Source organism: Zingiber officinale, chromosome 4A (assembly GCF_018446385.1).
Source record: "Zingiber officinale cultivar Zhangliang chromosome 4A, Zo_v1.1, whole genome shotgun sequence".
NCBI lineage: Eukaryota > Viridiplantae > Streptophyta > Magnoliopsida > Zingiberales > Zingiberaceae > Zingiber > Zingiber officinale.
Window position 1 is genome coordinate 149,091,020 of NC_055992.1, and position 72,089 is coordinate 149,163,108.

The 72,089-nt window shown below is 39.2% G+C and overlaps 1 pseudogene; it reads left to right on the forward strand.

Moving 5' to 3' along the window:
* The first annotated feature begins 2,576 nt into the window (after positions 1–2,576).
* LOC121972918 lies at positions 2,577–55,491 on the forward strand (annotated as a pseudogene).
* Positions 55,492–72,089: the final 16,598 nt, after the last annotated feature.

The window sequence follows — 72,089 nt, forward strand, 5'->3', positions numbered from 1 at the left end:
TTACACTAATTTAGAATGACACCTGCTTTGATACCACTTGTAGCATTGGAAATATGCTAGAGGAGGGGGGGGGGGGTGAATAGCGTTTGTCAAAAAATTATGAGCGGTTTAAATCGAAGTACGTAGTGGAAGACCAAAAACCAATGCTAACAAACTAAGTTTTACTTAATTCAGAGCCTTCGACGATTCATACTCCAAGATCTATACTCGTCTAGTGCTTTCATGGGAAAATCTACTAATAGCTCTAACAATTACACAGGTTAAGTACAAGAACTAAAAGCAGTATTACCGACAACAAAGAAAATAAGAATGTCTTGAACGCTGGTTGTCGGAGGAGCTTCATAGCGTCGTAGGAGCTTTTTCGGAGCACCGCACAAGAGTAAAAGTCATAGCAATTAGTGTTCTGAAGCTCTTGGTCGAAGGCCTTTATATAGGCCCATTCTAGGTGCCTGGAACGCCTCCGGGTACCTGGACCACGTGGCTTTTCAAGTTGACGCACTCTACATCAGCTTTTGGATGATTTTTTGGGCCAAGGTGTCTGGACAGACCCCAAGCGCCCGGACCAGCTCTAGGCGCTTGGTGTTTGGGCACCCAGACTCCCCTTTTGTTTAGCAGCTTTTTCCCGGAAGAAAAGGGTTAGTCCAGACAATAGAAAATATATTTACCATGTAAAATAGAGTTAGTACAACACAATAAAATAGTAGTAATTAAATCTTGTCTCCCCGAGACCAGGATCTAGTCAAGGTCTCAATGTAGGTTTCCCAAACGGACCTAAGTTGGACCGACGCCTACAATTCCCTCAATGGTGAATGCGTCCTCACTGGATCTCTTCTCTAGTTGCTTACCTCCACTTATCAACTGCAGTCGCTTGATTTGCTTTTGACCCACTAGGTCTTCTCGTTAGTAGTCAGGTCTGCAGACCCAACTAGACTTTGGCCGATTGTCATGTCTCATGGACCTAACTGGGCTTTGGCCGGTTGTCATGTCTCGCGGACCTAACTAGACTTCCCGCCAAATATCGGGTCCTGCGGACTTATCTGGACTTCGCACCAACTATCGGATTTTGTGGACCTAGTTGGATTTCAGCCTGGTGTCAGGTCCTTCAGACTAGTCAACTCTTGTACACTTGGTAGAAAGGTTAGACAAACACCACATCTAACTTTAACCTATTCGTCATACATCAAAACTAGATTATTAGTACAACCTGTACCAACATGCTCGACTACGTTGGCTTTCATAGTATCCTGAGAGAACAACTTTCTCTTTAAACTCTTGTTGTCTCCTTTGATGCGAAGTTTAACAATGAGTTCCTCCACATTCATCTCCTTTCACTTGTGCTTCAGGTAGTTCTTGAAATCCTTCTAGCAGGGAGGCAACTTCTCAATGATAGCAGTGGAAGGTTTCACTCAAAACCATCACTTCTGAGTGGATCTCGTGCAAGATCACCTGAAGCTCCTGGACTTGGATGATCACTGTCTTGGAGTCAACCATCTTGTAGTCCAGGAATCATCCTATGATGAACTTCTTAGCCCCTACATTATCCGTCTTGTACTTCTTATCTAGGGACTCCCACAGCTCTTTAACTGTTCTCTTCGTGTTATACACAACGTATAGAGAGTTAGCAAGGCTATTGAGGATGTAGTTTTGGCAAAGGTACTCAGATTAAGTCTATGCCTTGACTGCACTGATGGTTTGCACATCAGCATCCTCAACATGCTTAGGAGGGTCCTCGATCAAGAACCGAGATAGATTGAGCATGGTCAAGAAAAGCATGTTCTGCTATCATCTCTTGAAGTTTAACTAAGTGAACTTCTCTGGTTTTTTGCCATGGTTGATTGACACATTTCCAATCTAGACGGAGGGGGCCTTCATGTGTTGAGTCTGTTGCATCTCAACACTTTATTTTGTAACCATCTCAACAGAACCGAATATGTTTCAAGATTATTAGATAATCTGTTTCCAGAGATATTGGGAAATTAACCGAATTTAAATTATACCAAATTAAATTCAACTTATCCGTCGCGATGACTTGAGCAGATAATCTCAGGCTGCCAGCAGAGGCTATTTTCTATCAAGTGCTATCTGCAGAGTGGCTGAGTGAGTAGGAAGAGCGTCCGAGCGAGCAGATCGACTGATTAGGCATAGTAGCCAAGTGGCAGAGCAACCCAGCGAATAGATCAACTGAGCGCAGATCAGTCCGAGTGACCGACCGGGTACAGTAGCCAATTGGGTATAGCGGTCGAGCGGGGAAAGGCAGGGTTGCTTAAAGGCTGAGTAGCCTAAATGATAGAGCAGCTGATCAGAATGAGTGACCGACCGAGTAGTACAGTTGAACGAGCAACAGGCCAAGTGGCTGGCCAGGCAAAGCAACCGACTGGGTAGAGTCGTCGAGCGGGTAGAACGATAGAGCGACAAATTGGTTGAGTCACAAAAGGGGTTGATCGGGCAGAGCCACCCTATAGTAGAAGGCAGGGCAGCCCGAGTGATAGAGCGGCCTGAGTGGATAGAGCAGTAGAGCGAGCAAGTCGGCCCAGCGAACAAAGCGATCGAGCGGGTGAAGCTGACCGAGGCCTACGATGGACGCAATTTCCTTGAAACAGATTTGCCCCACCTCCGGCTGTGCTTTGAGATTTTCTCGGGTCATTTGTTTCTCAGGATATAACGGTTAACTGTTATTTCCACCAAACACGGGTGGTCACATGCAAATTGAGAGGTACCCGACTGCTATCAGGGGTACTATGCTAAGCAAAAAATTACACGACAAAGGAGGAGAGGGAACATAGGTGGAGAGCTTTATCTTTCTGCTTATGTGGTTTTGCTTATGATCGTAGCCTCCTTATATAGGAGCTATTCCACTTGGGTAAATTTTTCCCTGACTAGTCCAACATTTGATGCACGCAGGTTGTGCTCGCACATGAGTCAACATGGTTTAGTACAATCCAGACTTTGGATTTTGCACCCCCCTACATACCCACGCATGAGAGAGAGCCTCTCCCCATGCATTTGTTCACATCATCAATGCATGTGAATTAATATAAATTAACTAATATGCCTTAAAACTCTCAATGTCGGACTAAAGTCTCATTCATAATGGAACTTCTTTCTTCTTCCACCTCTTCTGTATTCACCTATATCCAACACCGGGCACATTACAAGACCGTCCTCACCGCCACCCTCACCATGGCCCTCCTTGTAGTCTAAGGATCTGCCCCCAAGAAGTATAACGAGATTGACGTCGCTCCCAAGGAGCACACCCGTGGTATTATAATCAACACCGCCACCATCAAGTATGAGACCAACTCCCACCGCTATGCCCATGTCGGTTGCCTCGACCACGTTGATTACGTCAAGAACATGATCACCGGTGTGACGCAGATGGATGGTGTCATTCTTGTCATTTTTGGTGCTGAACGCCCCATGCCCCAGACCAAGGAGCACGCCCTCTTGGCTAAGCAAGTTAGCGTGGCCAACATGGTGGTCTTCCTTAACAAGCAGGACTAGGTGTAAACAAAGATAGGGTTGTAAACAGCCAAGCTAAGTTTTGGAGTGTTTAAAATTATTTGATAAGGTAATCGAGCTATGCCTAAGTCTAAAATGAACCAAGACTTAAAAATAAATTGTGCCTTTAACATGAACCAAGTGAAACTGAGTTTAATGAATCAAACCTTTTAAATGAATCATGCCTTTAAAATGAACCGAGTCAAGCCAAGCTAACAAAGCCTTTGAAATGAACCATGCCATTCTTGTAGTGGGGAAACACTGACGGCCCCGCCCTAGACCAAGGAGTACATCCTCTTGGCTAAGCAGGTCAGCGTTGTTAGATTTAAGAGATGTCCTAAGGTAATCACCTTATAATTTTTTCTATTTATTTGATAAGTATAGATTTACTATTTGAGTGCATATTATATGTTTGATTGTCTTAAACTCATTTACTGAATGCCCATAATATTATTCATAGCATGAGAGAATTTGTAATTGGATCACAACTAGTGATTATCTCTACATGTATAATTATGAATACATTGAAATTTCCCAAGTCGTTGAATTGATGCATTAGGATATCATTAATTTTGTAAGACTAGCATGAGTTATACTCCTTAGTTCGGCCAAGCAGTTGCTTTCTCACTGGCTAGATATATTGGGATGTCAAGAGTTAAATGTGGATGCTGGTTATGGTAACTAATTCATTGGAGTGACTCGCTGTAAGACTTCATATGATTCTCTACATATATATAGATATGTCAGTGAAGTTCTTACTGTAGTACGAGTGCAAGTTTCCTTCGACTTGAGGTATATAAGTCATCTTGATCATGGAAACTTATACTTTGACATCTTAAGTAAGCATCTCATTGAGGTGTGGATCTGGGATGATTGGGTGTAAGTTGAAGTGTCCGAAGATGTTTGGATAGCCCATAAAGGATTCACCGTTTCTTGCGAGGAGACGTATACCCTAAGGCCACTCGTTAGGATTATTACTCAAATTCTTTGTCCAAAATATCACATGTTAAGAGTGTGAGATTCTTGTACACATGAACAAGTAATTTGAATCCACGGAACGAGGAAATATTACTTGGGCTAGGTATGACGTAGTCAGCCTAGTGGAGATAAGACACATAAACCATGTCCTGAACCAAGTGAGTATAAGACGAGTGAAAGGAACGAGGTACAACTCACTGTATCTGTTGAAAGGTTTAGAATTAATTCTAAGATTAACTATGATTTTTTGACTAATTGGGGATCATGATGTACTACTAGGTGTCACTCATGATTGTTCTATAATTAAGTAGTTAATTATGGACGACCAAGATAAATTGGGAACATATTGGGTCACATGCACTAACGAGTCTCTAAAAGACATAAAACAAGTTAAAGAATATGATTCTTAGATCAAGAGATAAACTTTTGGTTCAACCATATATAAGATAAATATAGAAATATTTGTCGCAATGGAAACACGGATGTGCCACATCTCTTATGGAAGAGTTGGACCATATTTGGTTTAATCATGAATTAGTCATGAACCAGCTTGGTTTAGTTGTGAATCAAACTAAGGGGTTAATGGAATAATTTTTGGTTAAAGGATAATAGATTGGATTTGAACTTTCTAATCCAACTCATTAATGAGGGCTATATATTGATATGGTTGAGAGAAAATTATACACATGAGATCATTAATTGGCTCATAAGGTTTTTAGAAAATCTTAACCCAATTTCTCTTCTCCTCTCCCTCTCCTCTCTCTCTTTGCCACCGCCAACAAGGGGAAGCCCTTCCCCTTGTTGTCGTGACCACCACAAGGAAGAAATCTCTTCCTTGTGTGCTTATTTTCCTCTTCCTTTTGATCTCTCTTCTTCTCTCGTGGCTAGTAACTTCCGAAGGAGAGGCTTGTACTCAAGGAGTTGTTTTGAGGAGCTCGACGTGGATATGAATAGAGGAGAGGTTTGACAACGTTGCTATGGTTAATGCCCTTCTCGTTACAGGTCATCTGTAAGGTACACTTAGCGTAAATTTACTTTTCGTAAAAATTTAATTATGTGATCATGTTTGGCATGTTGTATCCTTATATGCATGTGGTGCGTGTGATGTAATAATTTAAGAATTATTATTGCTTTATTTTCTGTTGTGCATGTTTATAAAACATGTTTTAGCACACACCGCATCGAGCATATCCCAATAGGCGTGGCCAACATGGTGGCCTTCCTCAACAAGCAGGACAAGGTGGATGGTGAGGAGCTATTCCACCACATGGAACTCGAGGTACGCGAGCTCCTTTTTGTTGGTTGCTACTGGGAATATCGTACCGGTTCCCCCGTACAAATTTTTTTTACAAATCCTGAACCATTCCTAACAACCTATTGTGTTCTTTAGAAATTAAATTTGGAATCGCAAACGGAACTTAACATTATTGATTCCATATTCAACTTATCTATTCTTAGTAGTTTAGACTTGGATTGCAAACGATGCTTAACATTATTGATTCAAATCCACCCATGTTACAAATTCAATTAAATATTAATTTCAGAGATTGACTTCCAGGTTAAACATGGCGAGACACTAGGCCTTCTTGGGTATAGGAGCATCCACCACTTCCTAGACAAAGCCTTTCAACGAAATTTAATATTTAATTTTCTTATAGTAACCCTAGGTTTTACCAAAAAGAACAATCGAATCACAAATTCGAAAAACAAAAGAAACATAAAATCAAAAACATAAATTCGATAACCTAGATTCATTAGCCTCTTATGTTTGGTATTTCAAAATCTAAATAAAAGGATGAACTAGTTATGATGTGGAAACTAATAACTAGTTATACCTTTTATAGCTTATAGACCTCACGATCTTCTGTCATATTCCTCTTCTTATCTCGAGCGTTATTTGGGCGATGATCTACCGAGACGAGAATCCACCCAAGCTTCCTTCTTCTCCAAGCAAGTTTCGGCCACCACAAGAACTCCAAGAGAAGATGAGGTTCGACCACCACCACCAAGTTCCAAGGGATGCTAGAAACAAAGCCTTCTTTCTCTACTTCTTCTCCAAGCAAAATTTGGCCACCAATGACTCCCCAAGAATTGATGTCGTCGGCCACCAAAGAAGAAGAAAAGAAGATGAAGAAGGATGAGGGCCGGTCACCACCAAGGAGGAGAGGAATAATAGAAGTATTGTTATGAGGTGAGGCACCTCTACCCTCTCTTTTATATTCTTTGGTCTTGGCAAATAAGGAAAGTTTTAATAAAAACTTCCTTATTTTCCTTGCCATTGAAAAGGAAAATTTAACTAAATAAAAATCCTTTTCTCTATTAATGTGGCCGGCCATATCTAATCCTCCAAGGAAGGAAAGTTTTAAATACAAAATAAAATATCCTAATTTATTTCTAAACATTTTTAAATAAAAATTTCTCTTTCAAAAATTTCCTTCATGGTTGGTTATAAAAGGAAACTTTTATAAATTAAAATCTCTCTATTAAAACATGTGGATGATTACAAAAAGGAAAGTTTTCTCAAAATTAAAATCTTCCTTTCAATCTACAAATAAGGAAAGATATCAAATCTTTTCTCATTTTGTAGAAAGTATAAAAGGAAAGATTTAATTTTAAAACTCTCTTTTTAAAATCATGAGGATGGTTATAAAAAAGGAAAATTTTATCAAAAATTAAAATCTTCCTTTTAACTACAAATAAGGAAAGATATCAAATCTTTCTCTTAATCTTTTGTAGAAAACTATAAAAGAAAATATTTAAATTTTAAACTTTCTTTTAAAACCACGGCTTCCACAAAAGAAAAGATTTTTTAAAAAATAAAATCCTTTTATTTTAATGTGGTTGGCCACACCAAGCTTGGGTTCAAGCTAGGGTCGGCCACCTCTTTAAACCATCTCACCTTGGTTTGCCCGGCCCTAGCTTGGGCTCCAAGCTAGGCTTGGTCATTCACCTTAAGGTGGGTAAGAAGGTGGGTATGGGTGGGTATAACACTTTATAAATAAAAGACTACGACAGGGACCGAGAGGAAGAATTGGTTTTGGTCTCCCGATGAACTTGAGTTTCCCATATTCGCCCCGAACACCCAACTCGAGTTCATCAATAATATCTCATTCCACTAAAAAGTTATTATTGAACTACCACACCAATCCTATATTATTATATGGGCTCCTTCTTATCATGAGTGTGTTAGTCTCCCTGTGTTTAAAATATAGAATGTCCACTAATTAAATTGGTTACTGACAACTCACTTAATTAATATCTAGCTCCAAAAGTAGTACCACTCAACTTCATCATCATGTCGGACTAAGTCCACCTGCAGGGTTTACATGACAATCCTTATGAGCTCCTCTTAGGGACATTATCAACCTAGATTACTAGGACACAGTTTCATTCTATAATCAACAACACACCGTATAAATAATACCATTTCCCAACTTATCATGCCTATTGATTTATCGAACTAAATCGCACCCTTTGATAAATTAAAGAAATGAATATTGAGTATATGTGCTTGTTATTATATCATGATTAAGAGCACACACTTCTATAATAACAAAGGTCTTGTTCTTTTATGTAGTCAGTATAAAAAGATCTTACCTTAAATGGTCTTGCTCAATACACTCAGAGTGTACTAGTGTAATTTTATAGTTAAGATAAACCAATACCAAATTACACTACAACTATTCCAATAGTTTGTTCATTTCTATCTTAGTCGTGAGCAACTTTTTATAACTTATAAGGAACTGATAATATGATCTTCTATGTGTGACACCACACACCATGTTATCTGTAATATAAATTAATTGAACAACTACACTTAGCATATAAATGTAGACATTTGACCAATGTGATTCTTTATTTCAAAAATAAATGTTTAGAAAAAGCTAGGCTTTTAGTATACACTCTAACAATCTCCCACTTATACTAAAAGACTATGCTGTCATAAATGCTGCCATACATCTAATTCCCATTCCTTCATCATGCCTATCAAAAGCTCTTGCCTTAAGGGCCTTAGTGAAAGGATCTTTCGGTTATCATCTGATGCAATCTAGGCGACAACAACTTCTCCTCGTTATACAATGTCTCGTATTGGATAGTACTTGCGCTCTATGTGTTTACTTGCCTTATGGGCTCGTGGTTCTTTCAAGTTTGCTACTGCACCACTTATTATTACAATACACTGTAATAATTTTGGACAAATCATGAATCACATCTAAGTCCATCATGAAGTTACTAAGTCATCCAGCTTCTATGGCTGCCTCAAAGACTGCCACATACTTAGCTTCTATGGTGGAGTCCGAAAAAGTATCTATGCTTAACACTCCTCCATTGTTATGGCTTTACCTCCTAAAGTAAACACAAAATCCTGAGGTTGACTTACTATTTGTCCCTATCTGATTGGAAGTCAGAATCCGTGTAATCCACAGGGAGCAAATCATTTGTCTTGTAAACTAGCATATAATCTCTAGTCCCTCTAAGGTACTTTAATATATGTTTTACGGCAGTCCAATGTCCCCGTCCTGGGTTACTTTGATATCTGCTAACCATGCCCATTGCAAAACAGATATCTGGTCTCGTGCATAGCATACATTAGGCTTCCTATAGTTGAAGCATAAGGAACTGTCTTCATTTCTTCTATCTCTTTTATGTCTTCAGAGTCATCTCTTTAGATAAATATACTCCATTCCCAAAAGGTACAAAAACCTTTCATGGAGTCTTGCATGCTAAAACGAGCTAGGATAGTATCGATATATGAAGCTCGGGATAAGCACAACATTCTTTTCTTGTGATCCCTTATTACTTTGTGTAACACCCCAAATTTCATGATTTAGAGTTCTAAAAGTCCATAAAAATATTTGGAAATACTTTTAAAATATTCTAGAGATTTTTAGAAATTTTTAGAGTATTTTTATGTAATTTTTGGAGTTCATTTGGTATTTTTACCAAGAGGAAGAAGTTTAAAAAAAAAAAAAAAAAAAGGAATATGTTGAAGCCAGGATTTGAACCTGCAATCTGTGACTTCTAGCAAAACCAACTGAGCTACACGATTTTTATTAACTTTATATGGAGCGAAATGTATATATGCAGTAGTTGGAACGTTTAAAATAAATAAGAAGAAAAAATGGTTTCAACCGAGTTTTGAACCTGGGAGCCACGCCTTAAGCAAAACACGGTCAACCAACTAGGCTAGCGATCATTTGATATTAAAGAAGGAGAAAAATTCCACTTAAGCTATAGTTGGAAACGAAAATAACCTTGAGTATAAGTTTTAAATCCTTTTCCTAAAACCTAAAAATTTCTCTCATAATTCCTCCTCTCCCTCACGAACGGCGTCGGCGCCGATTCTGCCCGAGCGAAGGAAAACGAAGACGACTTAGGGCACGTCTCCGGCGGCCGACGAGCATCGTTTTCCGGCCGGTCTTCACCCGTGCGTGACCACCTTGACGAGAGGAGCTCGGAAACACAAAGAAGCCGCTGGGATTCTCATCTATCCGAAACCCTAGATCTCCCTTTTCCGGCTGTGAGTTCAAGAACACGAAGTAAGTTGCTACTCACCTGCAGTAGGATAGCTCCGAGGTTTTATTCCTTGTTTTTTTTTCTTTTTCCCGAAAGCTTGGGACCGATTGTAGGTGCTCTGTGTTTTTGATCGGATTCTATGCTACTTAGTTTCATGTTTTGAGTTTTGATACAAGTTGTAAGCGAGTTCTTTCAATGGTAGCATTGGGGTTCTGCTGTACAAAACGGGTAGGTTGATTCAGAAAGAGGTTCAAGGGATGATTCTGAAAGATATAATATGTTTGATAATGATGTTGCTATCAATCGAGCATGTTGGTGCAATATCCCTCAGGTCAAGGTTGACCTGGGTAACCAAGCTGAGTCTTGGTTTGGGTTTAGATGTTTGACAATAAGATATTGATTGAAGAAGAGTCAAGTAGGTCAAGGTTGACCGGATACTTGACTGGGAAGTCCTAACTGGGATGTTAGGCAAAATGAAAGACCTAGTGAGTGAAGCTAGGCAGTATGAAAGTCCTGGTGAGTGAAGCCAGGCAGAAGGAAAGTCCTGGTAAGTGAAGCCAGGCAGAAGGAAAGTCCTGGTAGGTGAAGCCAGGCAGAAGAAAAGTCCTAGTGAGTGAAGCCAGGCAGAAGGAAGTCCTAGTGAGTGAAGCTAGGCAGATGGAAATCCTGGTGAGTGAAGCCAGGTGAAAGTCCTAGTGAGTGAAGCTAGGCAGATGGAAATCCTGGTGAGTGAAGCCAGGTGAAAGTCCTATTGAGTGAAGCTAGGCAGATGGAAAACCCTAGTGAGTGAAGCTAGGTGAAAGTCCTGGTGAGTGAAGCCAGGCAAGGGAAAATCCAGATGGATCAAGGATGATTGGACATCTGGTGTTGGGAAGTCCAAGTAGGTCAAAGGATTGACTGGATACTTGGCATGAAAGAAAAGTCCAAGTAGGTCAAGGGATTGACCGGATACTTGGCACAGAGAAAAGTCCAAGTGGGTCAAAGGGATTGACCGGACACTTGGTAAGGGAGTCCTAGCAGGTCAAGGGAGTGACTAGATGCTAGGCATGACATACCAACAGGTTAAGGTTGACCGGATGTTGGTTTGGGAGGTTTGGGACTTGGTTTTGGACAAAAATCAAGTGCTGGATCGATCAGTGGATCGATCCAGACCTGTCCCAGCGAACAGAGAGCCTCTGGATCGATCCGTGGATCGATCCAGAGGTCCCAATCGATCAGTGGATCGATTGGGACGCGGCTGCTTCGCGCAATAAGCGCTGGATCGATCCGTGGATCGATCCGTGGATCGATCCAGGCGCTTTTCCAGAGCACAGAGGCGCTCTGGATCGATCCGTGGATCGATCCAAAGCCTCCCCGATCGATTGGGAATATTCGAATCGATCGGGATCCGACCGTTGCGTCGTATTTGAGCTGCAGGCGTGCGTTGGCTGCAGCATCTCTTCACGGTTTCATCTCAGATCTTCGCCAGCTCCTCCACAGCACTCTCAAAGCTCGTGATCGCCAGTTCTTGAAGGTTCTTGGAAGCTCTCCGAGTCAAGAGGCGGATCAAAGGCAAGAAGAGAAGCTAGGGTTAGGGTTTTCTGCATTCATTGTAAGCTTTGTGCTTGTATTTTGTTTCCCCTTCCTTCTTCTTGTACCGAGAGTCTTGTAGGGCTTCTCCGCCCTCGGTAGTTACCGAAAAGGAGTGTTTCATAGTGGAGGGTGCGTGCGTGGTGTGGATCCTTGGATTAGTCACCTCCTTTGGAGGTGGATACCAAGTAAAATCCTAGTGTTAGCGTGGGTGTATTTGTTTCTGTATTTTCCGCTACATATTCTTGAAGAAACAATCAACGCCAAGCAACGCCGAGCAACGAGCACGCGAAGAGCTATTCACCCCCCCCCCCCTCTAGCTACTTTTGGTCCTAACAAGTGGTATCAGAGCAAGGTTGCTCTTCACCGGAATCACCGCCGGAAGGGGCAAACATATCAAGAAAAGCTAGAGGGTGAAGAAGTTGGAGCAAATTCTTCAAGTTCAAGATTCTATCAAGCTCAACTTCAAGATGCAATTCCAAGATGGACTTGGATTTGACACAAGGGTGGCTCCACCATATTCATCTACAAGCTTCGATTCTTGGAAATCAAGAATCGAAAATTTTCTTATGATGGAGATAGAGCAATGGTTTGCTCTCATGGAAGGTTTTGAAGCTCCCACAAATTCCAAGGGCAAAGTACTCAAAAGGAGCAAGTGGAGCAAAGACCAAATCCAAAGATGTGAGGCCAATGACAAAGTGACCAAGCTTTTGGTCAATTTATTGCCAAGCAACATCTTGGAACAAATTGGAGAGTTTGAAGATGCCAAGGAGCTTTGGAGCAAATTGGCAAGAATTCATGAGATCCCCTCCACTGTACCAGATCAAGGAGAATCCAAAGAGGCTCATTGGATCAAGACCAAGAGGAGGACTCCGAGGTTGAGAGATGCTCAACCTCCGAAGAAGAAGTTCAAGAAGAAGCTTCATCTTCAAGGGAATGCAACGAAGGGAACAAGGAGGGAGCATACTCCTTGTTTCATATTCAAGATGATGAAGCCTCCACCTCTAGGATTGAGGGGGAGCAATCCTTGGTGACACCGGATCAAGAAGAAGGAGAAGCTTCTACATCCGGGTCAAGAGATGAAGAGATTGAAGAAGCTTCTACCTCCACGAGTCAAGAAAAATCAAATGGAGGAGAATCAAGATCGGATCAAGAGGAAGCTTCTACCTCCGGATCCAAAGGGAAAGATGCCACCCCTACAAGCAAAGGTATAAATATTTCAATTAAAAATAAAAATCATATTATATGCTTTGAATGTAGGGAACATGGGCACTACAAGAGCAAGTGCCCCAAATTGGCCAAGAAAAAGGGCCAAATGGCACAAAAAGGAAAGGAGAAGCTCAAGGAGACCATCCCCGGAACAAAGAAGAGCAAGGAGCACATCGTGTGCTTCTCTTGCAATCAAAAGGGGCATTACCGAAGTCAATGCCCCAAGGGGAAGAAGATGGTCAAGGCTCAAGGAGGCATTCGTCAAGGGGGAGCCTCCAAGGTAAAGAAGAAGGTAACATTTATTGAGCCTACCCCTTTACATTATGGTAAAAAGCATGATAGTTCTAACTTTTTTCATTTTAATGCTATTTACCATGAAAATAGAAAGCATGATAGCGTTAAAGAAAAACATATAGATTTTCATGCTAAAACCACTACACCTAAGGCTAGGAATGTAGGTAAAAGTCTAGGCAAGAACTCTAAGGATTTTAGATACAAGCCCAAGAACAAATATGCTCATGAATCAAATGAAAAATCTAAAACTAAGGACTTAGTGATAGAAAATCAAGTCTTGAGGTCAAGGCTTGATAAAATGGAAAGGACCCTAAAAAGGATGGAAAATATCCTAAAAGGGCAAAATGAGCATAGCCTAGGTCTAGGAGCACAAAGGTCATCTAATGGCCATAGAGGTTTGGGATACAAACCAAAGGCTAAGAAGGATGTGCCCTCTTACCATAGAGTTCCATATAGTTATGGAACAAACCCTAGGTCTAGTGGTCAAGCCAAGAATACTAGGGAAGTCATCCCTAAGAGTATTTTTACAATAAATGTGACTAAGACTTCTAAGAAGTCTAAGAAAGTCACAAAGAAGGTTACAAGAGAAGCTATCCCTAGAGTTGACCTAGAAAATGTGACCAAGGCTTCTAAGAAGCCCAACAAGGTCACTAGGAAGGTATCTAGAGAAGTTATCCCTAGTGAGTACCTAGAGAATCCAAGGAGCACCAATAGGTGTTGGGTTCCTAGGAGCATCTTCTCTACCCCATAGATGGGTTAGAGAGTGTCAACTCCGATTAGAAGGGTAGTTAACCCAACTTTGAGGAAATTGACACTCAAGGAGCATTTTCAAGGTTTTAGTTAACCTTTGAAAATGAAATGGAATTATTGATTACTCCTTGAAAGAGTAAAATGTGTCTAATGGTTAAAAATTGATTTTATCTTAAAATGGCACAAATTGGGAAAACCTTGAGAAATACCAAGTTGGGATTTTGGTATTCTCTTGGAAATTTAAGGCAATCCGGGCCTTGATTTATGTAATCACTCTTGAGGAAAAATGGAATATGCCAACATTTGAGGACATGTTTATTTTCAATTGGCATACATTAAATCAAGGAAATTAGAAATGCCAATTTAGGCTTTGGCATTCTCTTGTAGCACTTTAGGGCAATCTAGGTTTAAGGTGTAAGTTTAGCTAAGACTTTAAGGATACTTAGATAGTTAATCTAGGTATATTTTATTTATACTAAATCTTGTCATGATTGTTTGCCCATCATATGCCATGACATCATGTCTAGTTTTTGCATTCATGTTTTATTATGGAAAATCCAAAAATACCATGTCATGACATTCATACATCATGTAGTAATAGGATATTTTCTTTTGAAAATTATTTTCTTTTGATGTATGCCATAACATAATCATGCATTAAGTTTAATTCCTTGTAATTAAGGACGAATGACATTTAACGACACTTATTGACAAGTGACATCCTGGGTGGATGTCTAATATCTCTAAAATGCCTAGATAGATATGCATGATCCCTAGAATAGGGCAAAACCAAATTTTACATCTCACAAAGACCTCTGAGATGACTTGTATGTGTTTAGTGCACATTAGATACAAGTGAGATGTTAGGATGATGAACAAAGCTCAAGATGTTGATTTAGTGCATTCTTTTGAGTTTTTAGGTTCATCAAAACACATAGTTATGTGTTTTCCCATCATTGGGAAAGCTAATGTACAAGTCATGTGCATTAAGCCCAAGGAATGTGATGGGATATTGGTTTTGAAAATGTTTTTAAAATGTTTTTGGAAAACCTTGGTGAAGGCTATCTTTTGATAGTAATCACCATTGAATAGTTAGACACAAACTTGAAGAAAAACACTAAAGTTTTGCAAGTTTTCAAGTTTGTGTCAATCTTTGAAAATATGATGTATTTTCATAGAAAACTATTTTTCTTTGATAGTATATGCCCTAAATAATGTCTACACGAAATTTCATGATTTTTGGATTTTTGTAGAATTTTCTAGGGGTTTCTGAAGTTGACTGAAATGGAATTTCAGCAACTATCAGAGCTCCGATCGATCCATGGATCGATTGGAGTGCCCGAATCGATCCATGGATCGATTCAGAAGGCAATTCCCGCGAGCAGAAGCTCGCTGGATCGATCAGCCGATCGATCCAGGTAGTCTGAATCGATCAGTGGATCGATTCAGAAAGGTTCAATCGATTGGAACCCAACTCCAATCGATCCAAGTTGCTGATTTTGGCTGGGAAGGCTTGATTTCAGCATCTTTGAACCTCTTTGAGTCTAGGTAACCATTCCAAACCCCTTAAATACATTTGTATACATACAAAGGGTGTTTTCATGTTGAAAACAAGGATGGATTGGTTAACGAAGACTAAGTAGAAGTTTAGGTTGAGGTTGTTTCAAATTTTGAATATTTGAACCTCAAAACTTCTAAATTTGGGTTTCCTAATGTTTTAGGGATTCCAAGTCATTGTTGGTGCAATGACAGAAGTTACCACCATATCTTTAGGGGGAGGGACTCTTTAAAGACATGAAAATTATTTTTCATGAACCTTGGAAGGTGGTTAACCTTCTGCTGTGAACTTGCTCAAGGTTGAGCATTTAAACTTGAAATGGGGAGAAATGGGGAGTGGATATCCTCATTATTTCAAGTGGGAACTCAAGTGGTTAGATAATGCTCAAGGTTGAGTATTTGTCTACATTGAGGGAGAAGTTAAGGATAAATGAAGGGTATGGGACCTTCTTTATCGGGTGATCACAATGAGTGAAGTTGTGATCACGATGAGCAACTCTTCAGGGGGAGAGTCTTCAACAAATGGATTTGTTGAAGTGTGCCCAGAATTGGAGCATAGGTTGATGTGTGTCCAACGATGGGTTGATGTGTGCCAATAGGGGGAGAATGTATGGTTAAGCTTAGGCCTTCATTACCTATGGGAAGGTCATAGGGGGAGAATGAAAGGACTCATGAAAGGGCGTAAGTTAGGCTTTCATTACCTAGAGGGAGTTTGCCCTCTTAGGGGGAGAATGAAGAGCTTAATTTATGCTTTCATTACCTAGTGGCATGAAGAAGGAGGCTATGAGATTAGCCTAACTTACATATGGGATTGTAAGTGTTATTGTGGTATTGTCAAACATCAAAAAGGGGGAGATTGTTGGTGCAATACTCAAGTGGTTAGATAATGCTCAAGGTTGGGTATTTGTCTACATTGAGGGAGAAGTTAAGGATAAATGAAGGGTATAGGACCTTCTTTATCGGGTGATCACAATGAGTGAAGTTGTGATCACGATGAGCAACTCTTCAGGGGGAGAGTCTTCAACAAATGGATTTGTTGAAGTGTGCCCAGAATTGGAGCATAGGTTGATGTGTGTCCAACGATGGGTTGATGTGTGCCAATAGGGGGAGAATGTATGGTTAAGCTTAGGCCTTCATTACCTATGGGAAGGTCATAGGGGGAGAATGAAAGGACTCATGAAAAGGAGTAAGTTAGGCTTTCATTACCTAGAGGGAGTTTGCCCTCTTAGGGGGAGAATGAAGAGCTTAATTTATGCTTTCATTACCTAGTGGCATGAAGAAGGAGGCTATGGGATTAGCCTAACTTACATATGGGATTGTAAGTGTTATTGTGGTATTGTCAAACATCAAAAAGGGGGAGATTGTTGGTGCAATATCCCTCAGGTCAAGGTTGACCTGGGTAACCAAACTGAGTCTTGGTTTGGGTTTAGATGTTTGACAATAAGATATTGATTGAAGAAGAGTCAAGTAGGTCAAGGTTGACCGGATACTTGACTGGGAAGTCCTAACTGGGATGTTAGGCAAAATGAAAGACCTAGTGAGTGAAGCTAGGCAGTATGAAAGTCCTGGTGAGTGAAGCCAGGCAGAAGGAAAGTCCTGGTAAGTGAAGCCAGGCAGAAGGAAAGTCCTGGTAAGTGAAGCCAGGCAGAAGAAAAGTCCTGGTGAGTGAAGCCAGGCAAAAGGAAGTCCTAGTGAGTGAAGCTAGGCAGATGGAAATCCTGGTGAGTGAAGCCAGGTGAAAGTCCTAGTGAGTGAAGCTAGGCAGATGGAAAACCCTAATGAGTGAAGCTAGGTGAAAGTCCTGGTGAGTGAAGCCAGGCAAGGGAAAATCCAGATGGATCAAGGATGATTGGACATCTAGTGTTGGGAAGTCCAAGTAGGTCAATGGATTGACTGGATACTTGGCATGAAAGAAAAGTCCAAGTAGGTCAAAGGGATTGACCGGATACTTGGCATAGAGAAAAGTCCAAGTGGGTCAAAGGGATTGACCGGACACTTGGTAAGGGAGTCCTAGCAGGTCAAGGGAGTGACTAGATGCTAGGCATGACATACCAACAGGTCAAGGTTGACCGGATGTTGGTTTGGGAGGTTTGGGACTTGGTTTTGGACAAAAATCAAGTGCTGGATCGATCAGTGGATCGATCCAGACCTGTCCCAGCGAACAGAGAGCCTCTGGATCGATCCGTGGATCGATCCAGAGGTCCCAATCGATCAGTGGATCGATTGGGACGCGGCTGCTTCGCGCGATAAGCGCTGGATCGATCCGTGCACAGAGGCGCTCTGGATCGATCCGTGGATCGATCCAAAGCTTCCCCGATCGATTGGGAACATTCGAATCGATCGGGATCCGACCGTTGGCATCGATAAAGGCCGCAGGCGCACGATTCCTTCGGTATCTCTTTACGGTTTCATCTCAGATCTTCGCCAGCTCCTCCACAGCACTCTCAAAGCTCGTGATCGCCAGTTCTTGAAGGTTCTTGGAAGCTCTCCGAGTCAAGAGGCGGATCAAAGGCAAGAAGAGAAGCTAGGGTTTGGGTTTTCTGCATTCATTGTAAGCTTTGTGCTTGTATTTTGTTTCCCTTTCCTTCTTCTTGTACCGAGAGTCTTGTAGGGCTTCTCCGCCCTCGGTAGTTACCGAAAAGGAGTGTTTCATAGTGGAGGGTGTGTGCGTGGTGTGGATCCTTGGATTAGTCACCTCCTTTGGAGGTGGATACCAAGTAAAATCCTAGTGTTAGCGTGGGTGCATTTGTTTCTGTATTTTCCGCTGCATATTCTTGAAGAAACAAGCAACGCCGAGCAACGCCACGCACCGAGCGAACGCGACGAGCTATTCACCCCCCCCCCCTCTAGCTTCTTTTGGTCCTAACATTGAGTTCCCACTTGAAATAATGAGGATATCCACTCCCCATTTCTCCCCATTTCAAGTTTAAATGCTCAACCTTGAGCAAGTTCACAACAGAAGGTTAACCACCTTCCAAGGTTTATGAAAAATAATTTTCATGTCTTTAAAGAGTCCCTCCCCCTAAAGACATGGTGGTAACTTCTGTCATTGCACCAACAATGACTTGGAATCCCTAAAACATTAGGAAACCCAAATTTATAAGTTTTGAGGTTCAAATATTCAAAATTTGAAACACACCTCAACCTAAACTTCAACTTAGCCTTCCTTAACCAATCCATCCTTGTTTTCACATGAAAACACCCTTTGTATGTATACAAATGTATTTTAGGGGTTTGGAAAGGTTACCTAGACTCAAAGAGGTTCAAAGATGCTGAAATCAAGCCTTCCCAGCCAAAATCAGCAACTTGGATCGATTGGAGTTGGGTTCCAATCGATTGAACCTTTCTGAATCGATCCACTGATCGATTCAGACTACCTGGATCGATTGGCTGATCGATCCAGCGAGCTTCTGCTCGCGGGAGACTTGCCTTCTGAATCGATCCACGGATCGATTCGGGCACTCCAATCGATCCATGGATCGATCGGAGGTCTGATAGTTGCTGAAATTCCATTTCAGTCAACTTCAGAAACCCCTAGAAAATTCTACAAAAATCCAAAAATCATGAAATTTCGTGTAGACATTATTTAGGGCATACTTAATCATGGAAAAATAGATTTCTATGAAAATATATCATATTTTCAAAGATTGACACAAACTTGCAAAAACTTTAGTGTTTTTCTTCAAGTTTGTGTCTAACTATTCAATGGTGATTACTATCAAAAGATAGCCTTCACCAAGGTTTTCCAAAAACATTTTAAAAACATTTTCAAAACCAATATCCCATCATGTTCCTTGGGCATAATGCACATGACTTGTACATTAGCTTTCCCAATGATGGGAAAACACATAACTATGTGTTTTGATGAACCTAAAAACTCAAAAGAATGCACTAAATCAACATCTTGAGCTTTGTTCATCATCCTAACATCTCACTTGTATCTAATGTGCACTAAACACATACAAGTCATCTCAGAGGTCTTTGTGAGATGTAAAATTTGGTTTTGCCCTATTCTAGGGATCATGCATATCTATCTAGGCATTTTAGAGATATTAGACATCCACCCAGGATGTCACTTGTCAATAAGTGTCGTTAAATGTCATTCGTCCTTAATTACAAGGAATTAAACTTAATGCATGATTATGTTATGGCATACATCAAAATAAAATAATTTTCAAAAGAAAATATCCTATTACTACATGATGTATGAATGTCATGACATGGTATTTTTGGATTTTCCATAATAAAACATGAATGTAAAAAAGTAGACATGATGTCATGGCATATGATGGGCAAACAATCATGACAAGATTTAGCATAAATAAAATATACCTAGATTAACTATCTAAGTATCCTTAAAGTCTTAGCTAAACTTACACCTTAAACCTAGATTGCCCTAAAGTGCTACAAGAGAATGCCAAAGCCTAAATTGGCATTTCTAATTTCCTTGATTTAATGTATGCCAATTGAAAATAAACATGTCCTCAAATGTTGGCATATTCCATTTTTCCTCAAGAGTGATTACATAAATCAAGGCCCGGATTGCCTTAAATTTCCAAGAGAATACCAAAATCCCAACTTGGTATTTCTCAAGGTTTTCCCAATTTGTGCCATTTTAAGATAAAATCAATTTTTCACCATTAGACACATTTTACTCTTTCAAGGAGTAATCAATAATTCCATTTCATTTTCAAAGGTTAACTAAAACCTTGAAAATGCTCCTTGAGTGTCAATTTCCTCAAAGTTGGGTTAACTACCCTTCTAATCAGAGTTGACACTCTCTAACCCATCTATGGGGTAGAGAAGATGCTCCTAGGAACCCAACACCTATTGGTGCTCCTTGGATTCTCTAGGTACTCACTAGGGATAACTTCCCTAGATACCTTCCTAGTGACCTTGTTGGGCTTCTTAGAAGCCTTGGTCACATTTTCTAGGTCAACTCTAGGGATAGCTTCCCTTGTAACCTTCTTTGTGACTTTCTTAGACTTCTTAGAAGTCTTAGTCACATTTATTGCAAAAATACTCTTAGGGATGACTTCCCTAGTATTCTTGGCTTGACCACTAGACCTAGGGTTTGTTCCATAACTATATAGAACTCTATGGTAAGAGGGCACATCCTTCTTAGCCTTTGGTTTGTATCCCAAACCTCTATGGCCATTAGATGACCTTTGTGCTCCTAGACCTAGGCTATGCTCATTTTGCCCTTTTAGGATATTTTCCATCCTTTTTAGGGTCCTTTCCATTTTATCAAGCCTTGACCTCAAGACTTGATTTTCTATCACTAAGTCCTTAGTTTTAGATTTTTCATTTGATTCATGAGCATAATTGTTCTTGGGCTTGTATCTAAAATCTTTAGAGTTATTGCCCAGACTTTTACCTACATTCTTAGCCTTAGGTGTAGTGGTTTTAGCATGAAAAGCTATATGTTTTTCCTTAAAGCCCTCATGCTTTCTATTCTTATGGTAAATTGCATTAAAATGATAAAAGTTAGAACTATCATACTTTTTACCATAATGTAAAGGGGTAGGCTCAATAAATGTTACCTTCTTCTTTACCTTGGAGGCTCCCCCTTGACGAATGCCTCCTTGAGCCTTGACCACCTTCTTTCCCTTGGGGCATTGACTTCGGTAATGCCCCTTTTGATTGCAAGAGAAGCATATAATATTCTCCTTGCTTTTCTTTGTGTTGGGGATGATCTCCTTGGGCTTCGCCTTGCCCTTTTGTGCCACTTGGCCCTTCTTCTTGGCCAATTTAGGGCACTTGCTCTTGTAGTGCCCATGTTCCCTACACTCAAAGCATATAATATGATTTTTATTTTTAATTGAAATATTTATACCTTTGCTTGTAGGGGTGGCATCTTTCCCTTTGGATCCAGAGGTAGAAGCTTCCTCTTGATCCGATCTTGATTCTCCTCCATTTGATTTTTCTTGACTCGTGGAGGTAGAAGCTTCTTCAATCTCTTCATCTCTTGACCCGCTGGGACAGGTCTGGATCGATCCACTGATCGATCCAGCACTTGATTTTTGTCCAAAACCAAGTCCCAAACCTCCCAAACCAACATCCGGTCAACCTTGACCTGTTGGTATGTCATGCCTAGCATCTAGTCACTCCCTTGACCTGCTAGGACTCCCTTACCAAGTGTCCGGTCAATCCCTTTGACCCACTTGGACTTTTCTCTGTGCCAAGTATCCGGTCAATCCCTTTGACCTACTTGGACTTTTCTTTCATGCCAAGTATCCAGTCAATCCTTTGACCTACTTGGACTTCCCAACACCAGATGTCCAATCATCCTTGATCCATTTGGATTTTCCCTTGCCTGGCTTCACTCACCAGGACTTTCACCTAGCTTCACTCACTAGGTTTTTCCATCTGCCTAGCTTCACTCACTAGGACTTTCACCTGGCTTCACTCACCAGGATTTCCATCTGCCTAGCTTCACTCACTAGGACTTCCTTTTGCCTAGCTTCACTCACCAGGACTTTTCTTCTGCCTGGCTTCACTTACCAGGACTTTCCTTCTGCCTGGCTTCACTTACCAGGACTTTCCTTCTGCCTGGCTTCACTCACCAGGACTTTCATACTGCCTAGCTTCACTCACTAGGTCTTTCATTTTGCCTAACATCCCAGTTAGGACTTCCCAGTCAAGTATCCGGTCAACCTTGACCTACTTGACTCTTCTTCAATCAATATCTTATTGTCAAACATCTAAACCCAAACCAAGACTCAGCTTGGTTACCCAGGTCAACCTTGACCTGAGGGATATTGCACCAACAATCTCCCCCTTTTTGATGTTTGACAATACCACAATAACACTTACAATCCCATATGTAAGTTAGGCTAATCCCATAGCCTCCTTCTTCATGCCACTAGGTAATGAAAGCATAAATTAAGCTCTTCATTCTCCCCCTAAGAGGGCAAACTCCCTCTAGATAATGAAAGCCTAACTTACTCCTTTTCATGAGGCCTTTCATTCTCCCCCTATGACCTTCCCATAGGTAATGAAGGCCTAAGCTTAACCATACATGCTTAGGCCTTCATTACCTATGGGAAGGTCATAGGGGGAGAATGAAAGGACTCATGAAAGGGAGTAAGTTAGGCTTTCATTACCTAGAGGGAGTTTGCCCTGAGAATAAGTTATGCTTTCATTACAATGGCATGAAGAAGGAGGCTATGTAACATGTGGGATGTGTGTGTCAGGCATCAAGGGAGATGTGAGGTTGACTGGGTCAGGGTTTGGTTTAGATGTTTGACAATTGATTGAAGAAAAGTCAAGTGGTCGGGTTGATGGAACTGGATGGGCAAATGAACCGGTAGCTGGCCGCCGGAGGGCGGTGGTGGGTGGTGGTGGCGGGCGAAAAGTCTGGTGGTGATGAAGTGGTGGTGAGCTGGCGATGAAATCTGGTGGTGAGCCGGTGGTCCTGGTGTGAGCTGGGCGATGGAAACCCTGGTGGTGAAGCTGGGTGAAAGTCACGGTGGTGAAGCCGGGCAGGGAATTCGGATGGATCGAGAATGATTGGACATGCGGTGTTGGGAAGTCAAGAGGTCAAAGGATTGACTGGATACTGGCATGAAAGAAAAGTCCAAGTAGGAGGAAGTTGACAAAGAGAAAGTCCAAGTGGTCAAAGGTTGACCGGACACTTGGTGAGTCCAGGTCAAGGAGTGACTAGATGCTAGGCATGACCAACAGTCAAGGTTGACCGGATGTTGGTTTGGAGGTTTGGGACTGTTTTGACAAAAATCAATCTTGGATCGATCGATGGATCGATCGACTCTGAATCGTCGATGGATCGATCCGGACTGTCGGCGAGCACCTGCGGATCGATCCGTGGATCGATCCGAGTCAATCGATCGATGGATCGATTGGGACGCTGCCGCATAAGCGCCGGATCGATCCGTGGATCGATCCGGTGAGTTCCCGCAGGCGCTCTGGATCGATCCGTGGATCGATCCAAAGCCTCCCCGATCGATTGGGAATATTCGAATCGATCGGGATCCGACCGTTGCGTCATATTTGAGCTGCAGGCGTGCGTTGGCTGCAGCATCTCTTCACGGTTTCATCTCAGATCTTCGCCAGCTCCTCCACAGCACTCTCAAAGCTCGTGATCGCCAGTTCTTGAAGGTTCTTGGAAGCTCTCCGAGTCAAGAGGCGGATCAAAGGTAAGAAGAGAAGCTAGGGTTAGGGTTTTCTGCATTCATTGTAAGCTTTGTGCTTGTATTTTGTTTCCTCTTCCTTCTTCTTGTACCGAGAGTCTTGTAGGGCTTCTCCACCCTCGGTAGTTACCGAAAAGGAGTATTTCATAGTGGAGGGTGCGTGCGTGGTGTGGATCCTTGGATTAGTCACCTCCTTTGGAGGTGGATACCAAGTAAAATCCTAGTGTTAGCGTGGGTGTATTTGTTTCTTTATTTTCCGCTGCATATTCTTGAAGAAACAATCAACGCCAAGCAACGCCGAGCAACGAGCACGCGAAGAGCTATTCCCCCCCCCCCCCCCCCCCTCTAGCTACTTTTGGTCCTAACAGAGCAAGCATTAGAGAACTACAAAATGAAAGAGAGAGTAGCATCACCAGGATACGAGATGACAGGCATAGAAATCAGGACAAAGATATATTTGATATTAAGTATCATTATAACTGAAGTTTAGCTTGGGTTCTTTTGATAGTGATCTGTTGGGACAAAAATTGGGTAATTCCGATTCAAGTCTGGAGTTGTACTTGTCTCCTGTGTGTTGGATGAGGTTTTGGACAGATTTACAAGTTAGTAACTTATTCTTTGTTGTGTCTTAGCTTGTTATAACAAAGATGCATATTTTTGATACCATGTTTACTTACCGATGTTTTAATAATAGGGTATGTATTGATTATGTTTTGATGGTCATGTAAATTATCTAATATGGAAATGTGCATATTATCGAATATGAAAAGGTTGCATGCAAGAACGTATGAGATAAAAGGATGGGTTATAAGTTGTGATTTTTTGTTTAAGTATGCATGCCATGTTTTAATGATCATGTACGTATGAATTATATTTATAATGATCATGCATGCTAGGGATAAAAGAGAATAAATTTTTGTTGATTAGAATAAATTGTTAAGTATCATAGGGAGAGGGAAAGAAACAGAAGAGGCTCCAGTGATAGGGATAATGGGGACTTGGATAAAAGGACTTGTAAGAATCACTCCGGTTTATTTTTCTTTTCCCTATTTTTCCTTACGATGCGTTTAAATCTGTTCAAATATTGGCTTCATGCTCGTTATGCTTGCATAACTCCTAGCATAGATCAGTAGTAGCATCATTCTTGAAAGCTTCCTCATTGAACATTTTAAAGCATTCTGTTTCTGCTCATTGAAGTTTTAAATCTTTGATACAGTTGAACATGAGAAATATATATTTCTTAAAAAATTATAATCTTGCATGTCATTTTGACAATATCTCATAGCTAGGAGATTAAACAATGCTAATCCAATATGAAGTTGCCAGGTTTACTACACCAGCAGTATGCACGTTAGAAACTTGCATCCTAGCGTTTATTTCTTGAACTTGGTGTAACTCGATGCCTAAGCTTTACTCCCTTGGAAATAATTTTCCTCGATGATTAAATAGAATATGTTTTAAGTCAGGAGCATGGCGTAGTGTATATGTTAAGGAGTTTTTTGTTGTTGGTATTTTAAAAGAAACCTAGAGTTTGCTTATATGTAGTTTAGTGCCAAATTTAAATCAGTTCTAGATCGTTCCTGCTATTTTTCCCCTTGTTTCCGGAACATGTGTACAGAATAGGTGATCTATTCGGTTTCAAGCTTTGATTTAGTTTCCTTTGTTTTAATATCCCCACAACATGTTTAAGTTAAGATGATATCGTTTGTCGAGTAGGTGAAGATTAATTCAATACTTATCAATAAAGTCAAGGGTGGTTGGATATTTGACAATTGAGGAAGTCTAAGTAAGTTAAGATTGATAAGATACTTTATGGATATAATTTAACCAAGTAAATCGAGGATGATCAGTTGGTTTAAGAATAGTTAGGTTTAACATGGATGCAGATTTATTATTAGGTTCCCTGCCTATCTGATGCAGATTTGGTGTAGTTTAAGGATATGCTGTTTTGTGTTCCTTGTATTGATTAAATAACAGAGACTTAGAACTGAAAAAGAAAAAAGGTTGGAAGTATAACAAGTTTTTAAGCATGTAGTGATTTCTGTAATAACCTTGAAACCATGAATTGAGATAGATATCATATTGATTGATTTATGGGAGGAAAATGCATAGATTTAAGGGATTGTTAGATTCTGAAAAGATGATGATCAAATGTTGATGACGTAAATTAAGGATGGAAACTTTACTTTCGGATTAGCCATAAAGAATTTTGGAAGTGTTAGAGTTTCAAGTTCTAACAAGTTTAGACCTTTTTAGTGTTACTTAATGGGCAAGGACAACCCTTTGTTTAAAGTACAAGTATTAGTTTTCTCGCTATGAGATGGGCACAAACAATCCTACTTTGAGTTTCTGTTTAGATGTTTTATTACAGTTTTAAGAAGCATGATCAGCCTTGTTTTTTTTAAGCATGGCAAATTTAGTTTCCTTGCATTGATAAGCATGAACAACCGTAGCTATTAGCATGCAGTTAGAGGCGTGTTATTACAAGAACAGTCCATAGATCATGAGCTTAAGCTTTACATAGTTTCTATACATGTATTAGGAGCATGCGGCTTTGCCCTAGTTAGTATGTATGCGGATTTTAGTTAAGCATTAGTGTGCAGAATTTTATTAAGCTTACAAGTGCAGATTTTATTAAAATTATAATGCAGATTTTTAATAAGCTAGAATGCAGATTTCGGTTAAGCATTAGTGCAGATTTTTGATAAGTATTGTATGTGCAGATTTCTTTTGTATTCTATGCATGATTATGTGTTACATAGTTAGTTTCATTCATAGATGCATACGAAGGATACCCTAACAGTATTTTGGGTTAAGAAAAGTATAAGAAAGATAAAGAAAAGTATAAGAAAGATAAAGAAAAGAAAGAATAGGCCAAGGCCTTAAGTAGATCCCAAAGTCAAGACTTTAGGGATTTTTGGCACACAAGGTGCCTATTAAAATGTCAAGGCATTTAAAGAAGAAGTAATTAAGATTATAAGTATTTTACTTTTAAGAAGAGGCTAGTACCCGACTTCACAAGGTTATCGTTAAACAAATCCAGGTGTCCAATTCCAAGGTCTTGGCCCTGGTAGACCAAGGTCTGCTCTTTTAGGATTGGTGGCTCGCTACCCCAACCTATTAGGGAACGCGCATAAGATGGTACTATGCCTGGGCCCAAGAAGAAGTTGATTATTATTTTGAAGTATTATAAGTATAAGTTTTTGAACAAGTAAAACGAGTTTTACATAAACATAAAGTATTAAAGATTAAGTTTAGAACAAATGAAATAAGTTTCATATAATTCTAAAAATCAGTAAGTTTAGTTCTTTATTCTACCATGTTTATCTAGTAGATGAGTAGTTTTTCATGTTTACCTATTAGATGAGCAGCATGATTAGCTACTAGAATTACATGAGTAGATTCCTTAGTTTTTCTTTGCTATTAGTTTGACATGAGCAGTTATGTTTATGCTTTATTTCTTTTTAGAGCATATAGTTTCTAGTTCTTTTCGTATACATGCACATTCGTGATTTTGTGAGTTAGATAGCGCTTACTAAGCAAATTTTTCTTATAGACTACACTTTCTCTTATTGCAGATGCAGGAAAGGAAAAGATACAGAAAGGAAGGCGACAAGGAGGTGTTCGAAGGATGTGTGATGCCAGGACTATGGAAGCCTTGGGACTAGGAAAGAAGTTGTATTCTAGTTTCTATTGTCTTTTGTTATGTTAGAAGTATTTGAGATAGTACATGATATTGTGATGTGATTAGGACATAGTAGATGAATTGTGATATGGTGTGATGAGTTGTAGTATTGTTTTCTTTATTTTGGATTTATTATACTGCGTGGTTGATTGATATGTGTTCCAGCCACTTGTGGCTGAGTATATATTGCATGTATTGTTGAATATGGTCACCGTACAGGGGAGACTTTGCCGAAATTTTTCGGTAGGGTTTCCATGTGATTTTTAATCATACCGGTTAAGTAGAGTTAGTAGTTAAGTAACGGTCATCCTTAGAAAGTAGTAGTAGTAAGAAGGGTGGTCGTTACACTTTGATCCCGAGAATATGTGTGCATTTACCCAAGTCCTTCATATCGAATTGCTTGGACAACCATACCCTTACTTCTGACAACACTTTGATATTGTTTCCAACTATCAAAAAATGTCATCTAGGTATAGTACATGAAATACCACCACGTTTCCATCACACTTCTTGTATACACAAGACTTATTCGGACATTGAATAAATCTATACGACTGGATTACTTCATTAAATCGAATGTTCCAAGACCTTGAAGCTTGCTTCAGTCCATAAATAGACCAATTGAGCTTACATACTAGATGCTCTTTGCCCTTTGCAATAAACCCTTCTGGTTGCTTCATATGGATGTTTTCTTCAAGACTTCTGTTAAGGAAAGCTGTCTTGACATCCATTTGCCAAATCTCATAATCCATATGAGCAGCAAAAGATAAAAGAAAACAGATAGACTTAAGCATGATTACCGGTGAAAATGTTTCCTAATAATTGATACCATTTTTCAACAAGCCTTGCTTTGAAGGTTTCCACCTTCCCATCTGTCCCTCTTTTTCTTTTGTAGACCTATTTACTCCCAATGGCTTTTACACCATTTGGTGGTTCTACAAACTCCCAGACTTTGTTAGAATCTATAGATTCTATTTCTGAATTTATTGCTCTTTGCGAAGATACTATATCTTTATCTTGGAGTACTTCATCATATGTTCGGGGATTAGGTTCATGTTTACCTGGGACCATGTCCGACGACTCTCCCAAAAACATGAATCTTTTAGGTTGCCTAACAACCCTCCCACTACGACGAGGCACTGTCTGTTGTTGTGTATCATTTGTGATACGTGTTGCAGTTTCTTGTGATATTTCATCTTACACTGTTGGTACTAAAGTAGGTGTGTCCTCTCGCATTTCTTCTAGAATAATTTCACTCATGGGTTTATGGTTCATTACATAATCTTCCTCTAAAAATCGAGCATTTGTGCTAACAATGATCTTTTGATTTTTAGGATTATAAAACAAACCACCTTTCGTTCCCTTAGGATATCCTACAAACAGACAAACTTCTGTACGTGATTCCAACTTGTCAGTATCTCCCTTCAGCACATGTGCTGGACTACCCCATATCCAAATATGACTCAGACTAGGCTTACGCCCATTCCACAATTCCATGGGAGTAAAGGGTACTAATTTAGAAGGTACCATATTCAGAACGTAAACTGTTGTTTCCAGAGCATATCCCCAAAATGAATTTGGTAATTATGAATAACTCATCATCGATCTAACCATTTCCATAAGAATCCTATTCCTTCGTTCTGCCACACCATTCTGTTGGGGTGTACCAGATGCAGACAATTGGGATTGAATCCCAACCTCTGATAAGTGAGGTATTTGCCACCACGATCAGAGCGTAGTGTCTTGATACTTTTATCATGATGTTTCTCCACATCAGCCTTGTATTCTTTGAACTTATCAAAGCATTCAGACTTGCGGCACATTAGATAAATGTATCCATATCTCGAATAGTCATCTATAAAAGAAACAAAATATTCGAAACCACCTCTTGCCTAGATAGTTATAGGACCACACAAATCAGAATGAACAAGTTCCAATATATCTTTGGCTCTATACCCCTTGGCCTTAAAATGTCTCTTGGTCATTTTTCCTTCCAAGCAAGATTCGCAAGTTGGAAAGTTTTCCAACACTAATGAACCCAAGAGTCCTTTGAATCCTACTCAAGTTAATATAATCAAGCCTTAGATGCCAAAGATACGTTTGGTTCATTTCTGAAGGTTCCTTTCTCTTATTAGAATTAGAAGATGTGTTATTAATTTCCATTTGTTGCATCGTGGGAGTTATTGTATTTAGAGTATACAAATTGCTAACTAACGTACCAGAATAGATAGCTTCCCTATTTTTCTTGATAACACATTTGTTATCAAAATAGACAGAATATCCATTTTGTATTGTTTAGAAACTGAAATCAAGTTCTTTCTAAAACTTGGTACGTAAGACAATTTCTCAAAATCAATATTTTATTCCTATAAACATCTCCCACTGCAACAGCTGCTACTTTTGTAGCATTGCCCATCTAAATAGTGATTTCTCCTTCGTGTAGTTGTCAGGTTTCCTGGAACCCTTGCAAAGATTTGTAGACATGATTAGTGGTTCTCATATTTACATGCCAGGTACCGGTAGATAACACCACGAAACATGTTCTAACTACTCGAGAAAAAGATATACCTATATTGTTCTCTTCCTACGAGGACAACCCGCCTACAAATGTCCAGACTACTTGCAAATGAAGCATTTACCTTTTGGCTTCTTCATTCCTACTTTTAGTCCAGTACCTAGAGATCATACAGTCTTGCCTGTCACCCGATTCTAATGTCCGAAGAGTTCCTTGAGATTATATATCATGTCATGGCCAGTAGACATGGTATGATGCTGATGTTGCAGCACATTTGATATAAAAGCCAAATGTAACTCCACGCCATCTCATCTGCCTTGACTCATTTCTTATGATACTCAATCTCCTCTTCACTGGAATCAATATTAGGCACATTAGGGCAGACCTCTATCAGTACAAACTTATAGCCTTCAGCAGTTAGGACAATGTCCATGTTTCTTTTTCAATCTATGTAATTGGGACCATTGGGACCAGTAAGTTTGTTCTCTTTCAATATAATAGCCAGTGGGTTGAAAACCATCCTAAGAATCACAAAATAAACTTTTGGTCAAGACTCTAAATTTAGAATAATACTGATTCCTCAAATAATATTATTTAAATTTACCAACACCTCAAAACACCGTGCATTTTGCATGCCACGTTAGTCTTGACGTATACAAAATCAAACATTTGTAAGAGGAGGGTTTTACCCATTAATTTTATTATCTTGTCATCCTAACTTTATGACAAATAAAATTAATAGTTGGTATTCCTTGGTCACACAAATAATAATAGTGACTCCGTTGGGGAGGATACTATTAAATGTGCCTAAGTGTATACCATTACTTGATACTTAGTCCATTAAATAGGATTGTGCCCCTTCAGATGGAGAAGATCACACACTCCTAAATAATTTCCTATAACCATCCATAAAGGAAGTTTGATCTAGTTGTTGGTTGCTACTCGGAAAACCTATAGGTTCCACTGTACAAAAATTTTGTACAAAGGTCTGAACCTTTTCCTAGCTACCATGTGTTCTTTTAAATTAAATTTTGGATCACCTGCGGAACTTAACACGTTTGATCCAAAACTTAATCTATTTGTTCTTTTAGGTTTTGACTTGGATCTCCTGCGGAACTTTACACGTTCGACCCAAGTCTCCTTAAGTTATTAATTCCATTAAATATTAATTTCCATAATTGGTTCCCAGTACTGACGTGGCGAGGCACATGGCCTTCTTGGATATGGGAGCAACCACCACCGACTAGACAAAACCTTTTATAGAAAGCTAATATTTAATTTTCTAAAATAACTTTAGGTTAACCAAAGAGAACAATCAAATCACAAGGAAAAGAAAAAACAAAAGAACACAGCATCGAAAAAACATATTCGAAATTCTAGAACGTAAGCCTCTTGTATTTGGTATTATTTCCATAAATAACTAGCATGATGCGGAAATAAAAATTACTAGTTATACCTTGTAGAAAAACCTCTTGATCTTCTACCGTATTCCTCTTCTAACCTCGGATGTTGTGTGGGCAACGATCTACCGAGATGAGAAACCACCAACCACCTTCTTCTCCTCCAAGCAAGGTTCGGCCACAAAAGGAAAACTTCACCAAGGAGAAAAACCAAAATACTAACCAAGCTCCAAGAGATGCTAGCTTTCTCTCCTTCTTCTTCTTCTTCTCCAAGTAGTATCCGGCCACCACAAGAGCTCCAAGGGAGAGAGAGAGGTTCGGCCACCACAAGAGGAAGAGAGGGAGAGGATGGCCGGCCACACCAAGGAACAAAAGAGGGAGAGAAATAATAGATGTTGTGTCTCATGAAGGCACCCTCACCCCTTCTTTTATATTCCTTGGCCTAGGCAAATTAGGAAATTTAATTACAATAAAATTTCCTCAATTTCCTTGACATGATTTAATTGAGAAAAATAAAATAAAATTTCCCCAATTAAAATCAAGTGGCCGGCCACATCAATGAAAACAAAATTGGACAAGTTTCAATCAACAATTAAAACTTCCTAATTTGTTTCCGAAATTTTAAAAAAATAAAATTTCTCTTCAAATCTCTTCATGGTTGATAAAAAGGAAATTTCTATAATTTTAATTTTACAACATGTGAATAATTTTTAAAGAGAAAATAAAATATCTCACCAATCTACAAATAAGGAAAGAGATCTAATCTCTTTCTTTAATCTTTTGTAGATCTTTTACAAGAGAGATATTTTAATTTTAATTCTCTTTAATAAATTATATCTTCCACATAATAAAAATTAAAATTAAATTTCTTTTTTAATTTAATTTGGCCGGCCCCCACTAGCTTGGGTTCAAGCTAGGGTCGGCCACCCAATCTTATACCTAGGTCGGCCCTAGCTTGGTTCCCAAGCTAGCTTGGTCGACCCCTTATTGGTGGGTATAGAAGGTGGGTATAGGTGGGTATAGTACTCTATAAATAAGAGGCTACGATAGGGACCGAGAGGTGGAATTGGTTTTGGTCTCCCGATAAAATTAAGCATCCCGTGTTCGCCCCGAACACACAACTTAATTTTATCAATAATAATTCATTCCACTAGAGAACTATTATTGAACTACCGCACCAATCCCAAATTACATTTTTTGGGCTCCTTCTTATTATGAGTGTGTTAGTCTCCCTGTGTTTAAGATATCGAATGTCCACTAATTAAGTGAGTTACTGACAACTCATTTAATTAATATCTTAGTCCAAGAGTAGTACCACTCAACCTTATCGTCATGTCGGACTAAGTCCACCTGCAGGGTTTAACCTGACAATCCTTATGAGCTTCTCTTGAGGACATTATCAACCTAGTATCTCTAAGACATAGTTTCCTTCTATAATCAACAACACACACTATAAGTGATACCATTTCCCAATTTATCGGGCTTATTGATTCATCGAACTAAATCTCACCCATTGATAAATTAAAGAAATAAATATCAAATATATGTGCTTGTTATTATATTAGGATTAAGAGCACACACTTCCATAATAACCGAGGTCTTTGTTTCTTTATAAAGTCAGTATAAAAGAAACGACCTCAAATGGTCCTACTCAATACACTCTGAGTGTACTAGTGTAATTATACAGTCAAGATAAACTGATACCTAATTACACTGCGACCTTCTAATGGTTTGTTCCTTTCCATTTTGATCACGAGCTACTGTTTATAATTTATAAGGTACTGATAACATTATCTTCTGCATGTGACACCACATACTATGTTATCTACAATATAAATTAATTGAACAACTACAACTAAATGTAGACAATTTAACCAAATGTGATTCTTTATTCATAATGAATGTTTACAAAGCTTAGGCTTTCAGTATACACTCCAACAATCTCCCACTTATACTAATGACTAAGCTGTCATATCTTCTACCATACATCTGATTCACATTCCCTCCACATGCCGATCAAAAGCTTTCGCCGGAAGGGCCTTAGTGAAAGGATCTGCCAGGTTATCTGCTGATGCAATCTTGGCGATGACAACTTCTCCTCGCTTCACGATATCTCATATCAGGTGGTACTTGCGCTCTATATGTTTACTTGCCTTATGAGCTCGTGGTTCCTTCGAGTTTGCAACTGCACCGCTATTATCACAATAAATTGTGATAATTTTGGGCAAACCAGGAATCACATCTAAGTCCATTAGAAAGTTCTTGAGCCATACTGCTTCTTTGCTGCCTCAGAGGCTGCTACATACTCAGCTTCCATGGTTGAGTCCGATACGCATTTCTGCTTAACACTCCTCCATGAAATGGCTCCACCTCCTAAAGTAAACACATAGCCTGATGTAGACTTACTATTGTCCCTATCTGATTGGAAATCTGAATCCGTGTAACCCACAGGGAGCAAATCGTCTGCTTGGTAAATTAGCATATAATCTCTAGTCCTTCTCAGGTACTTTAATATATGCTTTACCGCAGTCCAATGTCCTTGTCCAGGGTTACTCTGATATCTGCTGACCATGCCCACGGCAAAACAAATATCAGGTCTCGTACATAGCATTGCATACATAAGGCTTCCTACAGCCTAAGGAACTGCTTTCATGTCTTCTATCTCCTTTGATGTCTTCGGAGACATCTCTTTAGATAGAGCTATTCCATGCCTAAAAGGTAAGAAACCTTTCTTGGAATCCTGCATACTAAAACGAGCAAGGATTGTATCTATATATGAAGCTTGGGACAGACACAACATTCTTTTCTTGCGATCCCTTATCACTTTGATCCCAAGAATGTGTGCACACTCTCCTAAGTCCTTCATATCAAATTGTTTGGACAACCATACCCTTACATCTGATAATACCTTGACATTGTTGCCAATTAACAAAATATCATCTACGTATAGTACAAGAAATACCACCACGTTTCCGTTACACTTCTTGTATACACAAGACTCATCCGGACACTGAATAAATCCATACGACTGGATTACTTCATTAAACCGGATGTTCCAAGACCTTGAAGCTTGCTTCAGTCCATAAATGGACCGATTGAGCTTGCACACTAGATGCTGTTTGCCTTTTTCAATGAACCCTTCTGGTTGCTTCATATGAATGTTCTCTTCAAGACTTCCATTAAGGAAAGCCGTCTTGACATCCATTTGCCAAATCTCATAATCCATATGAGCAGCAATGGATAAGAGTATCCGGATAGACTTAAGCATGGCTACCGGTGAAAAGGTCTCCTCATAATCGATTCTCTCTTTCTGAGTGTACCCTTTCGCAACAAGCCTAGCTTTGAAGGTCTCTACCTTCCCGTCTGTCCCTCTTTTCCTTTTGTAGATCCACTTGCATCCAACGGCTTTTACACCATCAGGTGGTTCTACAAGCTCCCAGACTTTATTAGAGTACATAGACTCTATTTCAGAATTCATTGCCTTTTGCCAAGATGCTGCATCTATATCTTGGAGTGCTTCGTCGTATGTTCGTGGATCAGGTTCATGTTTACCCGAGATCAAGTCCGAAGACTCTCCCAAAAATATGAATCTTTCAGGCTGCCTTACAACCCTCCCACTATGACGAGGCACTGTCTGTGGTTGTGTATCATGTGTGACACGTGTTGCAGTCTCTTGTGGTACTTCATCTTGTACTGTTGGTACTGAAGTAGACATGTCCTCTCTAAGTTCTTCTAAAACAACTTTGCTACTGGGCTTGTGATCCATTATATAGTCTTCTTCTAAAAACTGGGCATTGGTGCTAACAATGACCTTCTGGTCTTTAGGACTATAAAATAAACCACCTTTCGTTCCTTTGGGATATCCTACAAACACGCGAACTTCTGTACGGGATTCTAACTTATCAGCATCTGGTTTTAGCACATGTGCTGGACTACCCCAAATCCGAATATGTCTTAGACTGGGCTTTCGCCCATTCCACAATTCTATGGGAGTAGAAGAAACTGATTTAAAAGGTACTAAGTTCAGAACGTATACTGCTGTTTCCAGAGCATATCCCCAAAACGAATTTGGTAATTCTGAATAACTCATCATTGATCTATCTCCATAAGAGTCCTATTCCTTCGTTCTGCTACACCATTCTGTTGGGGTGTTCCAGGTGCAGACAATTGGGATTGAATCCCGGCCTCTGATAAGTAATTCCTAAACTCTCCTAAGAGGTATTCGCCACCACGATCTGACCGTAGTGTCTTGATACTTTTACCTAGTCGTTTCTCCACATCAGCCTTGTATTCTTTGAACTTATCAAAGCACTCGGACTTGCGGCGCATTAGGTAAATATATCCATATCTTGAATAATCGTCTATGAAAGAGATAAAATATTCAAAACCTCCTCTTGCCTGGACAGACATAGGACCACACAAATCAGAGTGAACCAACTCTAACACTTCTTTGGCTCTATACCCCTTGGCCTTGAACGGCCTCTTGGTCATTTTATCTTCCAAGCAAGATTCACAAGTTGGAAAATTTTCCAACTCAAATGAACTCAAAAGTCCATCGGCTATAAGCCTCTGAATCCTACTTAAGTTAATATGACCAAGCCTTAGATGCCAAAGATATGCTTGGTTCATTTCCGAAGGTTCTTTTCTCTTATTAGAGTTAGAGGATGAGTTATAAATTTCCATGTTTTGCTTTGTGGAAGAAATTGGATTTAAAGTATACAAATTGCCAACTAATGCACCAGAACAGATAATCACTTTATTTCTTTTAATAACTACATTGTTACTGAAAGAAACTGAATATCCATCTAAAAAACAGTTTAGAAACTGAAATTAAATTCTTTCTAAAACTGGGTACATAAAGACAATTTCTTAAAATCAAATTTCTATTTCTACTAAAAGATAAGTAGACGTCTCCCACTGCAACAGCTGCCACCTTAGTAGCATTGCCCATGTAGACGGTAATTTCTCCTTCAGATAGTCGTCGGGTTTCCTGGAACCCCTGCAAGGAATTGCAGACATGATCAGTGGCTCCCGTATCTACACACCAGGTGCTGGTAGATAACACCGCTAAACATGTTTCAACAACTAGAGTATGAGATATACCTTTGTTTTGGTTCCTACGAGGACAGTCCGCCTTCCAATGTCCTGCCTACTTACAGATGAAGCACTTGCCCTTCGGCTTCTTCATTCCAGCTTTAAATCCCGTACTCTGAGATTTATTCACTTTCTTTGCTGAACCAGCTTGTTTCTTCTTCTTCTTTCCTTTCGGTTTAGAAGTAGAACCATTTTCAGCATAGTGAATTTGAGCATTGTGACGAAATAATCCTTCTGCTGCTTGAAGTTCTGTCAGTAGTTCCGCTAATGAATAAACCCTCTTATTCATATTATAGTTCAGGCGAAACTGCTCAAAACTTCTAGGTAGCATTTGGAGGATCATATCGATCTGGGTTTCCCCATCAATTTCTCCTCCAAGGATCTGTATCTCGTTCAGATAAGCCATCATCTTTAGGATATGATCCCTTACAGGAGTACCCTCTTGCCTAGAAGCCCTATCCTGATGACCAAAGAGTTCCTTGAGATTGTTCATAATATCATAGGCTGTTGGTAAATCTTGATGCTGATGTTGCAATACATTTGACATTGAAGCCAAAATGTAACACCGCGTCATCTCATCTGCTTTTACCCATTTCCTATGATATTCAATCTCCTCTTGGGTAGATTCACCAGTAGGTGCATCAGGGCACTGCTCAGTCAGTACAAATTTATAGCTTTCAGCAGTAAGAACAATGTCCAGGTTTCTTTTCCAATCTATGTAGTTTGGTCCAGTAAGTCTATTCTGTTGAAGTATGATGGACAGTGGGTTGAAAGACATCCTAAGAATCACAAATAACTTTTGGTCAGAACTCTAAATTTAGAATAATATTGATTCCTCAAACAATACTATTTTAAATTAACCAACATCTCAAAACACCGTGAATTTTGTATGCCACGTTAGTGTGGACGTATACAAATTCAACATTTGTAAAAGGAGGGTTTTATCCCATTAATTTTATTATCTTGTCAACCTAACTTTTTGACAAATAAAATTAATAGTTGGTATCTTTTGGTCACACAAATAATAGCAGTGACTCCGATGGGGAGGATACTATTAGATGTGTCTAAGTGTATACCATTACTTGACACTAAGTCCATTAATAAGATTATGCCCCTTCCGTTGGGGAAGATCACACGCTCTTAATTAACTTCCTATAGTCATCCAAAAATGGAAGTCTGTTCTAGTGATCCACAAACAAGCTCATCCGTTATGGAGGAAGGCACTCAGAGCCAACGCGCAAGCTTGTTTGCATCACTTACAAACCAGTAATGGAGACCATGGGATTTATTTAAAAATCCCTCTCCCACTTAGTTATTTATAAATGAGGAATTTTAACTATGCTAGCCTACTAAAACTTGTAAACTAACATGCACACACAGCATAATATAAAAGCAATAAATAGAAAATTTAATTTTCAACTATTATGGCTTTTATCTCTAATTGTCCTCCGTGTGTTGTCATCCCAAGCTGCTGCCATATTTGGCCACCGCCACCGGATCTAGCTGTCGCATCCATCTTGCTCCTAGTTCCGCTGCGCCTCTGGTCCTTAGAAGGTTCCACGCTTTGCAAGATTCGATCCGCGACATAAATAGAATTTTATATTTTGATCCTATATTCCATAAAAGGAATGTACATGTATCTAGATCAAAAATAAAATCCTAATAAAACTAAATACAGCTCCTGCTGTATTTTAATACAATCATGCACACACAGATAAATGCCCTTGACATGTCCAAGGGTCCAATCACACACATAATAACTAAAAGCCATAATAGTTGGATCCTGCATCCACAAAGTTAGCACATCCTACTATTAACCTGCCTAAATTATGTATGACATGTGCATAATTAAACTAAATACCAAATACACAGAGGCAAAACCCTAGCTCTGATACCAATTGTTGGTTGCTACTCGGAAAACCTATAGGTTCCACTGTACAAAGTTTTGTACAAAGGTATGAACCTTTTTCCTAGCTACCATGTGTTCTTTTAAATTAAATTTTGGATCGCCTGCAGAACTTAACACGTTTGATCCAAAACTTAATCTATTTGTTCTTTTAGGTTTTGACTTGGATATCCTGCGGAACTTAACACGTTCGACCCAAGTCTCCTTAAGTTATTAATTCCATTAAATATTAATTTCCATAATTGATTCCCAGTACTGACGTGGCGAGGCACATGGTCTTCTTGGATATGGGAGCAACCACCACCGACTAGAAAAAACCTTATATAGAAAGCTAATATTTAATTTCCTAAAATAACTTTAGGTTAACCAAAGAGAACAATCAAATCACAAGGAAAAGAAAATACAAAAGAACACAACATCGAAAAACATATTTGAAATTCTAGAACGTAAGCCTCTTGTATTTGGTATTATTTCCATAAATAACTAGCATGATGCGGAAAGAAAAATTACTAGTTATACCTTGTAGAAAAACCTCTTGATCTTCTACCGTATTCCTCTTCTAACCTCGGATGTTGTGTGGGCAACGATCTACCGAGATGAGAAACCACCAACCACCTTCTTCTCCTCCAAGCAAGGTTCGGCCACAAAAGGAAAACTTCACCAAGGAGAAAAACCAAAATACTAACCAAGCTCCAAGAGATGCTAGCTTTCTCTCCTTCTTCTTCTTCTTCTCCAAGTAGTATCCGGCCACCACAAGAGCTCCAAGGGAGAGAGAGAGAGGTTCGGCCACCACAAGAGGAAGAGAGGGAGAGGATGGTCGGCCACACCAAGGAACAAAAGAGGGAGAGAAATAATAGATATTGTGTCTCATGAAGGCACCCTCACCCCTTCTTTTATATTCCTTGGCCTAGGCAAATTAGGAAATTTAATTACAATAAAATTTCCTCAATTTCCTTGACATGATTTAATTGAGAAAAATAAAATAAAATTTCCCCAATTAAAATCAAGTGGCCGGCCACATCAATGAAAACAAAATTGGACAAGTTTCAATCAACAATTAAAACTTCCTAATTTGTTTCTGAAAATTTAAAAAAATAAAATTTCTCTTCAAATCTCTTCATGGTTGATAAAAAGGAAATTTCTATAATTTTAATTTTACAACATGTGAATAATTTTTAAAGAGAAAATAAAATATCTCACCAATCTACAAATAAGGAAAGAGATCTAATCTCTTTCTTTAATCTTTTGTAGATCTTTTACAAGAGAGATATTTTAATTTTAATTCTCTTTAATAAATTATATCTTCCACATAATAAAAATTAAAATTAAATTTCTTTTTTAATTTAATTTGGCCGGCCCCCACTAGCTTGGGTTCAAGCTAGGGTCGGCCACCCAATCTTATACCTAGGTCGGCCCTAGCTTGGTTCCCAAGCTAGCTTGGCCGGCCCCTTATTGGTGGGTATAGAAGGTGGGTATAGGTGGGTATAGTACTCTATAAATAAGAGGCTACGATAGGGACCGAGAGGAGGAATTGGTTTTGGTCTCCCGATAAAATTAAGCATCCCGTGTTCGCCCCGAACACACAACTTAATTTTATCAATAATAATTCATTCCACTAGAGAACTATTATTGAACTACCGCACCAATCTCAAATTACATTTTTTGGGCTCCTTCTTATTATGAGTGTGTTAGTCTCCCTGTGTTTAAGATATCGAATGTCCACTAATTAAGTGAGTTACTGACAACTCATTTAATTAATATCTTAGTCCAAGAGTAGTACCACTCAACCTTATCGTCATGTCGGACTAAGTCCACCTGCAGGGTTTAACATGACAATCCTTATGAGCTCCTCTTGAGGACATTATCAACCTAGTATCTCTAGGACACAGTTTCCTTCTATAATCAACAACACACACTATAAGTGATACCATTTCCCAATTTATCGGGTTTATTGATTCATCGAACTAAATCTCACCCATTGATAAATTAAAGAAATAAATATCAAATATATGTGCTTGTTATTATATTAGGATTAAGAGCACACACTTCCATAATAACTGAGGTCTTTGTTTCTTTATAAAGTCAGTATAAAAGAAACGACCTCAAATGGTCCTACTCAATACACTCTGAGTGTACTAGTGTAATTATACAGTCAAAATAAACTGATACCTAATTACACTACGACCTTCTAATGGTTTGCTCCTTTCCATTTTGATCGCGAGCTACTGTTTATAATTTATAAGGTACTGATAACATTATCTTTTGCATGTGACACCACATACTATGTTATCTACAATATAAATTAATTGAACAACTACAACTAAATGTAGACAATTTAACCAAATGTGATTCTTTATTCATAATGAATGTTTACAAAGCTTAGGCTTTCAGTATACACTCCAACACTAGTGATCCGCAAACAAACTCATCCGTTGTGGAGGGAGGCGCTTAGAGCCAACACGTAAGTTTGTTGCATCACTTACAAACCAGTAATGGAGACCGTGAAATTTATTTACTAATCCCTCTCCCACTTAGTTATTTAAGGTGCGGAATTTTAACCATGCACACACACATCACAGCAAATAAAGCAATAAATATGGGAAATAATTTTCCAACTATTATGGCCTTTTCCATCACTGTCCTCCGTGTGTTGTCAACCCTAGGTGCTGCCATCTTTAGCCACCGCAATCGAGTCTAGTCGCCGCATCTATCTTGCTTCTTTTTTCGTTGCGCCTCTGGTCCTCAAATAGTACCACACCTCGCAAGGATATGATCCACGACAAAAATAGAATTTTACATATATCGATCCTATATTCCACAAAGGAATGTACATGTAATTTAGATCGAAACAAAAATGTAAAATCCTAAAACTTATACAACTCCTGATGTATTTAATACATACAATCATGCACACACATAAAACGTCCTTGACATGTCCAAGGGTCCAATCACACACAATATCTATAAGCCATAATAGTTGGAGCCTGCAACCACAGAGTTAGCACATCCTACTATTATCCTGCCTAAATTATGTATGATATGTGCATAATTAAACTGAAAACCAAACACACAGAGGCAAACCCTAGCTCTGATACCAATTGTTGGTTGCTACTGGGAATATCGTACCAGTTCCCCTGTACAAAAATTTTGTACAAATCCTGAACCATTCCTAACAACCTATTGTGTTCTTTAGAAATTTAATTTGGAATCGCAAATGGAACTTAACATTATTGATTCCAAATTCAACTTATCTGTTCTTAGTAGTTTAGACTTGGATCGCAAACGATGCTTAACATTATTGATCCAAATCCACCCATGTTACAAATTTAATCAAATATTAATTTTAGAGATTGACTTCCAGGTTAAACATGGTGAGGCACCAGACCTTCTTGGGTATGGGAGCATCCACCACTTCCTAGACAAAGCCTTTCAACGAAATTTAATATTTAATTTCCTTATAGTAACCCTAGGTTTAACCAAAAAGAACAATCAAATCACAAATTCGAAAAACAAAAGAAACACAAAATCAAAAATATAAATTCGATAACCTAGATTCATTAGCCTTTTGTGTTTGGTATTTCAAGATCTAAATAAAAGGATGAACTAGTTATGATGCGGGAACTAATAGCTAGTTATACATTTTATAGCTTATAGACCTCACGATCTTTTATCGTATTCCTCTTCTTATCTCGGACGTCGTGTGGGCAATGATCTACCGAGACGAGAATCCACCCAAGCTTCCTTCTTCTCCAAGCAAGTTTCGGCCACAATAAGAACTTCAAGAGAAGATGAGGTTCGGCCACCACCACCAAGTTCTAAGGGATGCTAGAAACAAAGCCTCCTTTCTCTACTTCTTCTCCAAGAAAAATTCGGCCACCAAGGACTCCCCAAGAGTTGATGCCGCCGGCCACCAAAGAAGAAGAAAAGGAGATGAAGAAGGATAAGGGTCGGCCACCACCAAGGAGAAGAGGAATAATAGAAGTATTGTTATGAGGTGAGGCACCTCTACCCTCTCTTTTATATTCCTTGGTCTTGGCAAATAAGGAAAGTTTTAATAAAAACTTCCTTATTTTCCTTGCCATTGAAAAGGAAAATTTAACTAATTAAAAATCCTTTTCTCTATTAATGTGGCCAGCCATATCTAATCCTCCAAGGAAGGAAAGTTTTAAATACAAAATTAAAATATCCTAATTTATTTCCAGAAATTTTTAAATAAAAATTTCTCTTTCAAAAATTTCCTTCATGGTTGGTTATAAAAGGAAAATTTTATAAATTAAAATCTTTCTATTAAAACATGTGGATGATTACAAAAAGGAAAGTTTTCTCAAAATTAAAATCTTCCTTTCAATCTACAAATAAGGAAAGATATCAAATCTTTTCTCTTTTTGTAGAAACTATAAAAGGAAAGATTTAATTTTAAAACTCTCTTTTTAAAATCATGAGGATGGTTATAAAAAGGAAAGTTTTATCAAAAATTAAAATCTTCCTTTTAACTACAAATAAGGAAAGATATCAAACATTTCTCTTAATCTTTTATAGGAAACTATAAAAGGAAATATTTAAATTTTAAACTTTCTTTTAAAATCATGGCTTCCACATAAGAAAAGATTTTTTAAAAAATAAAATCCTTTTATTTTAATGTGGCCGGCCACACCAAGCTTGGGTTCAAGATAGGGTCGGCCACCTCTTTAAACCATCTCACCTTGGTTTGGCCGGCCCTAGCTTGGGCTCCAAGCTAGGCTTAGCCAACCACCTTAAGGTGGGTAAGAAGGTGGGTATGGGTGGGTATAACACTTTATAAATAAGAGGTTACGACAAGGACCGAGAGGAATAATTGGTTTTGGTCTTCCGATGAACTTGAGCTTCCCGTGTTCGCCCCGAACACCCAACTCGAGTTCATCAATAATATCTTATTCCACTAAAGAGTTATTATTGAACTACCGCACCAATCCTATATTATTATATGGTCTCCTTCTTATCATGAGTGTGTTAGTCTCCCTGTGTTTAAAATATAGAATGTCCACTAATTAAATTGGTTACTGACAAACTTAATTAATATCTAGCTCCAAGAGTAGTACCACTCAACTTCATCATCATGTCGGACTAAGTCCACCTGTAGGGTTTACATGGCAATCCTTATGAGCTCCTCTTGGGGACATTATCAACCTAGATTACTAGGACACAGTTTCATTCTATAATCAACAACACACCGTATAAATAATATCATTTCTCAACTTATCAGGCCTATTGATTTATCAAACTAAATCGCACCCTTTGATAAAATAAAAAAATGAATATTGAGTATATGTGCTTGTTATTATATCATGATTAAGAGCACACACTTCTATAATAACAAAGGTCTTGTTCTTTTATGCAGTCAATATAAAAAGAACTTACCTTAAATGGTCCTCCTCAATACACTTAGAGTGTACTAGTGTAATTTTATAGTTAAAATAAACTAATACCAAATTACACTACAACTATTCCAATGGTTTGTTCCTTTCCATCTTAGTCGTGAGCAACTTTTTATAACTTATAAGGAACTGATAACATGATCTTCTGTGTGTGACACCACACACCATGTTATCTACAATATAAATTAATTGAACAACTACACTTAGTATATAAATATAAACATTTGACCAATGTGATTCTTTATTTCAAAAATAAATATTTACAAAAAGCTAGGCTTTTAGTATACACTCTAACACTTTCTCCCTATGAGTTCCCGGGTGATGACATTCCCTTCATCTCTAGCTCCGCCCTCCTTGCTCTCGAGGCCCTCATTGCCAACCCCAATATCAAGCGCGGCGAGAACAACTAGGTTGACAAGATCATTGAACTCATGGACGCTGTGGACAACTGCATCCCCATTTGGCAACGACAAACTGACCTCCCATTCCTCCTTGCCATAGAAGATAGATTCTCCATTACTAGCCATGCCACCGTGGGACTGTTGCCATTAGCCGAATTGAGCATGTCATGGTAAAGGTTGGTGATACTGTCGAGATTGTTGGCCTTAAGAACTTGGGAGATGCGAACCACCACGGTTATAGGCGTCGAGATGTTCCAAAAGATTCTTGATGATGCGATGGCTGGAGATAATTGTTGGGTTTGGAGCGCAGTAGAAGATATATATTGAATCATGGATCTCTTCATGGTACATATAGTTTTACTTAAAATAACATAAAAACATACCTCGAGTCCTTGATAGGTGTGAATGATATCACAGATAGATAAAAGCCCCACGTGTGACTCCTCTATCAGTATCCACGCGCACTAGATCACAAACTTGACAAAGCCTTGGAAGCACTATCGATCTCTTCCGATGGAAGAAAGCAAAAAAGAAGGTGATGAGAGAGAAATCGAGAGAAGGAATTCTTTTCTTGAATCTTTCCAAGGATGGCTACTTATAGCCTCCAAGGAATACAAAAAGGTAAGGTCTCCATTAATTCTTCATTTATGATCTCTATTAATTAGGAAGATGAAGAGTTATAGCCTCCATAAGTTCTTTATTTATGGCCTTCATTATGATGACTTTTCAACTTATCCATTAATCATCATTATGATGACTTTTCGAATTCTCCATTAATCATTATGGTTATGATTATTCGAATTCTCTCTTTTTGTATCAAATAAATCCATATTTGATCTTAATCTCGATTAGCTTCCGATATTTTAGAATTAATTAATGATCCAATTAATTCTTATTCTGAAATAATCAATTGATTAATTTTAGTATCCACTAAAATAATCAATTATAAATAATGTTTATGTCTACGTATTATGCGTGCGACCCTCTATGTTTTATACACGAATGTAGTGTAAATCCATACACATACTAATGTAACTGTCTAACAATAGTTTTTAGCCACCCAACGTGATAAAATTAATATCAGTCATAAACTATAAACCACCATGAACCGATTACTGTATAATTCAATCTATTCATCTAAGCCTACATCCTAATTAATTCGGTACATTATGCATCATTACCAAATTAATTATTTTACTTAATTTCTAAGATATAATAGACTCCTCTTGAATGATAAATTATTCCTCTCATGGTCATGGATTTCAAGTCACTAATATCTCTATCAAGCGGTTAGGATGTCAACTCCTAATCTAAGAGAGCGATGAATCCTTTATTGACTCAACACTATTTTCTCTACGTTTTGTCATACACCTAACTACTGTATTAATCATAATCCGATTAAAGACGGCTTTTAACAGTGTCAATGCACATAACTCCACGCATAAAATAAATGAAGGATTCAAGTCAAAAGATCAGTTACACTCATTTATAAAAGGAAAAACCAATGATGCTTAATATGTAATTTTATCTTAAGCGGGTCATGTCCAGTCTACCTCTAAACTCAAGGCACCCCGAAGTACAACTTGGATATTGTAACGACCCAACTACTGGGTACTAAGCTGTGAGCCGGACCGCTACATTAACTACTGAAGCTACTGTGTCGTACTGTGCGGAAAACTGGGTAAAATAAAATTTTCACTAACTGACTCTGTTGATCTGACAACTGATACACCCATGCTGTTATAAGGAAGGATTCAAGCCCTTCTCCGGTTGGTGTACATGTGCTAAGGAGGATACTCGACCTCCCATCTGAGCTAGGAACTCAATCTAACTTCCCAGCTAGCTATTGATCGATCCACGGATCGATCAAACTTGTTGCGATTCTGTGCCCTGTTGAATCGGTCTGCGGACCGATCCAGCAGAGGCTGGATCGGTCGGCATGACCGATCCAGGTGTGTCTGGATCGGTCTGCAGACCGATCCAGGCACCTGGAGACGCTGGGATGCCTTCTGTTCGATGCTGGATCGGTCGAACGACCGATAGCATACTGTATGCCTCTGGATCGGTCGGCTGACCGATCCAGGATCCTGATACTGCAACGGATCGGTCGGCAGACCGATCAAACTCTGATATGAAATCAGAGTTCCTGATTTCAGAACTTTCAGGCACTGGAACGTGCCACAACTCACAGACATATGTTCTAGATGCATGAAAAACATTCTAACATTAACCTACATGCATCCTAAACTGGACAAACTGAATAGTGCATAGTTTTACTGGATTAAAACATTTAACAAGCTAAGGACTAAACCATAAGTAAACTAACAACGTAAATGCTAGAATTAAGCTGTTTAGACCCTTAGGATCTTTATTCCAAACCCCTTGCACACACACACCTCCATAGCATTGTCCTCCAGCCTCTGCTAGTCCACTTTTCTTTTACCTGTATCTCCAGTATAAGAAAAGTAGTACCTGTAAGCTAAAGAGCTTAGTAAGAAACCATCTACCTCACAAAAACATGCAACGATGCGATTATGTTTTTAAAACATGTTGTTTGAAAACTGAACTGAGCATGGCAACATGGCATGGCATACAAACATGTACTGAACTGTTCATGGCATACAAACAAGCTGAGCATAACATACTATATCTGAAACTAAGCATGAATACTGAACTGATCATACATATACATCTAACTGGTCATGAACTCAAATCATGAAACTTAACTGAGATAATTAACTGAAACTAAACTAAGTTAGTGTTTCCATCACTGATTACATATTTGGAAAACTATATATAATAATAGATGAAAATACTAAACATGTTGCTGGGGCCCTGGCAACTGTACTTACTGTGCGCGCATCCCTACGAGACCCGAGATTGCAAGTTCCGAATCCAGCAGACTGTGAGAGTCCAGCCCATGGATATCTGATCCAAGTACAGTGCCAACTGAATAAAAGTAAAATACTGAATACTGTTTTATTTTACTTTGCTGTTCTAGGTTATCTGCACCTAGAGCTAGGTTATCTGAACCTAGAGGCTACTGTGGGAGCCCACCCAATGGATATCTGATCCATATAGCTGTAATAACTGATAATAAACTGAGTAAAATGTTTCTAATACGTTTTACATGCTGTTAGGACGCCTACTGGTGCATCCTTCTGAACTAGGCATTCTACCGAATGCTTGGTGTGCACTGAGAGCACACCCTATAACTGAAAACTGTAAAACTACTAAACTAACGCCAAAACTAACAAGCGAGAGCAATTATACTGCAGGTGAGGGGTTTCTTACCTCAATCGCAAGGTTTTCTTACGATTCTAACCGCTAGGTTTTCCGGAAAACTGCTCCGTTCGACGAACCGCTTATGTCCTCGCGTTCCTCTCGTGGAGAAGACCCTTTTTCGTGTTGGAGTCATCGCCGGAAGATGTTCCCTTGACCCTTGGCTTGGTGTGCCGTGCGTGAGGAAGAGGGGAAGAAGCGGCGGTGAGGTTTCGGTGGTGAGGGTTGAGAGATTGCCGAACCCAAAAATAAACCAAAACCCACTTAAGTTTATATTTATATTAAGTGGGTAACTAGGCCCAAAACAAATATAAATATAAATGTTTCCCTTCTCTTTCAGCATGGCCCTGCTGGATTCAACTGGTTACTAGCATTATCCCTTAACCCATAGGTCTCGGGTTCGATCCCCGCCTAAGCTATTTTGCGACTTATTTGTTTTTGCTACTTCCGGTACTCCAAAAATTATGTAAAAATATCCTAAAAATCTAGAGAAATCGTAGGATATTTCTAAAATAAATTCAGGAATTTTTCGGGCTTTACAATCCCCCATACCTTATAAAAAGTTCGTCCCCGAACTTAAAACAATTCTGGGTACTTCTGTCTCATGTTGGCCTCTGTCTCCCAAGTCGCCTCTGCTGCTGTATGATTTTGCCAGCTGACTTTGACTAATGGTACTTCCTTGTTCCGTAATTTCTTTACTGCTCGGTCTATTATCTGAATTGGCCGACTGTCATAGCTGAGATCATCACGGACCTGTACCAACTGGGGCTCAATCACCTTGGTGGCGTCTGGAATATGCTTCTTCAGCATGGAGACATGAAATACGTTGTGGACAGCTGACATCTCCTGAGGTAGCTCTAGCTCATATGCTACCTTGCCCACTCTCTTCGTGATAAGGTATGGTCCCACATATCTGGGAGCTAGCTTGCCCTTCTTCCCAAAGCGCATGACTCCCTTCATGGGAGCTACTCTGAGGAAAACTGTATCCCCAACTGAAAACTCTAGGGGTCTGCGTCGTGTATCAGCATAGCTCTTCTGACGGCTCTGTGCTGTCTCTATCCTCTGGCGAATCTGTTGTATGGCTGCTGTGGTATCTGCTACTAGATCTGTCTGAAGCTCTAGTTCCTTCTATTCACCACTCTCATACCAGCAGATTGGTGATCTGCACCTCCGCCCATAGAGTGCCTCATAAGGTGCCATGCCGATAGTGGCCTGATAACTGTTGTTGTATGCAAATTCTGCTAGACTCAGATATTTGCACCAACTTCCCTTGAAATCTAGGGCACAAGCCCGGAGCATATCTTCGAGTACCTGATTTACTCGCTCCGTCTGACCATCTGTCTGAGGATGGAAGGCTGTGTTGAATTTTAACTGGGTGCCCATAGCTGTCTGTACACACTTCCAGAAGTGTGATGTAAATCTGTTGTCTCTGTCTGATATAATGGTTCGTGGGACTCCATGCAGCCTGACAATCTCCTTGAGATACAACTGAGCTAGCTGCTCCATGGAATAGGATATTCTGATAGCTAAAAAGTGGGCTGATTTAGTCAACCTGTCGACTATTACCCAGATAGCATCAAAACCATTCGTGGTTCTGGGTAATCCCACTATGAAGTCCATAGAGATATCCTCCCACTTCTATTCTGGAATCTGGATCGGCTGCAGAACTCCTCCTGATCGATGATGTTCTGCCTTAACCCTCTGACAGGTTAGACAGATGCTGACGTATCTGGCGATATCTCGCTTCATCCCAGGCCACCAAAATCGTTTCTTTAGATCCTGATACATTTTGGTGGAACCAGGATGCATCGCATAGGGAGTCCTGTGAGCCTCATCTAGAATCTGTTTTCGTAGTTCCTCCTGATCTGGAACACAAAGTCTGTCACCACAGTACACTACCCCACTGGCGGACACCCTGAACTCTCCACTTTCTGATTCTGCTAATTTTCTGGATTTCAGGATCCTGCTTCTGAGCTGTCTGAATATCATCAAGCAAGGTAGATGCTAATGACATAGTGGAAAGCTGCCCGACTATAAGCTCGAGACTAAAATTTGTAATCTCCTTCCTTAGGGGTGGTGACATAGCTGCTAAAGATAATAAGGCAGTGTTGGACTTCCTGCTGAGTGCGTCTGCTATCTTATTATCTTTCCCTGGATGGTAGAGGATATCTATGTCATAATCCTTGACCAGCTCTAACCATCTGCGCTGTCGCATATTCAGATCCTTTTGAGTAAAGAAATACTTCAGACTTTGATGATCTGTATACACTCTGCACTGAGCTCCGTACAAATAATGTCTCCAAATCTTGAGAGCGAACACCACTGCTGCAAGCTCAAGGTCGTGAGTAGGATAGTTCCTCTCATAATTCTTGAGTTGTCTGGAGGCATAGGCGATCACCTTGCCCTGCTGCATCAGTACTGCTCCTAATCCCAATTTAGAGGCGTCACTGTAGATGTCGAAGCTGTCTGTGTTTTCTGGTATAGCTAAAATAGGAGCACTGGTCAATCTCCATTTTAGTTCGCTGAAGCTGTTCTCGCAGTCCTCTGTCCACTGAAATTTCTTGTTCTTCCTGGTGAGAGCTGTCAGTGGGGAGGCTATCCTGGAGAAGTCCTCTACGAATTTCCTGTAGTAGCCTGCTAATCCCAGAAAGCTTCTGATTTCACTGGCGTTCCTGGGTCTCTTCCAGTTACTTACTGCTTCTATCTTGCTGGGATCTACCATAACACCATCCTTGGAGATGATGTGACCGAGAAAGGCTACCTGGTCTAGCCAAAATTCACATTTCGTGAATTTGGCGTACAGCTGGTTCCGCTGAAGGATCTGCAAAATTGTCTTCAAATGCTCTGCATGGTCCTCCTGAGTGCCTGAATAGATAAGAATGTCATCGATGAACATGATGACAAACTTGTCTAAGTATTCTCTGAATACTCTGTTCATGAGATCCATGAAAGTAGCTGGAGCATTTGTCACGCCAAAAGGCATGACTACGAACTCATAATGTCCGTATCTGGTCCTGAAAGCTGTTTTAGGTATATCACCTTTCTTGACTCTAACCTGGTGATATCCTGATCTGAGGTCAATTTTAGAGAACACTGTGGCTCCCTTTAGCTGATCAAACAGGTCATCTATCCTGGGGAGAGGGTACCTGTTTTTAATTGTGACCTGGTTCAAGGCACGGTAGTCTATGCATAGGCGCATGCTTCCATCCTTCTTCTTCACGAACAACACAGGTGCTCCCCATGGTGAGTGACTAGGGCGTATGAAACCCTTGTCAAGAAGCTCCTGTAATTGCTCCTGAAGTTCCTTCAGTTCTGCTGGAGCCATGCGGTACGGTGCCTTGGAAATTGGATTTGTGCCGGGAATGAGCTCTATCTCAAATTCAATCTCCCTGTCTGGTGCTAAGCCTGGTAGCTCTTCAGGGAAGACTGCTGGGTAGTCACAAACGACTCGAACCTCTGATAGCTGTTGGTTCTTGTCCTGGCTGGTGTTGACTACATTTGCTAAAAATCCCATGCATCCTGAATCCAATAGCTGCTGTGCTTTCAATGCTGAGAGAAACTTCCTGGCTTTTCTCTTTGGTTTTCCTATGTACTCAAACTGTACTCCTTCTTCAGGTTGGAATATGACCTTTTGTTTACGGCACTCTATAGAAGCGCCGTATCTGATCAGAAAATCCATTCCAAAGATGACATCGTAGTCAGTCATTTCTAGCACTATCAGATCACCAAAAAGTTCTCTGTCTGCTATAATGACTGGCACTGCTCTGAGCCAGTGTGTAGATGCCATAATGTCTCCTGAGGGTAGTGTTGTCAGAAACTGACTATTGAGTACCTCTGGAGGTGTTGCTAATTTCTCGGCAAACGCCCTGGATACATAAGAGTGGGTTGCCCCAGTATCGAATAAGACAGTTGCATTATGCTGTAAAATACTGATCTGACCTGTGACAACTGTCGAGGCATTTGCTACGTCCTCTCTGGTCAGTGAGAAAATCCTGGCATTCATGTTAGCTGTGGGGGCTTCTAATCTGCCCTGACTGATCTGTGGACCATCTAAGGCAGCATACATCTGGTGTAGCTGCGCTGGCTGAGCTCCATACTGTATCGGCTGAGGTTGAGGAAGACTGTTCTTGTTCGGGCACTGCTTAGCCATGTGCCCTTCCTGTCCACATTCAAAACAACCTCGCGTACCCTTGCGGCAAACTCCTGGATGGTGTTTCCCACAAGTAGCACACTTGGGATGTCTGGAATGTTTTCCAGCTGGTCCTCCTTTTGGGTCACCGCTTGCCTTGCGTTTCCCTTCCGATTGAAGCTATGTCCTGTTGTTTCACTGAGTACCGAGCCACTTGTCCCTTGGGCTGTGGAAACCTCGTCACTGGGTGATCTTTGTCTTGATAGTGCTCGTGATCGAGCACTACTCACTAGCTCCTCCGTGGTTTGTGGCCTATGAACGCCACCACCACATTCATTGCGATCTATGGTCCGAGCATCTTCAGCATCAACCGTACTCGTTCTTTCTCTGTGCTGACTAGTTCCGGACACAGACGAGCCAACTGTTGAATTTCTTCACGGCTTCAACCGATAGGTTGCCCTGACGTTGAACTCGTCATAGTGTCGGTTCGTGACTTGCATGTGAAAGAATTCCTCGAAGAATTCTTTCTCGGAGTTGGCCCATGCCATCTGGTTTACTGGCCACTTCGATTTAATCCGCTCCCACCACATGCTCCTGTCAAGCAGAAGGAGGCACACTTCACCTTTCGTGCTCGGCCGCCTAGAAGCTCCATCGTGCTTTCCAGTGTTTTAAACCATGCCAGAGCATTCCATGGTTCATTGGTGCCCGAGAAGTTCTCGGGCTTAATTCTCTGCCACTGGATAAGGTAAGCTTCTCTCTTAGCCCCTGCTACTGGGGCTACTGGTACTGCAGGCTGAGCTGGTACAACCTCTGTGATTACTGGAGTCGTGAGGTTCGGTACTGGAGTGACTGGGGGAGTAGTCTGCTGGTTAGCCTTTAAGGAGGCTATCTCCTGCTGCTGTTCAGCTAACTGCTGCTGTAGCTGAGCCACTAGTGCTGTAAGGTCTGGGGGAGGCACTGAACTACCTGCCTCATGCTAGTGCTCAGCCCCTGATGCTTTCTTAGTTAGACGTCCTCGTACCATTTTCTAAGTAGCAGAGAACACATATATATAACTAGGCTATCATGTTATAGTTAACTACTGATAACATGTTAAATACTTTCACTGTAAACATGAATTAATTAACTACCAACATGAGAGCAAACATGAAAGCACATATAACTGATATCAAAGCTGAAAATAAAACTGGGTGAGAGATGTTCTTACTTGGAAGCTGTAGGCACAATGCTGATGTGTGTGTAGGAAGTATGGAACACTGCTCTGATACCACTCTGTAATGACCCAACTCCTGGGTACTAAGCTGTGAGCCGGACCGCTACATTAACTACTGAAGCTACTGTGTCGTACTGTGCGGAAAACTGGATAAAATAAAATTTTCACTAACTGACTCTGTTGATCTGACAACTGATACACCCATGCTGTTATAAGGAAGGATTCAAGCCCCTCTCCGGTTGGTGTACATGTGCTAAGGAGGATACTCGACCTCCCATCTGAGCTAGGAACTCAATCTAACTTCCCAGCTAGCTATTGATTGATCCACGGATTGATCAAACTTGCTGCGATTCTGTGCCCTGCTGGATCGGTCTGAGGACCGATCCAGCAGAGGCTGGATCGGTCGGCATGACCGATCCAGGTGTGTCTGGATCGGTCTGCAGACCGATCCAGGCACCTGGAGACGCTGGGATGCCTTCTGTTCGATGCTGGATCGGTCGAACGACCGATCAGATAGCATACTCATATGCCTCTGGATCGGTCGGCTGACCGATCCAGGATCCTGATACTGCAACGGATCGGTCGGCAGACCGATCAAACTCTGATATGAAATCAGAGTTCCTGATTTCAGAACTTTCAGGCACTGGAACGTGCCACAACTCACAGACATAGGTTCTAGATACATGAAAAACATTCTAACATTAACCTACATGCGTCCTAAACTGGACAAACTGAATAGTGCATAGTTTTACTGGATTAAAACATTTAACAAGCTAAGGACTAAACCATAAGTAAACTAACAACGTAAATGCTGGAATTAAGCTGTTTAGACCCCTAGGATCTTTATCCCAAACCCCTTGCACACACACACCTCCATAGCATTGTCCTCCAGCCTCCGCTAGTCCACTTTTCTTTTACCTGTATCTGCAGTATAAGAAATGTAGTACCTGTAAGCTAAAGAGCTTAGTAAGAAACCATCTACCTCACAAAAACATGCAACGATGCGATTATATTTTTAAAACATGCTGTTTGAAAACTGAACTGAGCATGGCAACATGGCATGGCATACAAACATGTACTGAACTGTTCATGGCATACAAACAAGCTGAGCATAGCATACTATATCTGAAACTAAGCATGAATACTGAACTGATCATACATATACATCTAACTGGTCATGAACTCAAATCATGAAACTTAACTGAGATAATTAACTGAAACTAAACTAAGTTAGTGTTTCCATCACTGATTACATATTTGGAAAACTATATATAATAATAGATGAAAATACTAAACATGCTGCTGGGGCCCTGGCAACTGTACTTACTGTGCGCGCATCCCTCCAGCAGGGTTACTAGGTTATCTGAACCTAGGGACGACTGTGGGAGTCCAGCCCATGGATATCTGATCCAAGTACAGTGCCAACTGAATAAAAGTAAAATACTGAATACTGTTTTATTTTACTTTGCTGTTCTAGGTTATCTGCACCTAGAACTAGGTTATCTGAACCTAGAGGCTACTGTGGGAGCCCACCCAATGGATATCTGATCCATATAGCTGTAATAACTGATAATAAACTGAGTAAAATGTTTCTAATACGTTTTACATGCTGTTAGGACGTCTACTGGTGCATCCTTCTGAACTAGGCATTCTACTGAATGCTTGGTGTGCACTGAGAGCACACCCTATAACTAAAAACTGTAAAACTACTAAACTAACGCCAAAACTAACAAGCGAGAGCAATTATACTGCAGGTGAGGGGTTTCTTACCTCAATCGCAAGGTTTTCTTACGATTCTAACCGCTAGGTTTTCCGAAAAACTGCTCCGTTCGACGAACCGCTTATGTCCTCGCGTCCCTCTCGCGGAGAAGACCCTTTTTCGTGTTGGAGTCATCGCCGGAAGATGTTCCCTTGACCCTTGGCTTGGTGTGCCGTGCGTGAGGAAGAGGGGAAGAAGCGGCGGTGAGGTTTCGGTGGTGAGGGTTGAGAGATTGCCAAACCCAAAAATAAACCAAAACCCACTTAAGTTTATATTTATATTAAGTGGGTAACTAGGCCCAAAACAAATATAAATATAAATGTTTCCCTTCTCTTTCAGCACGGCCCTGCTGGGTTCAACTGGTTACTAGCATTATCCCTTAACCCATAGGTCTCGGGTTCGATCCCCGCCTAAGCTATTTTGCGACTTATTTGTTTTTGCTACTTCCGGTACTCCAAAAATTATGTAAAAATATCCTAAAAATCTAGAGAAATCGTAGGATATTTCTAAAATAAATTAGGGAATTTTTCGGGCTTTACAGATATCCATCCCTTGATCTATCTCGACCTAGTCATACTCAACGTTAATCTAGATATCCATGCCCCCTCTAGATATCTATCTGATCAAGGACTATTTTCAAATTAATATACCTATTAATCTATAGAACTTTATCATTAATCATATACGTACAGAAAAATAAATAATTCATGATAAATACTTGCCTTTATAAAATAATTATCCATAAAATACATAAGAAGTGTCTTGTCACATAAGTGCACACACTAACAATAATGTCGGGTTACTTCTCCCTGGTATCCAAAAGGCAAACATCCAGCGAGGAATGGTGCTTGCCAAGCCTGGCACGATCACTCCCCACACTAAATTTTTCGCCATTGTCTACATCCTCAAGGAAGAAGAGGATTGGAGGCACTCGCCCTTCTTTTTAGGGTACAGATCGCAGTTCTACATGAGGACCATCGACATCACAAGCAAGTTCACAACCATTAAGAATGACAAGGATGAGGAAGTGAAGATGGTGATGCCCAGAGAGTGCATCAATATGGAGGTGGAATTCATCTTGCATGTGACATGTGACCAGGGCATGTGGTTCGCTATTAGGGAGGGTGGAAAGACCTTTAGTGTTGGCGTCAACCAATCAATTGTTGAGTAAATTATGAATGTAAGAATTACTTGGTTTTCATTTGGTTGCAGGAGCTATCCATGGATTACTACTTTTTACATCATAACTATTGCAAAATTTAGATCAAATACAAGTTTAGCTAGGTTGCCATCCAAGAAAACCTTGACTATGCATTGCCAAAAATTTTGCTCTTTCTATTTCCTTTACAATTCTTATTTTTTACTACATTGATTTGTCTTTATATTCAAGTGGATCTCTCATAACTTATTGCAACCAAGTCATGTAATTTAGTTTTACTTGCGCTTAGTTTGTATAAGTATTACTGTGCAAGTCCTGGATGATTTAGTTTTCAAATTTATTCTAGTTGATGTTTACCTAGGAGAGGGAATTTACTTGCTGACTAATAGTTTATTCCTAATTGGTTTTTCATAGGGAACTTATGACTCAGGAGATTTAATTGCTTTTTGCTATATTACTTGTTGACTGACAGTTAATCCTTGTTTAGTGTCTCATAGGGAATCTATGACTCAGGAGATTACTTCAAATTTTCTTGAACTTCTCTTTTTACTACCTATTGAGAAAGTTTGTCCTTTGGTTAGGACAGTAAATAAATTGAATATTTATGAATAAGTTTGGTGTTTGGTTTGATAAGAATTTATTTATATTTGTTCAATATACACAAGATCAATTAAATAAACAAACTTGAACAACTTGTTAAACTAAATAAACAAACTTGAACATATGTTTAGCTCATTAATGTTTGTGAACAAAATTCATTAACCATATTTATTATTAAAACTCTTATCAACATGTTAAATAAACAAATAATACTTTTAAAGTGAACAAACATGTTAAAATTATCAAGCTCAATAACCAATCAAACAAGCAAAAGTTTTAAACAATCAAACAAGTTTAAATTGAGAACTCGATAACATCTAAACGAACCAAGCTCTAAGCTTGAATTGAGAGCTTGATAATATCTAAACGAATCAAACTCAAGCTATTAAAAATAAACCAAGCTAAACTTGAACAATCATTTTAAAAATTTTATTCATTTTAGACTCAGTTTGGCATGACTCGGTTACCTTATCAAACAAGTTTGAATACCCTAAAACTTGGCTTGACTTGGCTTGCTTACAATCCTACCTTTAGTAGTTGATGCGGATGTATTTGGAGGCCCAAGGGAATTAGGGAGAAAGGAAAGGTTATCTTGGTCAATTCCTTGTTAGGTCTTTTAGAGGGGAGGAAGGGCTTTGAGGTGAGGGGACTTTTCGGGGTTTGGGTCCCCCGCCACATTGGGGCTGAGGCTGAGACTAGCAGATGACGTCGACACTACCCCCATCGCTTTGTAGGCACACTGCCACTCTCTGGCCTTCACCGTTGGTCACTCACGTGTCACAGGGGGCTCTCTTTCTTCAAGCTCACACGCGCCACCTCCCCTCACACCAGTAGCCTTGTCACCTCCGGTCAATGCCACTACCACCTCCGGCCATTGCCACCTTGCAATCGTCACTATGAGCCAGGCTGAAGCCACACACGGTGTGCCACCCGCCTCTCACGTGGCCAGTGCCGCCTACCTCTAGTGTCGCCAACTGTTCCCACAGATGGTACCATCTCTCTATTCTCTTCTTATCTTCTCAGCTTTCAAACGGGATCATATTTGACACTGTTTGTGAGAACTTTGCCTGATCTAGAACGTGAAGATGGACAACATCAGAAAATTCCTTGCTATTGCCATGATCCCGAAGGATTTCGGTGAACACATTGCCTCTATAGTACATAATGAAAATGGAATTTCTTAGACATCATTCTCCATTGATCGGGGTGCTCAAGCTTACGGGTCTTCATCCTGACAAGACCCTTATTCTCTAGATCCTTAGGCATCACAAGTGTTGGATTATTATTATTATATTATATTCTCCCCTCACTTCACGGGTTTTTGGGAGTCAAGGGATCGAGTCAGATCCTCTGTCGATTAACAGGTTAGTTTTTCTATCATATATCCTCAACCGATTAGCAAGATCTGCTATAGCTCACTAATTAGATACTAGGGGTACAACTCCCCGATTAGGATCCAAGGACCTAACTCTCCTATAACGGACTAGGGGCCTTGCTCTCCGATCAGGGATTAGGGGCTCAACTCCCCGATCAAGGGTGCTACGAGCTCTACTCCCTCATATTGCTACGAGCTCCACTTCCACTAACATTAGGGATCCACCTCCCCCGTTCGGGGTCGAGCTATTGCCATTGGTTTCGGACTGAAGTATCACCACCAGTCTTGGACCAGAGTATCTCTAAGGCATTCAGGTCATATACCGCACCTCCAGACTCTAGAGACGATTGGCCAAGTTATAAGCAAGTCTGCCCTCACATTTATATTCCAGACTCCTAAGCCATTCGATCAGGATATAAGCAAGCATGCTCTCATACCATGTCCCAGACTCCTGAGCCGTTCGATGGGGTTATAAGTGAGTATGCTCTTGTGTCATATTCTAGACTCCCGAACCGTTCAACCGAGTTATAAGCGAGCCTAATCTCGCATTTATATTCCAGACTTCCAAGCCATTTGACCTAGTTATAAGCGAGCATGCTCTTGCGTCATATTCTAGACTCCCTAGCTATTTATAAGCGAGCCTACTCTCACATTTATATTCCAGACTCCTGAGTTGTTCGATCGGGTTATAAGCGAGTATGCTCTTGTGCCATATTCTAGACTCCCGAGTTGTTTGGTCGGGTTATAAGCGAGTCTGCTCTCACGTTTATATTCTAAACTCTCGAGCTGTTCGGGTGGGTTATAATAAGCATGCTCTCACGTCATATTCCAGACTCTCAAGTTGTTTGACCGAGTTATAAGCGAGCCTACTCTTGTATTTATATTCCAGACTCCCGAGCCATTGGGTCGGGTTATAAGCAAGCATGCTCTCGCGCTATGTCCCAAACTCCCAAGTCGTTTAGCCGAGTTATAAGCGAGCATGCTCTTACTTTATATTCCAGACTCCTGAGTCGTTCAACCAGGTTATAAGCGAGCATGTTCTCGTGCCATGTCCTAGACTCCTGAGTCATTCGGCTGAGTTATAAGCGAGCATGCTCTTGCACCATATTCCAGACTCCCGGGTCATTCGGTCAGATTATAAGCGAGCATGTTCTCGCGTTTATATTCTAGACTCCCGAGCCATTCAGCTGGTATATAAGCAAGCATGCTCTCGTGTTATATTTTAGACTCCCAAGCTGTTCGGCTGGGTTATAAGTGAGTATGATCTCATGTCATATTTTAGACTCCTAAGTCATTAAGCCAAGTTATAAGCAAACATGTTCTTGTGTCATGCCCCAGACTCCAAAGCCATTCAACGGGGTTATAAGTGAGCATGCTCTTGCGCTATATCTAGACTCCCAAACTGTTCAATCGTGTTATAAGCGAGTATGCTCTCGTGCCATGTCCCAAACTCTTAAGCTGTTTAGCTGGGTTATAAGTGAGTACACTCTCGCGCTATATTCCTGACTCTCAATTCGTTCCACTGGGTTATACGCCAGCATGCTCTAGCACTATTTCCCAGACTCTCGAGCCATTTAGAGGGATTATAAGTGAGCATGCTCTCGTGTTATATTCCTGACTCTCGAGTTGTTCGGCCAGGTTATAATTGTTAGAGTGTATACTAAAAGTCTAGATTTTTGTATAAACATATAAGAATCACATTGGTCAAATGCCTACATTTATGCTAAGTGTAGTTGTCCATTTAATTTATATTGTAGATAACATGGTGTGAGGAGACACACAGAAGATCATGTTATCAAATCCTTATAAATTATAAACAGTTGCTCACAACCAAGATAGAATGGGGCAAACCATTGGAGTGGTTATAGTGTAATTAGGTATTAGTTTATCTTGAGTAATAAATTACACTAGTACACTATGAGTATATTGAGTAGGACCAATTGAGGTAGTATCTTTTTATACTGACTATATAAAAGAACAATACCTCTGTTATTATAGAAGTGTGTACTCTTAATCATGATATAATAACAAGCACATATATTTAGTATTTATTTTTTTGATTTATCAAATGGTGCGATTTAGCTCGTTAAATCAATAGGCCCGATAAGTAGGGAAATGATATTATTTATATGGTGTGTCGTTGATTATAGAATGAAATTGTGTCCTAGTATTGTAGGTTGATGATGTCCCCTTGAGGAGCTTATAAGGATTGTCATGTAAACCCTGCAGGTAGACTTAGTCCGACATGACGATAATGTTGAGTGGTACTACTCTTGGAGCTAGATATTAATTAAGTGAATTGTCAGTAACTCATTTAATTAGTGGACATTCAATATCTTAAACATAGAGAGACTAACACACTCATAATAAGAAGGAGCCCATATAGTAATATGGGATTGGTGCGGTAGTGCAGTAATAACTCTTTAGTGGAATGAGATATTATTGATGAACTTGAGTTAGGTGTTCGGGGCGAACACGAGAAGCTCAAGCTCATCGGGAGACTAAAACCAATTCCTCCTCTCGGTCCCTATTGTAGTATCTTATTTATAAAGTCTTATATCCACCCAAATCCCAACTTCTTACCCACCTTAAGGTGGCCGGCCAAGCCAAGCTTGGAGCCCAAGCTAGGGTCGGTCAAACCAAGGTTAGATGGGATCAAGTTGTGGCCAGCCCTAGTTTGGAGCCCAAGCAAGGGTGGGCGACCACATTGAATTCAAAAGGAAGTTTTATTTTGTAAAATCTTTCCTTTTATAGAGATCCATTAAAAGGATTTAAAAGGATGATTTTAATATAAAACTTTCCTTTTTTAGATCGATCATAAAAGGAAATCAAAGGAAGTTTTTATTTTGTTGAAAACTTTTCTTTTATGTTGGTTTTAAAAGAGAGTTTTAAATTTTAAAATCTTTCCTTTTATATCTTTTTACAAAGGAATAAAAGATAGATTTTAAATCTTTCCTTATTTATAGTTATCTATAATGTGAAAGAAAGATTTTAATTTTTTGATAAAATTTTTCTTTCTTGAAACCATATTTTATTTTAAATCTTATCTTTTATAGATATCCATAAAAGTATTTAAAAGAAAGATATTTTAATTTATAAAACATTCCTTTTAGAACTATCTACAAAAGGGATTTTTAAAAGAGAGATTTTAATTTTTGTTTAAAATCTTTCCTTGCTTGGAGAACAAGCATGTGGTCGGCCATGACAAGAAGAAAAGGATGTTTTAATGTTTTGTTTTAAAACTTTCCTTTTTAGTCATTGGCAAGGAATATAAGGAAGTTTTAATTATGTTTAAAACTTTCCTTATTTGCCAGACCAAGGAAAATAAAAGAGAGGGTAGAGGTGCCTCACCTCACAACAATACATCTTCTATTCCTCTCCTCTCTTCCTTGTTGGTGGCCGACCCTTACTCTTTCTCTCTTCTCCTTTGTTTTCCCTCTTGGTGGCCAGCGGCATATTGGTGTGGAGATCCATTGATGACCGATTGCTTGAAGGAGAAGAAGAAGAGAAGGAGGTTATCTTGTCTAGCATCCCTTGGAGGAAAGTTGGTGGCCGAAACTTAAAAGGAAGAAGAAGGCTTGGATGAATTCTCATCTTGGTAGATCGTCACCCACACCACGCCCGAGATAAGAAGAGAAATACAATTGAAGATCAAGAGGTCTATAAGTTACAAGAGGTATAAATAGTTATAAGTTTCTGCATCATAACTAGTGCATCCTTTTGTATAGATCTTGTAAAACCAAACACAAGAGGTTATTGATTTTAATTATCATTTTTGTTATCGATTTTCGTTTCGATTTTATGTTTCGATAATGTGTTTCTATTGAGGTCTCTATTGTTAAACCTTGTTTACTGTGAGAAGTTTAAATATCCGATTTCTTTGAAAGGCTTTGTCTAGGCAGTGCTGGATGATCCCATACCCAAGAAGGCCTAGTGTCTCACCACATTTGACCTGGAAGCTGATCCTTGAAATAGATATTTGATCAACTTCTGTAATATGGTTTAACTTAGGAAGATCACATCGGTTGAACTTGAAGTAAGAATGTTAAGTTTCGTTCCCAATTCACATTTAACTCCTAAAGGAAAATTTTGGATTAATAATGTTAAACATCGTTTGCAATCCAAATTTAACTTTAGTAGAACACATGGGTAGCTAGGATAGTTCTATGCTTTTACAATTTTTTGTATAGGGGAACTAGGACGGTATTTCGAGTAACAACCAACAATTGGTATCAAAGCTAGGTTTTAACCTCTGTGTGTTTGGTTTTAGTTTAATTATGCACATGTCATGCATACTTTAGGCAAGATAATAGTAGGATGTGCAAATAGATTAACTCTGTGGTTGCAGGCTTCAACTATTATGGCCTATTGTGATTGTGTGTGATTAGACCCTCGGACATGTCGAGGGCATTTTATGTGTGTGCATGATTGTATGTATTAAATATAGCAGGAGTTGTATTAGTTTTATGATTTTACTTTTTGTTCGATCTAGATTACATGTACATTCCTTCGTAGAATATAGGATCGATAAATGTAAAATTCTATTTTTGTCGCGGATCGTATCTTTGCAAGGCGTGGTGCTATTTGAGGATCAAAGACGCAGTGAAAAAAGAAGCAAGATAGATGCTACAACTTGACTCGATTACGGTGGCTAAAGATGGTAGCAACTATGGTTGGCAGCACACGAATGACAGTGATGGAAAAGGCCATAATAGTTGGAAAATTATTTTTGCATATTTATTGTTTTTATTTGTTGTGATGTGTGTGTGTGCATGTTAAAATCCTCATCTTAAATAACTAAGTGGGAGAGGGATTTATAAATAAATTCCACGGTCTCCATTACTAGTTTGTAAGTGATGCAACAAACTTGCGTGTTGGCTCTGAGTGCCTCCCTCCACATCGGATGAGTTTGTTTGCGGATCTCTAGATCAAACTTCTTTTATGGATGGTTATAGGAAATTATTTAGGAGCGTGTGATTTTCTCCAACTAAAGGGGCACAATCCTATTTAATGGACTAAGTATCAAGTAATGGTATACACTTAGGTGTATTTAATGGTATCATCCCCAACGGAGTCACTGCTATTATTTGTGTGACCGAAGGAAAACCAACTATTAATTTGTCATAAAGCTAGGTAAAATCCCCTCTTACAAATATTTGAATTTGTATACGTCCACACTAACGTGGCATATAAAATTCATGGTATTTGAGGTAATTTTATTTGTCATAAAGTTAGGTTGACAAAATAAAATGGGTAAAATCTCCTCTTACAAATAATTGAATTTGTATACGTCCACACTAACGTGGCATACAAAATTCATGGTGTTTGAGGTAATTTAAGGTTGACAAGATAATTAATGGGTAAGTCCCTCCTCTTACAAATGTTTGAATTTGTATATGTCCACACTAACGTGACATACAAAATTCACGGTGTTTGAGGTGTTGGTGAATTTAAATGATATTGTTTTGAGGAATCAATATTATTTTAAATTCAAAAGTTTTGACTAAATATTTGATCAAAGACAGACCTATTAATTTTATTTGTCATAAAGATAGGTTGACAAGATAATAAAATTAATGGATAAAATCTCCTTTTACAAATGTTTTGTTGGTTGCTACTCGGAAAACCTAGAGGTTCCACTGTACAAAAATTATGTACAAAGGTCTGAACCTTTTCCTAGCTACCATGTGTTCTTTTAAATTAAATTTTGGATCGCCTGCGGAACTTAACACGTTTGATCCAAAACTTAATCTATTCGTTCTTTTAGGTTTTGACTTGGGTCTCCTGCGGAACTTAACACGTTCGACCCAAATCACCTTAAGTTATTAATTCCATTAAATATTAATTTCCATAATTGGTTCCCAGTACTAACGTGGCGAGGCACATGGCCTTCTTGGATATGGGAGCAACCACCACCGACTAGACAAAACCTTTTATAGAAAGGTAATATTTAATTTCCTAAAATAACTTTAGGTTAACCGAAAAGAACAATCAAATCACAAGGAAAAGAAAAAACAAAAGAACACAACTTCGAAAAACATATTCGAAATACTAGAATCGTAAGCCTCTTGTATTTGGTATTATTTCCATAAATAACTAGCATGATGCGGAAAGAAAAAATTACTAGTTATACCTTCTAAAAAAACCTCTTGATCTTCTACCGTATTCCTCTTCTAACCTCGGACGTTGTGTGGGCAACGATCTTCCGAGATGAGAACCACCAAGCACCTTCTTCTTCCTTGCAAGTTTCGGCCACCACAATTCTCCAAGAGAAGTAGAGGTCCGGCCACCACCACCAAGCTCCAAGGGATGCAAGAAACAAAACCACCTTTCTCTCCTTCTTCTCCTAGCTAGAACCGGCCACCATCAAGAGCTCCAAGAGAGGTTGCCGCCGGCCATAAGAAGAAGAGAAGAGGAAGAAGCTAGGGTCGGCCACCAAGGAGGAAAAGAGAAGAGAAGAATAATAGAGTTGATCACCCGTGAAGGCACCTCTACCCCCTCTTTTATAATCCTTGGTCTTGACAAATAAGGAAATTTTAATAAAAAATTCCTTAATTCTTTTGTCATAAAAAAAAATTATTTTAATTAAAAACAATTTTCCTATTCTCAATTTACATGGCCGGCCACCATCAAGCTATAAACAAGGAGAGTTTTAATTAATTAAAACTTCCTAATTTGTCTCCAGAAATTTATAAAAAATTTCTCCAATAATTTTCCCTTCATGGTGGTTAATAAAAAGGAAATTTTATAAATTAAAATTCTTCTTTTAAACATGTGGATAATTTCCAAAAGGAAAGTTATCTCTAAAAATTAAAATCTCTTTTCAATCTACAAATAAGGAAAGATATCAAATCTTTTCTTAATCTTTGTAGAAACTAATAAAAGAGAATATTTCATTTTAAACTCTCTTTTAAATTATTATCATGGTTAAAAAGGAAAGTTTTTCTTAAAAATAAAATCTCCTTTCAATCTACAAATAAGGAAAGATTTCAAATCTTTTCTTAATCTTTTGTAGAAAGCTTTTAAAAGGAAAGATTTAATTTTTAAACTCTCTTTTAAAACTATGATATCCACATAAGAAATAATTTTAATAAAAAATCCTTTTTAATATGATGTGGTCGGCCACTTAAGATTGGGCTCCAAGCTATTGGCCGGCCACCTTAAGGCCAACCTTTAGGCTTGGCCGGCCCTAAGCTTGAGCTTCAAGCTTAGCTTGGCCGGCCCCTATTGGTTGGGTAAGAAGGTGGGTATGTGGTGGGTATAAATCTCTATATACAAGAGGTTACGATAGGGACCGAGAGGAGGAATTGGTTTTGGTCTCCCGATAAAATTAAGCATCCCGTGCTCGCCCCGAACACACAACTTAATTTTATCAATAATAATTCATTCCACTAGAGAACTATTATTGAACTACCGCACCAATCCCAAATTACATTTTGGGCTCCTTCTTATCATGAGTGTGTTAGTCTCCCTGTGTTTAAGATATCGAATGTCCACTAATTAAGTGAGTTACTGACAACTCATTTAATTAATATCTTAGTCCAAGAGTAGTACCACTCAACCTTATCATCATGTCGGACTAGGTCCACCTGCAGGGTTTAACATGACAATCCTTATGAGCTCCTCTTGAGGACATTATCAACCTAGTATCTCTAGGACACAGTTTCCTTCTATAATCAACAACACACACTATAAGTGATATCATTTCTCAACTTATCGGGCTTATTGATTCATCGAACTAAATCTCACCCATTGATAAATTAAAGAAATAAATATCAAATATATGTGCTTGTTATTATATTAGGATTAAGAGCACACACTTCCATAATAACCGAGGTCTTTGTTTCTTTATAAAATCAGTATAAAAGAAACGACCTCAAATGGTCCTACTCAATACACTCTAAGTGTACTAGTGTAATTATACAGTCAAGATAAACTGATACCTAATTACACTACGACCTTCTAATGGTTTGTTCCTTTCCATTTTGGTCGTGAGCTACTGTTTATAATTTATAAGGTACTGATAACATGATCCTCTGTGTGTGACACCACACACCATGTTATCTACAATATAAATTAATTGAACAACTACATTTATCATAAATGTAGACATTTGACCAATGTGATTCTTATTACTAAATAAATGTTTACACCAAAAGCTAGGTTTTTAGTATACACCCTAACATGTTTAAATTTGTATACGTCCACACTAACGTGGCATACAAAATTCACGGGGATTTTGAGGTGTTGGTCTTTCCTAAATATTTTTGTGATTCTTAGGATTTCAAATGTTTTTCAATTCTCTAGCTGTTATACTAAAGAATGGACTTAGTAGTCCCAATTATAATGATTGGAAACAAAACTTGGACACTAAGATGGACTGTCCTCTCAGAACTAAGAACAATAAAGGTGTATTTTATTCATTAGTTGTTGAAATATATTTAGTAGTGTTATCTACCGGTACCTGGTGTGTAGATACGGGAGCCACTGATCATGTCTGCAATTCATTGCAGGGGTTCCAAGAAACCTGACAACTATATGAAGGGGAAATCACCGTCTACATGGGCACTGCTGCAAAAGTAGCAGCTGTTGCAGTGGGAGATGTTTATCCTCTGATAGAAATAAAACATGGATTTTGAGAAATTGTCTTTACGTACCAAGTTTTAGAAAGAACTTGATTTCAGTTCCTAAACTATTCAAAGAACTTGATATTCTGTCTATTTTGATAACAAAGTTATTATCAAGAAAAATAGGAAAGTTATCTGTTCTGGTACGTTGGTTGGCAATTTATATATTCTTAATCCAAAAACTCCCACGATGCAACAAATAAAAATTAATAACACATCTTCTAACTCTAATAAGAGAAAGCAACCTTCAGAAATGAACCAATCATATCTTTGGCGTCTAAGGCTAGGTCATATTAACTTGAGTAGAATTCAAAGGATAATAGCCAATGAACTTTTGGGTTCATTGGTGGTGGAAAAATTTCCAACTTGTGAGTCTTACTTAGAAGGAAAAATGACCAAGAGTCTTTTTAAGACTAAGGGGTATAGAGCCAAAGATGTGTTGGAATTATTCTGATTTGTATGGGCCTATAACTATCCAGGCAAGAGGTGGTTTCGAATATTTCGTCTCTTTTAGAGACGACTATTCGAGATACAGGTACATTTACTTGATGTGTCGCAAGTCTGAGTGCTTTGATAAGTTCAAAGAGTACAAGGATGATGTGGAGAAACGTCATGGTAAAAGTATCAAGACACTACGGTAAGATCGTAGTGGCAAGTACCTTTTAGGAGAGTTCAGGAGTCACTTATAAGAAGTCGAGATTCAATCCCAACTGACTACACCTGATACATCCCAACAGAATGGTGTGGTAGAACGAAGGAATAGGATTCTTATGGAAATAGTTAGATCAATGATGAGTTATTCAGAATTGCCAAATTCGTTTTAAGGATATACTCTGGAAACAGAAGTGAACATAGTACCTTCTAAGTCAGAACCCTCTACTCCCATAGAATTATAAAATGTGCGTAAGCCTAGTCTGAAGCATATATTCGGATTTGGGGTAGTCCAGCATATATGCTGAAGGGAGACACTGAACAAGAGTTCACTTGTTTGTGGGTTATCCTAGAGAAACGAAAGGAGGTTTATAGTCATAAAAATCAGAAGGTCATTGTTAGCACCAATGCCCGATTTTTAGAAGAGGACTATGTAATGAACCACAAGCCTATAAGTAAATTTGTTCTTAAGGAAATAATAAAGGACATGTCTAATCTAGTACCAACAGTACAAGATGAGATACCACAAGAAACTACAACACGTGTCACAAATCATACACAACTACAGACAGTGTCTCGTCGTAGTGGGAGGGTTGTTAGGCAACTTAAAAGATTCATGTTTTTGGGAGAGTCGTCAGACTTGATCCCAGGTAAACATGAACCTGATCCCCGTACATATGACGAAGCACTCAAGATAAAGATGCAGCATCTTGACAAAGAGCAATGAATTCAGAAAAAGAATCTATGTATTCTAACAAAGTTTGGGAGCTAGTAGAACCTTTAAATAGTGTAAAAGCTATTGGATGTAAATGGATCTACAAAAGGGAAAGAGGGATAGACGGGAAGGTGGAAACCTTCAAAGCAAGGCTTATTGCGAAGGGGTATACTCAGAAAGAGGGAATTGATTATGAGGAAACTTTTTTACCAATAGCTATGATTAAGTCTATCCAGATACTCTTATTTATTGCTGCTCATATGAATTATGAGGTTTGACAAATGGATGTTAAGACAGCTTTCCTTAACGGAAGTCTTGAAGAAAACATCCATATGTAGCAACCAGAGGTGTTTATTGCAAAGGGTAAAGAGCATATAGTATGTAAGCTCAATCGGTCTATTTATGGACTAAAACAAGCTTCAAGGTCTTGAAACATCCAATTTAATGAAGTATTCCAGTCGTATGGATTTATTCAGTATATGGATGAGTCTTGTGTAAAAGAAGAAGTGTGATGGAAACGTGGTGGTATTTCTTGTACTATACGTAGATGACATTTTGTTAGTTGGAAATAATATCAAAGTGTTGTAAGAAGTAAGGGTATGGTTATCCAAGCAATTTGATATAAAGGACTTGGGAGAATGCACACATATTCTCGGGATCAAGGTAATAAGGGATCACAAGAAAAGAATATTGTGCTTATCCTAAGCTTCGTATATCGATACGATCCTAGCTCATTTTAGCATACAAGACTCCAAGAAAGGTTTTCTACCTTTTAGGCATGGAGTATCTTTATATAAAGAGATGTCTCCGAAGACATCAAAAGAGATAGAAGATATGAAGGTAATTCCTTATGCTTAGCTGTAGGAAGCCTAATGTATGTTATGTTATGCATGAGACCAGATATATGTTTTGCCGTGGGCATGATTAGCAGATATCAAAGTAATCCAAGACAGGAGCATTGGACTGCCGTAAAGCATAGAGATTATATGCTGGTTTACCAAGCAGATGATTTGATCCCTGTGGGTTACATGGATTTTGACTTCCAATCAGATAGGGACAATAGTAAGTCGACCTCGGCGTTTTGTGTTTACTTTAGGAGGTAAAGCCATAACAATGGAGGAGTAATAAGCATAGATGTTTTTCGGACTCCACCATGGAAGCTGAGTATGTGGCAGCCTTTGAGGCAGCCATATAAGCTGTATGGCTAAGAAACTTCATGATGGACTTAGATGTGATTCCTAGTTTGCCTAAAAATTATTACAGTGTATTGTGATAATAAGTGGTGCAGTAGCAAATTCGAAGGAACCACGAACCCATAAGGCAAGTAAACACATAGAGCGCAAGTACCACCCAATACGAGACATCGTATAACGAGGAGAAGTTGTTGCCGCCTAGATTACATCAGATGATAACTTAAGAGATCCTTTCACTAAGGCCCTTAAGGTAAGAGCTTTTGATGGGCATGTTGAAGGGTTTGGAATCAAATGTATGGCAGGGTATATGACAGCATAGTCTTTTAGTATAAGTGGGAGATTGTTAGAGTGTATACTAAAAGTCTAACTTTTGTATAAACATATAAGAATCACATTGGTCAAATGCCTACATTTATGCTAAGTGTAGTTGTCCATTTAATTTATAGTGTAGATAACATGGTGTGAGGAGACACACAGAAGATCATGTTATCAGATCCTTATAAATTATAAACAGTTACTCACAACCAAGATGGAATGAAGCAAACCATTGGAGTGGTTGTAGTGTAATTAGGTATTAGTTTATCTTGAGTAATAAATTACACTAGTACACTATGAGTATATTGAGTAGGACCAATTGAGGTAGTATCTTTTTATACTGACTATATAAAAGAACAATACCTGTTATTATGGAAGTGTGTACTCTTAATCATGATATAATAATAAGTACATATACTTAGTATTTATTTCTTTGATTTATCAAATGGTGTGATTTAGCTCGTTAAATCAATAGTCTCGATAAGTAGGGAAATGATATTATTTATATGGTGTGTCGTTGATTATAGAATGAAATTGTGTCCTAGTATTGTAGGTTGATGATGTCCCCTTGAGGAGCTTATAAGGATTGTCATGTAAACCCTGCAGGTAGACTTAGTCCGACATGACGATAATGTTGAGTGGTACTACTCTTGGAGCTAGATATTAATTAAGTGAATTGTCAGTAACTCATTTAATTAGTGGACATTCAATATCTTAAACATAGAGAGACTAACATACTCATGATAAGAAGGAGCCCATATAGTAATATGGGATTGGTGTGGTAGTGCAATAATAACTCTTTAGTGGAATGAGATATTATTGATGAACTTGAGTTGGGTGTTCGGGGCGAACACGGGAAGCTCAAGCTCATCGGGAGACTAAAACCAATTCCTCCTCTCGGTCCCTATTGTAGTCTCTTATTTATAAAGTCTTATATCCACCCAAATCCCAACTTCTTACCTACCTTAAGGTGGTCGGCCAAGCCAAGCTTGGAGCCCAAGCTAGGGCCGGCCAAACCAAGGTTAGATGGGATCAAGTTGTGGCCGACCCTAGCTTGGAGCCCAAGCAAGGGTGGGCGACCACATTGAATTCAAAAGGAAGTTTTATTTTGTAAAATCTTTCCTTTTATAGAGATCCATTAAAAGGATTTAAAAGGATGATTTTAATATAAAACTTTCCTTTTTCTAGATCGATCATAAAAGGAAATAAAAGGAAGTTTTTATTTTGTTGAAAACTTTCCTTTTATGTTGGTTTTAAAAGAGAGTTTTAAAATATTTTCTTTTATATCTTTCTACAAAGGAATAAAAGAGAGATTTTAAATCTTTCTTTATTTGTAGTTATCTATAATATGAAATAAAGATTTTAATTTTTTGATAAAACTTTCCTTTCTTGAAACCATGTTTTATTTTAAATCTTATCTTTTATAGATATCCATAAAAGGATTTAAAAGAAAGAGATTTTAATTTATAAAACATTCTTTTTAGAACTATCCACAAAATGGATTTTTAAAAGAAAGATTTTAATTGTTTGTTTCAAATCTTTCCTTGCTTGGAGAACAAGCATGTGGTCGACCATGACAAGAAGAAAAGGACGTTTTAATTTTTTTGTTTTAAAACTTTCCTTTTTAGTCATTGGCAAGGAATATAAGGAAGTTTTAATTATGTTTTAAATTTTTCTTATTTTCCAAGACAAAGGGATATAAAAGAGAGGCTAGAGGTGCCTCACCTCACAATAATACATCTTCTATTTCTCTCCTCTCTTCCTTGGTGGTGGCCGACCCTTACTCTTTCTCTCTTCTCCTTTGTTTTCCCTCTTGGTGGCCGGCGGTATATTGGTGTGGAGATCCATTGATGGCCGATTGCTTGAAGGAGTAGAAGAAGAGAAGGAGGTTCTCTTGTCTAGCATCCCTTGGAGGAAAGTTGGTGGTCGAACTTCATCATCTCTTGAATAAAGTTGGTGGCCGAAACTTGAAAGGAAGAAGAAGACTTGGGTGGATTCTCGTCTTGGTAGATCGTCGCCCACACGACGTCCGAGATAAGAAGAGGAATACAATATAAGATCAAGAGATCTATAAGTTACAAGAGGTATAAATAGTTATAAGTTTCTGCATCATAACTAGTGCATCCTTTTGTATAGATCTTGTAAAACTAAACACAAGAGGTTATCTATTTTAATTATCATTTTTGTTATCGATTTTCGTTTCGATTTCATGTTTCGATAATGTGTTTCTATTGAGGTCTCTATTATTAAACCATGTTTACTGTGAGAAGTTTAAATATCCAATTCTCTTTGAAAGGCTTTGTCTAAGCAGTGGTGGATGATCTTATACCCAAGAAGGCCTAGTGTCTCGCCACATTTGACCTGGAAGCTGATCATTGAAATAGATATTTAATCAACTTCTGTAATATGGTTTAACTTAGGAAGATTACATCAGTTGAACTTGAAGTAAGAATGTTAAGTTTCGTTCCCAATTCAAGTTTAACTCCTAAAGGGAAAATTTGGATTAATAATGCTAAGCATCATTTGCATTCCAAATTTAACTTTAGTAGAACACATGGGTAGCTAGGATAGTTCTATGCTTGTACAAATTGTTGTACAGAGGAACTAGAATGGTATTCTGAGTAGCAGCCAACAATAAGCAAGCCTACTCTTGGACTAGACCATCATCACCAATCTCGAATTAGAGTATTTCCACTAATCTTATACTAGAACATCTCTATCGGTATGTCCTCTTCAGGGCTTAGCTTCCCCCATTCGTGGTCAAACTATCTCCACTGGTCTTGGACCAGAGTATCGCCACTGGTCTCGGACGACTATTTCATGAGCTCCATGCCCTTCGATCTCTCAAGATCCACTCCTACTAGGCACCGCTTGGCCGCCCGCTCAGCATTCTCTCGGTCGCCTGCTTAGCACCATTTGGTCGCCCGCTCGGCATACTCTCGGTCGCCCATTTGTCTAATCATTTGCTCGGTATTCGCCCGATCGCCTGCTCTACATCCACTCAGTACTATTTTTGCTACTCACTTGGCATCGCTATCGCTGTTCAATCGACACAACTTCCATTGCTCACTCGACATAATTTTTTGTTGTTTGCTAGACACCATTTTTTTTATCTCTGGCATGATTGTACACTT